The 72,089-nt window shown below is 43.4% G+C and overlaps 1 long non-coding RNA gene across 1 annotated transcript; it reads left to right on the top strand.

Annotated features, from left to right (window-relative positions):
• Positions 1 to 22,790: 22,790 nt before the first annotated feature.
• On the top strand, positions 22,791 to 67,317 carry LOC107180455. The gene is made up of 5 exons (XR_001511214.2): positions 22,791 to 22,875; positions 24,720 to 24,851; positions 53,131 to 53,305; positions 65,561 to 65,979; positions 66,487 to 67,317. It is a non-coding gene; the product is annotated as an uncharacterized LOC107180455 (long non-coding RNA).
• The last annotated feature ends 4,772 nt before the right edge of the window (positions 67,318 to 72,089 follow it).

The raw sequence follows: 72,089 nt of genomic DNA, 5'->3' as shown, positions 1-72,089 counted from the left end.
CCCTCCCTTCCTTCCTTTCTCCCTTCCTTCTTTCCTTCCTACCCTCCTTCCAAGAAGCTAAACACATCTGTCTCGTTGATAGCATGAGGATAATATACACTATTCCCCCACTCATGGGATTGTCTAGATGTCAAAATAGGAAGATGCCCCATTTCTTTCAAACTTGCTTTCCAGGTGGGTGGCATATATACATGGCTCTCCACAAAGCTTCCCAAAGAGAAAATACTCTAACAAAGAGCGTTATCATTCAGTCAGCCTAATAGACATGAAAGCCTGCATGAGGAGGGCTGGACGCCAGCAAATCAAAAGCCCTGCATTGACACAGATGCATGGTGCATGAACGTGCAGATTTAATGCTTACCAAACACGAATGGATTCAATGCATGCCCCGTCCTTCATACTGGTTTGCAAACCCCTTCCTCCACCTTACCGCTTCCTTCAGAATTGTGGGTTTCCTGGTGAAACTGGCACCCACATCTCCCTCTCTCTCCATTGATAGAATGTTCTGCTGGGCAATACTGTTAACCTGTGTGTCGTCCCCTATCCCACTTTACATCTGTCTTCTCCATTTAGCTGATCCAAGATCTCATTCCCGGAACATCATGGCCCCTGACAGTGTAGAATCTGGAGGACTCATTTATCATTTCTTATACGTCTCTCTGCCATCATCACCACATTGAGAGTAACCCTAAATCATATCTTTATTTCTTATGCAGAACTGGTGGTAGGTCAATGCTAAAACCAGTCTGTGCACATCGACTGTGGCTTGAAGAAAATGTGCAAGTCGAATGCCAATGATGGATTCTTGCTCTGTGTTAGGGAGGGGACCCGGCAGGAAGGTGATGAACAGTAATTAATCTGACTCTTCTCCAACGGGAAAAGAAAAGTCACCGTAGGGGAGCCCTTTGACAAGGCACACTTGTAAAATTCAAAAGGATACAATTACAGGCTTATGCTCTCAGAGTAACTAACCCTTCCCAGGAAGAGGTTGATATATACTTAGGTGTCTCCAGGGGATGTTGGAGTATTATCTTATGGGAAAGTCGATGATTAATTATCATGGTCCTCCACGAACCACTGAAGCTCAGCTTGTGCCCAACTTGATGGAAAGCCCGTGTCCAATGCAATTACCAGCTTGTCGATCAGATTTCTCAAAATAGAACGTGGAACGTCGCATGGGGCGGGTTAAAATATTTATGTTGCATTAATTGTGATGCCCAACATCAAAAACACAACGTCCAAAGAGAAATTTCACTATTTCCTTCAAAATTCCATGATGGCATTAAGATTAAAAAAACAAAACAAAACTGTTGCAAGTAGTTGAAGGATCATAAAGTACAAATAAGTAACCATCTGCTTAACTTTTAAATTGCATATGGTTGAGGCACCTGGATGGTTCCGCCAGTGGAGCATGTGACTCTTGATCTTGTGGTTGTGAGTTCCACCCCCACATTGTGTGTAGAGATTACTTTAAAATAAAATCTTTAGGGGCACCTGGGTGGCTCAGTGGGTTGAGCGTCTGAATCTTGGTTTCAGCTCAGGTCATGATCTCGTGGTACATGAGTTGGAGTCCTGAGTCAGGCTCTCTGCTGTCAGCACAGCTGCCACCCCCCCCCCCCGGCCCCTCCCCTGCTCACTCTGTGTCTCTCAAAAATAAATGATGATTAAAAATTTAAAAAAAACCAAAATCATTAAAAGATAAAATAAATTACATAGGGTCAAAACGTGTAATAGATGCGTCTGATGACAAAAGTTTGAAGATGTCCTACATCTCCTTGGAAAACCTTACACACACATAAATTAAGACATGAATTAACACATTTCTATAAGAACCAAGTGTAATATGAGAACACATTAGCAATTTGTTGACATGGAAAGATCTTACAAATAATTTTGTGCAAATCAGACAGAATAACTTGGCACGTCAGACACACATAGTAGGCATACATACCAACCTTAAATTCTACATGTGTGTGGGTGAAATGTCATATGGAGAAGAAGGAAGAGAAGGACATGGGAGATGAACACACGGACACCCACACCAACTAGAAGTCAAAACTCTCGTGCTCAAAACACTTCTTGTTTCACATTATGTCCTCTTTTTTCCTTGCACTACACCACTTCCCATCCCTGGAATGACAGCCCAGAGCCATGCTTCTCAAATTTCAGCCGACCACAGCCTTGCACAACCTGAAGACCTTCTTCCTATTAGAATTCCCATCATTTCATGCTTTCAGTGGTGCCTCTGCCCCCATTTAGAATGTGAACTCATTGCATGGAAGTGAAATAGTAATTCTTGATTTATGACGTATTCTCATTACTGGTCCACACATTGCTGCTTTTATTCTCCTTCCCTTCCTCCTTCCCTTTTTCTTTCATCCCCTTTATCTCCCTTTATCCCCCACCATCCACCACGCACACACACACACAGACACACACACACACACACACACACACACACACACTGACCTTAACAACAAGCTGTAAATACTTACTACACGTACTTCATTCCTTTTTCCTGCCACAGTGCCTTCAAGAAATCCACCTTGGGGTGCCTGGGTGGGTCAGTCAGTTAAGTGTCCAACTTCGGCTCAGGTCATGATCTCAGGGTTCGTGGGTTAGGTCCCCCCCCCATCAGGCCCTGTGCTGACAGCTCGGAGCCTGGAGCCTGCTTGGGATTCTGTGTCTCCCTCTCTCTCTATCCTTCCTCCACTTGTGCTCTCTCTCTCTCTCTCAAAAATCAATATTGAAAATGAAATAAAATAAAAGTGTGATCTACAGCTTGTGCTATTTTAGCAATTTTATTTCTTTCCTTTAATGCATTGCAAAGTTTCCTGAACATTATTAGGCTTGGTCCTGCCTGATTTCTTTTGATTGCCATATAATATTTCCTGGCATTAAAATACAACACGGTTCCATTTACAAGTTGTGGCAAGTGCTCGTTTATTGGTTTTGACCACCCTGTGTGTCACTGTAGTGATAAATGAGTCTACTCACAGGAGAGGTGTAGCAGGAAGGTGCTACATCGAGCATGTAAATATCCCACACGTTGAAAAGCAGACGACGATGTCCTTGTCTATGTGCAGAGTCCTGCACTTAGGGGCTTAAGTTAAACGTCATTTTCTCAGAAGATCACATGGCTTACATTGCACATAACTGAGGCAGGAGTGAGCCAAGCAACAAAACAGATAAAAAACAAGGTCACCAGATTCAACACAGATTTCGAAGAAAATAAAACTGTTGGTATAGAGAGAACACAGCAGACCACTTCTCCCTCCCTGAGTATAAAGGAAAACAATGTAAAAGTGAGAAAAACCAGGGCGAAAATAAGAACGAGATCACATCACACATAGCGATCTCTGCCTCAGAAACAGTAACCGCTCTCAGAAGTTGCTTGCATTGCAAGCAGTACTCGTCAGCGATTCCCACATGCTTCCCAGGAGCCTAGAAATATACTGGATGCTTCACAATTCCAGCTTTCCTTTAAAACTAACCAATATATTGGTTGTCTCTGTTCCTGACACCTAAAACAGCTCCAGGCACTTGGGAGTGCTGAATACAAATTTTTAAACATAGAGGATGCCTTACTATTTATAAGTAATTTTTACATAGAACAATCCATATAATCATGGCCTCCATCACTCAATAAATTTACCATCATTAATTCCCACTCCATGCCATGCTCCGTACCTCTTTAGGCAGAATATGAGACCAACAGTGTAAAACATGAATAAAATAACGGGGATCGACAAATGCACCAGGCTTTTTTTTTAAGTTTATTTATTTTTGAGAGAGAAAGAGAGCAAGTGGGGTAGGGGCAGACAGAGAGAGAAAGAGAGAGAATCCCAAACAGGCTCCACACTGTCAGCACAGAGACTGACACGGGGCTCGAACTCACAAACCATGAGATCATGACCTGAGTGGAGAAATCAAGAGTCAGATGCTTTATTGACTGAGCCCCCCCAGGTACCCTAACAAATGCACCAGTTTTATTAGAGAAAGGATTACTGAAAAATGGATTTTCTTTCCACTGATGATCATTTTACAGATTTTCCATGAGAATGCGTATTGCTTTGCTAATGGAAAGAGATATGCATTCTTTAGAAAAATCACACCCTTCACACCTAGGACGTATGAAAAAATGGTGCCCCTATGGTAGGCATGGTCCATATGGTTAAAGGGAAGCTGGTTGCAGTCTTGCACAAGAAGAACTCTGAATCTCCCTATTTCAAATGCAATTCCAACAAGCAAGCCCTTTGGGTGCTCAGCTGTTGGGGACACTCAGTAGGTAGAATGACAGTTGACTTGTTTTCCTTCACTCTGAAATCCATTACAAGCCCACTGGATATGACTCGATAATGAATATTTGCTAATTAAATCTACTCCCATTTTTTAGATCAGGATTTTAGCTGTTGAAATCAGTGACCCAGACTTGATACTATTTCTGTGCCGGAGACTTACCAGCTACGAGGCACCTGAGCGCTGTTTGCTAACAATGAATAGCAAACGCGAAAACAGTGGAGATTCAATGGATTCAGTTGGTGGCCTTTAAAATCCCCCCCAAAAATGTTATTGTCCACCATTGAGTGCCTGCAGTATTGCAGACATCATGTTAAGGATTTTTCTTTCAATAGTTCATGAAGTCATTATACTAACACGCTGAGGCAGCTCATGCTTGTTTTACTTATGAGAGAAAGTCCACAGAGAGGAAGACACATTGCACAGGATAGTTACTAGTGGAGCCATGGTTAGAATGGTGGCCCCCACATCTAACAAGAGCCAGATTACTGGGACGTATGTATAAATGGTGTTCTGGATGGGCAAATGTTTTCTTTCATCTTCCTACCCCTGTTCCTCTTTCATTTGTGACTAAGGGGTGGCCAGAAACAGAGCATGTGGTGATTCTTCCAGAGGACCACACAGCAACGTTTCCTGGGCCATACAGTAGGGTTCTGCATGACTCAGGAACAACACGCGTCCTCATTTGCTTGGAAGGAGAGTGGCCTCTAGAGGAAACTGCCAGTGTCTTAACAGCTGCCTCGTGGTTACATCCGAGAAACGGAGGAGAACTAAGCCTCCAGAATTATCACCCGGAGATGTCCACAACCTGAGCTTTGATTCCTGTGAATAGTTCACCCTCCTTGGCAAAGGGGGCTTTGAGTATGTTATCACATCAAGGATCTTGAGGTGATGGGATGGTCCTGGATTATCCAGGTAGGCCCATTGTTGTCACAGGGGCCCTTATCAGAGGAGGACTTAAAGATCAATGTAGAGAGAAGATGTCCTCACGGAAGCAGAGGTGGACTGAATCTGCCCTTCAAGACTCACTTTGGACTTCTGGCCTCCAGAACCATAAAAGAACAAATGTGTGTTGTTTTAAGCCACCAAGTATGTGCTCATTTGTTACAGAGGCAAAAAAACACTCATAGGCCCTCCCACCACGGCCAGCCTGGCCGTCCCTTCACTGTGGAGGAATTTGCAAATTATTTCCCTTTTACATTACTCAGTCGTCCAGAAATTCATCTTCAGTAGAGGAGCCAGTGACCATGGCACCTCCTCGGAGGACCAGGTGACCGAGATGGCCTATTTTTTTCATCAGTGTATTCACCAGTCAAAGACCACTAAAATGCAAGTCGGGATTCTTAACATCTCACAATTGTGATGTAAGACAGCTCTTATTGACGAAGAAAACAAAGGCACTGAGGTATAAATTGGAGATTTCCTCCTGGACAACTTTTCATCCAAATACCCATTACCTATTAGGTAACTGAAATAGCGTCTGATGTTGTATGAAAACTGGTAGGAATTTCTTCCTTTCTTTCTTCTTTTCTCCCTCTCCCGCTATAACACGTGAATGTTGCAAACCTATAAAATAAAGGGAATTTAATCCAGTGCTTCTCAAACTCAGGGAGAGCATCAGAACCACCTGGATCGTTGTTAAAAACACAGATTGATGCCTCCCCCCCCGCCCCAGGGATTCTGAGTTTCTGGTCTTTGGAGGACATTTTGGAAAGCACTATTTTAATCTTTAGTCTCCGTAAATAATCCAGTGTAGTGATTCTCAACTTGGGATATTTTAGCCCCCAGGGGACACTTGGCAATGTCAGGAGACATCCCAGCTCTCATCTTTGGGGGTGTGGGATGCCTCCAGCACCTAGTGAGTAGAGACCAGGGATACTGCAAAATTTCCTACTTGGAGTGCACCATGAAAGAATGGTCTGGTCCAAAATGTCAATGGCTTTCTGGTGGAGAGCCCCAATGACATACAGCGAGATCCACACATGCTATGGCTTTTTGTCTTTGAGCAGTTTACTGAGTGTCCCGTAAGCTTTAATTTGTCAATATATAAAATAGAAATAAAATGTTAATAGAGTTATAAAAAAGATGAGATGAGATAATGCAACAAATTATGCAGCAGATAGTAAACTCGCCGTAAAAATGTATTGATATAAAATGTATCCCTCCACTTTAATAATATATAATTTCCTAGTCAAGAAAGGCATATATTCAGAATCACGGGGGGCTTTGAGGTTCTATTATAAATAAGCAACCTATTGTCACATCAAGCTAATCACCCAGCAAAAAAATGCATATTGGCCTTTCCTGGCAAGATGCGTCTTTTATTTTTTAATGTTTATTTATTGACTTTGAGAGAGAGAGACCAGGGGAGGGGCGGAGAAAGAGGGAGAGAGAGTCCCAAGCAGGTTCCACACTGTCAGCACACAGCCCACCACGGGGCTCGAACCCACAAACCGTGAGATCATGACCTGAGCCGAAAGCAAGAGTTGGGCGTTCAACCGACTGAATCACCTGGGCACCCCTGGAACGATGAGTCCGGAGAATTGAAAGAACAATGTGTCTTCTTCTGTTTCCACCAATGGAAACTTCCGTTTCTTGATAGCACCCTGAGTCACCAGACTTAACATCAGGCCAACAGAAATCCATTCCAGCCCGTGTAGCTGATCCACGTGGCTACCTTATTTGAAACCCTCCACTGTGCTGTTTAACTTGCAAATGAACTTGCCATGATGATGAGAAACGATGGACACGCCTTTTACAAAAGTGTGTCCATGGTTTCGCCAGGAAAATATCAGCCCTCGTTCAAGCATCGGCAAAGCGTTATTAAAGACTGTGTATGCATGACTTAAAAGTGTTTATTTACTGCCCCCCCTAAATGCTCTTGATATTACAAAATTTATGGTTTTTCAAATGGTATTCTCCAAAGTCTTTCTCTCCAGGGCCTGCTGTTTTGATATTTAATACATGAGATGTGTCAGATAGAAGGTTGAGGAGGAGGAATGTCTATCAAAATTGCTAATAATTTAGAGCCATTATGCCGGGGAGCTTTTCAGAGGAAGAAGCAGAAAGGATGAGACATTTCAACGTGGCTCTGACATCCCTCTCTGCTGTTCTTTCCACCCTCAGCTCTTAATTGCCCGCGGACGCTTCTCCAGTGAGTGCCTGACAGTTCTGCCTTTCCAGAACTCACACACGGGGGAGTAAACAGCCTTTATTTTTGCGTAAGACTCTTCAAATGCAACATTTATAAATACAAGAAGCAAGCCGGAGGGCCAAGGACATGGTTACGCATGCTAATGGGTGATGAATATTCTCAGCACTGGTGTCTACATAGTGCTGAAGGAGAGAGAGCCCACTGGACTCCTGTAGACACCTGCCTGGCTGACGATGCCTTTTTGTCTGATCTGAGTTAGGTTCTCTCCAAGGCAAGTGTCAGCTCTGAAAGGGCTCTTGGGGTTTCCTTGCTGTGATGGACTATGGCAGGGACAGGGGCCCTCAGAAGTGATTATTTTGACACTTTGGCAGTTGTAGATATATATAGATCTCTCTCTCTCTCTCTCTCTCTCTCTATATATATATATATATATATTTTTTTTTTTTTTTTTAATGGGCTAGGCTGTTAAGTGGATGCCACCGAGGAGGAGAAATGATTGCTTGGATCTCTGGAAAATGTACGAAAACGTCAGTGGGAGATTTTTGTCCTTCCCCGAGACGTGTTTACTATCATAACTGTGAGAGCAATATTACAATTACGTGCAATGCCTTCTGAAACTAACTTTTTCCTCTTGCTTTTACTCAAAAAACATATCTTTGGTATCTTTTAATGTGGGCGTACCCCACAAACACAGCACTCATTTCCTTTCTGAACTTTTGAGAACAAAAGACTTTCGCCCTAATACGAACTTTGTCCTGATGATAAGAGTCAAAAATGGAAGAAGGCGTCCAGTGTTGATCTTGCATTTTGGTCTGCCTCTCCAGACCCCCCCAACTCTTAGGTAAGACAAGCAGAAAAGCATTGGGTCCATGATCTTACTTTCCAACCACGTGTGGGCTCCAGTTAGCGGACATTTGACTGATGATCTCATCACACTACTGAAGCTGTTCTAGCCAGGATTTTGTTTTTAATTTTTTTATTAATGTTTTTATTTATTTTTGAAGGAGAGAGAGAGAGACAGAGCATGAGCAGGGGAGGAACAGAGAGAGCGGGAGACACAGAATCTGAAGCAGGCTTCAGGCTCTGAGCTGTCAGCACAGAGCCCGATGCGGGGCTCAAACCCATGAACTGTGAGAGGATGACCTGAGCCGGAGTCAGACGCTGAACCGACTGAGCCACCCAGGCGCCCTGATGATGGATAATATTTTAATTGAAGCAACACCAAAAGGGATTTGAGGGCAGCCATGGCCGGAGAACTGGAACATTCTAGTCTAGGTTCTTTTTTTTTTTTTTCAACGTTTTTTTGTTTTGTTTTTTTTTTATTTTTGGGACAGAGAGAGACAGAGCATGAACGGGGGAGGGGCAGAGAGAGAGGGAGACACAGAATCGGAAACAGGCTCCAGGCTCCGAGCCATCAGCCCAGAGCCTGACGCGGGGCTCGAACTCACGGACTGCGAGATCGTGACCTGGCTGAAGTCGGACGCTTAACCGACTGCGCCACCCAGGCGCCCCTCTAGTCTAGGTTCTAAAGAAAGCTCGGTGCGAGGCAAGCTGGTTTCCCTCGCTTGCTCGTGCATTCATGAACAAGGGACGTGTTTATCCTGTGCCTCGTGTGCTGTTTGCCCCATCGGGGTCTGCACTGATGCCGTGGCCTACAGTTAAGAGATGGAGGAAACAGAAACAGTCGGGTGGAAAACCCTGGCCACGTTTTCCCCGAACCCGAAGCTGCGTTCCAGAGACCTGCAGTGTCACTCACCAAGGAGGGGCCATGCTCTGTAGCAGGCAGGAAACGAGCCTGTGGGGCCAGGCTGCTGGGGAGGCACTCTCTCCGTGCCGCCTCCCCACTCTTCCCTTTGGATGCGAGCACGATACTCTTGGGCACTCCGCTCGGAGATGCCCCGCAGATCAACCGTCAGGAAGCTGATTGCAAATAATTTGATCATCACTCAGCACCTGAGAAATACTCTGTTTCTCTCATGATTACACAACCTCACGGCGAACGTGGATTTATTTCACTGAAAAATGTGTAAGGCGAAAATAGCACGTGCATCAAATCAGGGAGTAAGGAGGAAAGCTCCCCGTCCAAATGAAAGACAAAGGGAGATGCGGTCATGCGCTTGGTAGCCTCAAGGATCCCTGTTCACCGTCAGCGTTCAGTTCTTCGGGGACGTTGAGGCAGGGTCCTCACAGCTGTGCTCCTGACAAGCCAGCCTGATGTCCCCACTCCCTCCCTCCGTGCTCCCCCAGCGTCCTCTGAACTCCTCCCACTCCCGGTTCTGATGCATTCTTCTGCTGTGTTCACCTCTGCCCCCTGGCCTCCTCACTGCTTCCAAGAGTGTTTCTTGCAGGATTTGTTAACAAACACAGGTGAACCACCTGTCACTCAAAAGAGCAATTCTCAAAAGATGAGTTTTCATTGGAAAGGAACTTCAGCTTCACCCAGGAGGCCAGCAACCTGGGGAGAAGGCAGACTCCTGTCCAAAAGCCAACTCTGATTTCTGCCTGGCCCAAGGGTCTTTAAAGGGTTTCATCAGTTAAGGGAGTGCAGTGGTCTGTGATGTTCCTGGTAACAGGCAGGCTTGACGACCTCAGCTACAGAGTTATCTTGGTGCTTCGAGGTTGTGCGAGAAGTTCTGGTTGTTGGTGCCCAGGGAGTGGTTTTGCAAGGTCTGGTTCTTTGGAACCCCCAAAGGCAGGGCAGGTGGGGGGAATGTTGTGCAAAGGTACTCTGTTCTTTCTGCACAGGAGGGCAGGCTCAACAAATGCACACAGCTTGGTCAGTAAAGTCATTTGTGTGATCTTAAGAAAACAAACACATGTGCTCGAAGATTGCCAAGGTTATCAGAAAACCAAGGGCCTTCAAACAGACCTGTGGGCCTCTGTGACCTCGGAACGTTCAGGTCCTTCGCTCCACAAAAGCCACCGGACTGCAGATCTCAAAGGAAGTAAATTAGTTCCGTTACAGATCAAGAGCCTTAGGTCAGCAAAGAAGGAGTGTATTAACTTGAAGCCAGTTAACCCTTAAACACTGGCTGCAGTCTCTAGGTAGCCGGGAGCAAAGGAACAGTGCTTGGAGAAGCCACCTTAATGAACCAAGGTGTCCAGCCATGTTGATGAAGGACGCTCCTCCCCGCAAATCAGTGAACACTCCATTTTCCATACATCCTTTGGGATCTGCCGTCCAGTGGCTGCAGTCCAGTTCCAGTGGGACCACGTGGTGACATTCATTTTTATCACTCATTGCCGTGGCGATGGCTAAGTGTACCCTTCATGGTATGTCTGTCTCCATGATGCGTCGTGCAAATTAATCATGGGATTTGTACCTTCACAAATGTTACGTCATTACTAATTCCTGATATTTTTATTAAAATTACAGATATGCAACTGGGAAATTGAGAGAAAGCTGCACACAGGATGTGTGTGGCCATAGTTCTTAATCCTCTTGTCTTTGGAATAAAAAGTGGGACTCTGTTCTCACTGTTGTACCCCTCATAGTTTTTTAGCTTCATGCCTGTCTATGTCCTTCTGCTCCAGGAAAGGAAAAACTAATAGAAAAGCCCAGTTCTCTGTTCTTTTATGCCAGCAGGAAGTTTACCCCAGCACCAAGCCCTAACCCAGTGAAGACCCCAAATCTGGGACGCCTGGATGGCTCAGTCAGTTGAGCATCTGCCTTTAGCTCAGGTCATGATCTCACAGCTTGTGGGTTCGAGCCCACATCGGGCTCTGTGCTGACAGCTCAGAGCTTGGAGCCTGCTTCTGATTCTGTGTCTCCCTCTCTCTCTGCCCCTCCCCTGCTTCCATTTTGTCTCTCTCTCTCAAATATAATAAAGCATTTTTAAAAATTAAAAAACAAACAAATCTCTCATCTTTCCTTGTTCTTTCTACCCATTTTCAGATGTTGGGGAGGAAGAATTTCCTCTGCCATTCAAGGTCCTCCTGGTTGGACTAAGAATCAAGTTGACACGAGGCAGATGAGCATGAGAAAATCACGTTTACTTTACTACATACGGGGAACCCACACAGACACGGAAATTCCAACGACAGGCAAAATGAGGTACATATGTCATTCTGAATTAGGGGAAAGGGGCTAAGGGTCCGGGTCTTCAAAGGGAAGGAACGTAGTTCTCAGGAATACGAAGAAGGAAATGTTTGTCTCTGATCAGAAACCGGTCTCGTGGCTGTTCCTAAATTATTCGCAACCAAAGAGAAAGTGAGAGTCTCTTGTCTGGCCCACATCGAATGATCCTTATACTCTGGGCTGGGGAGAGGCTGAGCTTTCCAGGGCGTGTCGTTTAAACAATATCAGCCTCCTAAAAACTGAGAAGAAAGGAAGGTCTGTTCACCAGACAGCCGTCCCCATCTGCTACCAGCAGTCACCTATGCGTGGAGTTCCTTACCCTTTCTCCAGTCCCAAGCCGTGGCAAGCGGGGAACAGCCTCTTTAATTTAACACTGTGAATATGAAAATAAACAAGCTCCCAGGGTACACACTCTGTAAAAATATACGGCCAGGAATAATAGCTATCTTCGACCTTTGCCTGCAACATTCATGTGTTTCAATTAATTTTTAAGACGGTCTGATAGTATAGAAATGTACAGGGAAAGACATCCAAATAATTGTGGAAGGGAGAAGCTTGAGTTATTTGTAATCATGTGGAAAATTAATTAGAATTAGATAATCACAGCTTTTTAAAACGGTGGGATATTTCATTTAAAAATTCATTAATTTATGTATGAATAACAATCTTTAATTTAGTCACTGTATTTTAGCATCTAATTATTTGTGGGAGAGCCATAATTCGCTAATTTTGAGTATACCCAAATGGGTTCATTTGACTTCTTAACAACCAGAGGACTAAACTGTGAAACATGGCAAAACCTTTTAAAAACGTGGCGCCTCAGGTTGTCATCAAAATCTGTCATAACGTAATATTTTAAGGCTGCTAAAAGCATCCTACGGTAGGGCATTCATCAATACTGAGAAGAAAATTAGTGTTGGTGGTTATGAAATACACGTTAAAACATTTTCGTTAATAGTTTGGAGTTTCAAATAATGCACAGGTTCGGGGAGAAATCTTATGTGAGGCAGGGGGATTCTGAGACACGTGTGCAGCTGTGAGTGTCATGTCAGCACTAAAACAGCTCCCCGTCCTTGGCTGGTGCATCAGTCACCAGCCTCGTAGGGTTCAAAGCTTATGAATGTTTACAGGCAACGCCTGCAAGGTTCAACTCTGAGTCATTTGTTTGGAAGAAAATAAAGTATTTGTTTCTGCAAAGCCGTGTTATTAATAATGGCAAGGTTCCCAAACAACCCTCAAAAAAATCTTCTCTCGCCTGCCACAAAAAACACAAGATACTCAAGACTTTCGGTGCACAACCATAGGACATAACACCATGGTAGTCATAAATAAATGAATATAGACTCGAATGTTTTAAAATCACAGTTTCAGAAAGCTCTTAAATGTTGAAACAGAAAATGAAGGAGTTTCCTTTCGAGGACGATGAAGTATCAGGTGTAGCACATTATGGGAATTCTGCAGACTCATTCTGGAACCTTTGAAGGAGTTGGTACGTTTGATTTCTTAGCACTGGCTGCAAGGACGGAGGTTGGACCAGAAGAGGACGTGTGGGCAAACATCCCTTGAGAGGCAGGGACTGTCGCTAGGAAAAAACCCAGAAAGGAACAGAACAGGGCTTGGGGAGTGATCCTCGTCACCCTAACAAAAATGATGCAGACCTAAACCTTGGCGACAGAATTCTTAGGCCAACACTGGGCGGGGCCGTTGAGAATCTGGTCAAAGCAAACTGGAGGGCGGAGTCCATTCAAAGGTACATACTAACGGAGCGAGCGCCCAGTGCAAAATCCCTACATAGCATTTGAGAATCCAAGGTCAATTTTCAAAATGCAAAGCTTAATTGCGGGGTCAGTCTTTGCTGGTTGGCTCATTTGTATACGGGACTTAAATGTTTCCAGAATTTCAAAACGCATACCTTAATCATAAGGTCAGTGTTTGCTGGCTGGCCCAGCTGCGTATCGGAGTTAAATATTTCTGAAAAGATACTTCCTGGGGCGCCTGGGTGGCTCAGTCGGTTAAGCGTCCGACTTCGGCTCAGGTCATGATCTCGCGGTTCGTGAGTTCAAGCCCCGTGTCGGGCTCTGTGCTGATGGCTCAGAGCCTGGAGCCTGTTTCGGATTCTGTGTCTCCCTCTCTCTCTGACCCTCCCCCATTCATGCTCTGTCTCTCTCGGTCTCAAAAATAAATAAAGGTTAAAAAAAAAATTAAAAAGATATTTCCTTGCTTTTGATGGTGACCAGACTAGTTGCCCAGACATGCAAGCTATTTTCTGACGTGTCAGAGTGACTTCAGGCCATCTCCATTGAATGAGTAGCGACCTCATTACCCTAAAGATGTAGAAGTTGTACTTAAAAAGACTCTGTTTGCTTTGTTTCCATTTATTTCTTGCATATTGGAAATTTCTGAGACTCCAATTCTCACGTGATCTCAGTGATCACGTCTAAGGACAAGAGACTTAAAGACCTGTCAAAAATATAGACGGTATGGGCCAGGGCAGACAGCACGTTTTGCCTAAAATTGGGTATTTGTTTCAAAAGAATGGAGCATAAGTTCTTGGGCAGAAATGGTGCAAAAAAAAAAAAAAAAATTCGACCATGAGGATTTGACAGGATTCTTGGGCTGGCATAATTTGTGAATTGTGATAATTTTGGGGTTCCTTTGGTTGGAATAATGTGAAATCGTATCATCCTAAGAAAGATGCATGCAGGTATTGGCATGACGTAGTTGGCATCCATTCACAAAATGTTTATTTTCCCCTGTGTGAAGACTGCAAAGACATCAGTAAGTGTAAGGTGGGTCGAGACATTCAGATCTCAGCAGTGGCACGTAACTTAGCATCTCTTGAAACACCGTCGACAGATAATGCATACTGCTGTCCACAGTAGGTGGTGACCCACTTATGGGTAAAATAGGGCCTTATTTATGTTTCCATACTAATGAAGAATATCTTACCACAGTAGGAACATAATAGCATAAAGAAAAATAAAGAAGGAAAAACACCTAAGGAAAGCAGTAGGACTTTATCAAAAATCCCAATGTGACACCAATTATAAACTTTGAATTGCCATTTGAGAATGGGCATGTCAATATCTTGAGGCAGAGATAGAAGGTTCCATTTTGTTTTATTTTATTTATTTTACATTTATTTCGAGAGAGAGAGAGAGTGAACAAGAACAGGGGAGGGGGAGAGAGAGGGAGAGAGAGAACCCCAAGCAGGGTCCCTCATATCAGCACAGAGCCCACTGCAGGACTTGAGCCCACAAACCATGAGATCGTGACCTGAGCCAAAGTCAGGAGTCACAAGCTTAACCAACTGAGCCACCCAGGTGCCCCTAGGAGGTTCTGTGTTAGAGGGAACATTCACAGGAGGGCAGAAGTTTTGGTTCTCTATTCTTGAAATATGTGGTTTCAATTCCAACCAAAGAATCTTTTTCAGGCATATCTCATGACACCCGTCTGGGTGTCCTTAGAGAAATCATTGAACCTCAGGGTTCCTAAAGGCCAGTGATGAAAGTCTGTAGCAAGACCCTTAAAACCAAATGAGAATGTTCAACGTTTGAAGCATGCATGCATTATTCTAGAGAGACACTCATAATGTGAATCTGATGCTCCAAGGCTCTGTGATCCCAGAAATATTAACAACCACTAACAATTCCCTTGAGTCTATTTTTTTCTGATTTTTCAAATGATGGAATGGAGCACACTGACCTTAAAGTCAGTACTAGCTCTATAATTGTAGGCATCTGTGAATTATATAGTAACTTCTTAGAGACAGACTTCCTCTCCCCCTTCCCTTGGTATCCTATCTCAGCATGGCCTCCTAACATCTCCACAAGGAAATAAATCACGTTGAACCAAAGTAAGTGATCACAAAGACAGAACTGCATCTGTCAGTGCCCACAGATTCAAGATTCCCTTTGAAGAACGTGTCAGATACCATGGTTTATTGCATCACAGGGAAATATTGTTTAGAAATAATAGTAACTGCTACCTAAACCATAGGAAAGTGTCTTCAATCAATCAATAAGTCCAATAATAGCATGTTGCTACAGTGCCGTTTCATTCAAAGGATCAATCATTTGCAACCCGCATAACCATTTTCCAAAACTAACAATCTTGCACATTTATGGGGAACTTTTTCTTTTGCAGTGGGTGTTCACCTACTTTGAAATCATTTAGTCTTCATTTAATCTCATTGCCTTCACATATAGTCACATAAATGTGAAGGTAGGCAGCCATATTTTTCAGCATTTAGGGAAAAAAAATACCATCCCAAACCATGAGATATTAAGAATGTCTCCCCAGTATGGCACAGACAGGAATGGATGGGAAAAGTACCAATCAGGTCACGGTTCATGACAGTGGCAGGAAAAAATAAAACCTTAGCAGAAACACACCTGTAACACAAACAAGGAATGAAAACAGACCCGTATATGCTTGTTGTAGCAAAGGAGCCATGTCTGAATAAACCATGGTGTAATCATTTGGCATTATGACTTGTCTTCAGAAGTTATATCAATTGACTTAGGGTCACCGCCCAGAGTTGCCGGCTTGAGTATGTATCCCTCATGCATATATTGTCAAAAGTGGCAGCATCCAGTTGTACCTGCCCTCGTGGTGGAAATCAGCTTTTAATTTACGCCGCACAAGGTCTCTGCATGTATCCCATGCCACGTCGCACAGGGGCTGGGTAGTATTCCTTCTCATGTTGGGAGACCACAGTCCATGAAAAAAGGAATCTCCCCATATGTCCATTTCAAGAAGTAAATTTGAGATGTTGTATTTACAGGTCCTGTCTCTGGTAAGTGGAGATTTTTTGTTATTCTTGGTTTGTTTTTTTGTGTCACAGAAATTGGGAGCGTTGGCAAGATATGATGCAGTGAGCCAGAGAGCATTACCATTGCGTGGGGAGCCCACCTAGCCATTCAACAGAGGAACAGAGAGAACCCCACATACGTAAGGGACAGAATTCCCAAACATTGCTCTAGGATATCTCAAAGGGAGAGTGCAGGGTGGCAAGGAGAATGGACTGGAGGCAGCGGATGAGAAATGGCATTCATATGCCATTTCACCCCGACTACCTTGGTGGCACCACATGGCCGCCATCTTGGACCTTTGACACAGTTCGTAAAAACACGAGGCAACTCTTCACTGAAAGGAAGGGCCAGTGCCCCACCCTTGGCATCCTAGGAACATGCAGTTGAAACACAGAGGACGTAGTTTAGGTAGAGCTTTGACCTCGAGCCAGAGAAGGAGACACATGGGCTATCTGAATTCACAAGTGTATTTCACTTGGCCCGCAAAATGGTTTTTTAAAACGTTTAACCTATAAGTACTTCAAGCCCCAGACACATTCATCAGTGCCCTACATACTCCACCATTTCCCTTATTATTACCCCTGGCCTTAAAGGAATTTGAATTTCCAAACAGTGCAGAGGATTGAGTGCTCTCACACTCAATAATTTTGTAAATCTAAATTTACCTAGGAGAGACGGCAAGACAGCAAAGAAATGTCCACTTAAACAGCATTACGATTTCCATCTTTAATAGAGTGAATACATGTCTGGTCTAGCTCCAACTGTAATCATTGCCTGGTTATTTTTTTATTTAATAAGACAACTGAGTGATTTAAAATCCAATTTTTCTTCTTTAGGGCTTTATCTATTTATCATTCATTTCTAAGTGGAAAATAAGTTAGGCAAGCATAAAGTATTGGTTATAAACTTAGCATATCAAAAAAGCTCATGTGCAGAAATCCTCAACAATATAACAAAGACCAGAATTTGTTATTAGCCCGAAATAAATTTTCATTAGGAAGGATGAGGGTATCCAGCAGTGGAATTAGGATATGAGGTGGTTTACCTTGAATATCCTTCACACGTGCCACTCTGAGGACTAAAAATTTAATAAGAAGTTATTGGATTAAACTTTCTTCTTTGAAAACAGTGACAGAATTACATGGGCTCTGATCATAATCATCCGTTAAAAAGACATGTCAAGGGAACCAAGTGCCTTAAGACAATGTAAGACTTTGAGGCAGGGAAGTTTTATTATATGGACAAGTTTGACTATGGCTCCAGCACAGAAGTGAGCAATCTTGGGTGAACACAGATGTCACCTTGTGCCCTAAGAAGAATTAGGGGCATCGCCTCTAGCAACTTAGCTAAAGGTGTTCTCTTAAGCTGGGAACTTCTATAAAAGACAAACTAAGGAGGAATTTGGCTTTCAAATCCATAGGCTTAAGGACAAGACAGAGTTCTCCTAACAAAATGTTTTGCATGTATGTGTTGTCTTCATGGCCACCATGGTTTAACACGTACCACACCTCTTTAAAAACCTCAGGTGTTTCTCTGTTCTCTACCCGGGAGGTGTTAAAGGTGCCACATCATGCATGAGTCAGCTATAGCTCAGAGAAGCAAAATATTTTGACTGGGGTAAAAATGGTTGAGTTGGTTTTCAAGAAGTCTGGCACACTTTACCATTCATGCTCAATCTTTGGAATCCTGTCCAAAGGAGTAGGGATATGAAGAGGAAGCCCAGAGAAATCTTACCTCTTTCTTTCTTTTTCTTTCTTTCTTTCTTTCTTTCTTTCTTTCTTTCTTTCTTTCTTTCTTTCTTTCTTTCTTCTTTCTTTTTCCTCCTTCCCCCCCTCTCTCCCTTTCTTCTTCCTCTTTCTTTCTTTCTTTCTTTCTTTCTTTCTTTCTTTCTTTCTTCCCTCCTTCCCCCTCTCTCTCTCCCTTTCTTTCTTCCTCTTTCTTTCTTTCTTTCTTTCTTTCTTTCTTTCTTTCTTTCTTTCTTTCTTTCTTTCTTTCTTTCCTGTTTCTTTCTTTCTTCATTTATGGATATAGTTACGATGTTTCAAGATGTACACCTAATCTCATGACTCACCCCTTACGAAATAGGAGATAATAGGGCGCTTGGGTGGCTCAGTTGGCTAAGCATCCGACTCTTGATTTCGGCACAGGTCATGATCTCATGGTTCATGAGTTTGGGCCGTGTGTCTGGCTCTGTGCCGACAGCTCAGAGTCTGGAGCCTGCTTCGGATTCTGTGTCTCCCTCTCTCTCTGCCCTTCCCCTGCTTGTTCTCTCTGTCTCTCTCAAACAAAAATTAAAAAAAAAAAAACAGTTGAAATGAGATGATCTCCCTTTTGTGTTCCAACCACGTACCCCCAATTCTCTCAACCATGTCTACATATCTTCACAAAGTCACCAGCAGTTTGACTTTTATGTGTTCGTGCACTATTCAAGAGCAGCCTGCTTCAGCCTGATTCCTGCCAGTATCTGAGTTACTGAAGTTGCCTTTTCATCTCCAAAGATAACTGTGGACCAAGCCCATGGGACCTGTCTCTTAGGAGCATTCCACTCAGCTGTCCATCCGCCCCTTGAGTCCATCCTTCCTTCCATGACTGGGAGCTCATTTTCCTACCTCATTGAATGGTTCATCTTTATGATCTCTTTCCATGGCTTTCTTCCCAGTTTTTAACACTGGGGAGCTCAACTAGCTTGGTTTGGGACTTCTGGGCCCTTCCCTCCATCTACTCTGTCTGTAGGTAACTATATTCGTCCTCACACTTTACATCCCATCTCTGTATGGGTTGATTTCCAAATTACTATGCCCAAGGGGCCCTTCTCTAAACTCTCATCTTATATAAGCACTTGACTTCATGGTTTCCCCAGTGTGTCATCCCACGAGATCTCCAACTTACCAACCCAGAGACAAAGCTTTGATTTTTCTCTCCAGACCTGGAGGAGGAGGACGAGGAGATAGAAGATAAAATAAAGGAGAAAAGCAAAGATGTGAGAACAGAGAATAGAAAATACACGCCAGGTTCAGTCCCTGAGTCCTATCCTTGGCTGGCTGGCCCAGGTGACAACTGGCCTCTTTTGTGGAAGTCTGCTTCTGTTCTGTTTTGGTTGCTGTGAAACAACACAACCTCAGCACCCTTAATCATCACCTCCATGCACGTGGTTCCCTAATCAGATATCTGTATCATGGCCTCTCCTCTTTGCCCCAGATTCATATTTACAAAGGTCTCTCAGATATTTCCGGCCAGCCGCCCTGCCGGCACCTAAATTTCAACAAATCTCGAACCTAATTAATCATCCCATCCCCAATTTCAACCCTTCTCACTGGGCTCCCTCTTGTCTTAATGGCTTCATCATTTTTATAGTCAAGGTGGAATCCTTTGGGCTGATCTGTCATCCGTGCTGTGGTCATCCTACTATTTGCCAGCCAGCGGCGTTTTGCTGGCGGACGTGCAATGTCCAAGCACTCCCCCACACTTTGACCTTCGCCTGGCATTGACTGTGTCCTCAATAGCATCCTCAAAACACAAGTGGAACCCCTTCTTTGTTTCCTCACACAGGGCCCCTCATAAGAATCCTGTATTCCCATCCCTGCTGATGTCTTCACCTTTCCCTCCTCAGCTCACGGTAAATGAAAATTTCCACATCACCCATCAAATGCCATTCTTGGGGGTTTCTTCTCTCTGCTTGTCCTCATCGCTTGTTGGTTCCTTACTTCCCCATCCTTCTCTGTGGCCTTCTGGTCCTCCCTCTCCTCTGACACCAGCTCTCCCTCTCCCTTCCACTCTCCTTCCTCCGCTCCCCTGGACTGTATCCTTCTCTTCCTTCTTCCCCCCACCTTTCCTTTTTTTGTACCCCCTCTGCCACCATCACTGCTGTTCTCTCCAAGATGTATCTGTGTTGGGTGCTTCCTCTGTTTCCCTCATCTCCTCAAAGGCCCTGCAAGATGGATGTTGCCCTTGTCGCTCGGTAAACAAGACGTCTGTGGAATGTGGGGTAGGACCCCTCACTGACCCTCAGCCGGTTGCCCCGCAGCTCAACCAGTATCCATTGCTGAGTTGGGCGCCCTGATCATGGGTCTCCATGCTTTGTTGTTCCACCAACAATCACACAAATGGTACCATCTTGCATTTCATTATTATTTTTTTTTGTATTTTGTTAACTTTATTTATCCTGAGAAAGACAGAGTACGACCACTGAAAGGGCAGAGAGAGAGAGAAGGAGAGAGAGAGAGAATTCCAAGCAGGGTCTGCACTGTCAGCACAGAGCCCAACCCAGGGCTCAATCCCATGAACCATAAGACCATGACCTGAGCCGAAACCAAGAATCAGACACTTAATGGACTGAGCCACCCAGGCGCCCCTCAGATACACGATCTCGAATTTCAAAGTGAGTTTTAAATGTTACAGGAGGTCACGTTCCCCACCTTCCTCTGCTCAACTTCGCAGAAAAACTCCTCAATCACTGTTGAAATTCACTAACTTCCCTTTTCTCTCCTTTATGTTCTCTTGAGTGCATTCCTATTGACTATTATCCCCATGACTGGACTGAGCCACTTGTTGGACAATTTGTCCAACGATCTCTTCGAGGACAAACTCATCGGTCATCTCTTGGCATTCCTTGTTGTCCACATCAGTGCTGATTTACCAACTTTCTCCTCTAGTGTTTTTGGAAACTGCTGGCCCACCTCATTTGCTTCCATTCATTCATTCAATAAAGACAAACTTTATTAATAAAAGTCAACCCTTCTCTGCATCACCTCCACCCACCAGAACAAATGCACTTTCTCTTTCCAGCAAAGATATAGACGCGTCTCTAAGACAGATGCTTCACATTTGGCTTCCCACCTATTGGATGTGTTGTCTTTTCCCCTGCATTTTTATCCTCTAGGGGCCAAAGCTGATAAATTTTGCTGTTTCTCACAGTCTGCAGCATATGGAAAACTCTCACTAAATATTTGTTAAATGGATAATAAAAGAGAGAATGGATTTTATCATTTCTCACTGTGTAAGCCTAACATCTCTACTTCGCTTAATAAAATTCACAAGAGAGTGGATTGTCACTTTCACGGTTAGTTTTTATCTTCAAGATAATAACAGTAGCTGCATGATTCCAATTCCAGTCAACAGCCAGCTTTTTTTAAAATCATTTCTCATGTTATTTAAGTTTCTCTAATGAGTTTGAAAATTCTATTTCAGGTTGCAAATGAAAAATTTAATCACTGCTTTTTGGTTTGGAGTATCTCCATTGATGTCCCTAGTTTATTCTGTACAAATGTGGTCCTTTGATATTGTCATGCAGGGAGTGAGGACATTTTTTTTTACCGTGTCCTCTCTGCTTGGGGAGCTCAAAGTCCCTAAGTGACACGTGTCCTGACTGTGTCTACCACCTGCATGGAAACCTTTACTCCTTGCCTGTTGCCTGTGGAGTAAAACCCAAAACATTTTCACCTGCTGCTACGTGTCTGGGGAAAATTCTCATTTCGGTTATTTGTAACTGAGTCTGAACTTGGTTCGCACTTCGACTCACATTCACTTTCCTGATTCTATCATTTCCACTTGTGTATCACAGAGTCAAGAACCTAAGTGTTTCCGAGAACTGTGTTTATGGCCTTTTATTTATTGACCAGGAATGGCCCCTTCATATCCGATGTCGTCAAATCCAAGATGCTTTTCAAGGTCAACTCACTCTGTCACTCTTACTGGGTAAAGTACTATTCCCACTGAAATCACTCGTTTTCTCTCATTGATTGCTATGGGCTCATAGCTGAAGACACCACACCCACAGCCTGTAGGATCTTAATGGTTTTTATACCACATGACATTTGTGCAGAGAGGGGCACGGCTGATTTTGTTTCATTTTGACTGCCTCAAATGATTCATTTGTATTTTTTTAAGTTTATTTATTTTGAGAGCAAGACAGCATGTGAGTGAGGAGGGCCAGACACAGAGAGAGAGAGAGAGAATCCCAAGCCGGCTCTGAGCTGTCAGCACAGAGCCCAACACGGGGCTCAAATTCACAAACCATGAGATCATGACCTGAGCCAAAATCAAGAGTGGGCCACTCGACCGACTAAGCCACCCAGGTGCCTGGTAATTTTGGTTTTAATTTCATTAAAACACAGTGTGTTTGTCTTCAAAAGTCTTCATCATTAATGCCATTGGATGGCTGTATTTTGGGGAGAGGAAATGTGAAATACTGAGTTAGGATCCAAGCACACAGTCAGGGCTCTGTCAGTCTGTAACTCATGGAGAATATGTTACCCCCAACAGTTAACGGTTGACCTTACACTGATTTCCTGCTAGGTCCTCACAGATACAAGGATGCCCCAATAACACGTGTCACTGGCAAAGCTGTTGATCTCTAGGGCATTTTTTTTAGTGCATTATATTTTTAATTCCTCTGCCACTGCATGATACTGGTTTGCATTTTTATTTCTCAGGTGAAGACTTGCAAATCAATCAGAGCATTAAGTGGATCTCCAGAAGTTTCACAGCAATTTAGAAATGAAACCAAGATTTAATACCAGCCTGCTTAAAAAGTATGTATTCGACAGGAAGTGAAGGTTTCATGTGATTTATTTATTTTTTGGTATCACGTTATCTAAATGGTTGCGATACATAATGAAAACACTGCCTTTACAACAGGAGAAGTCAAACATTTCTATAAAATATATATTTTTTAATTTTAAAAAAATGCCCTTCAAAATATCCATCATCATATGGGCACTCAGTTAAGCATCTGACTCTTGATTTCAAGCCCCACGTGGGGATCTGCACTGACAGTGTGGTCCCTGCTTGGAATAAGTACATTTATTGTGACTTATAAACCTGAGAAACCCACCCACAATTATAACTTTGCATGTAACAAAAAGAAATGTATTTATGTACGTATGCATTATACTTACGTATATGTTTAAATATCACTTCTTTTTAATGTTGGTTTATTTATTTTGAGAGAGAGCAAACACAAACAGGGCAGGGACAGAGAGAGGGAGAGACAACGCCAAGCTCGAGCACAGCCTTGAACCCATGAACCGTGAGTTCGTGACCTGAGCTGAGATCAAGAGTTGGGCGCTTAACCAGTTGAGCCAGCCAGGGGCCCCTAAATATCACATTTTTAATTTAATTTTTTTTAACGTTTATTTATTTTTGAGACAGAGAGAGACAGAGCATGAACGGGGGAGGGTCAGAGAGAGGGAGACACAGAATCTGAAACAGGCTCCAGGCTCTGAGCTGTCAGCACAGAGCCCGACACGGGGCTTGAACTCACGGACCGTGAGATCACGACCTGAGCCGAAGTCAGCTGCTCAACCGACTGAGCCACCCAGGCGTCCCTAAATATAACATTTTTATAACCATATCACAGTTGCAAGTTGTGGAGGCTTTGATCATATTATAATTCAAGATGAATTATATCTATGTAATATATATATTTATGTGTACATATATTACAAATTATTAACATTACATATTACATTTTACATAATACAAATATATTATGTGTATATTTATATATATTATATAAATTACTTATATAGTATATATACACGCCATAAAACCTTGGTTTGCGAGAATAATTCGCTCCAAAAACATGCTTGTAATCCAAAGCACTTGTGTATCAAAGCGAATTTCAAGAACATTGGCTCAGTTGTAATCACGTGGCATTGGGCATCACGTACCACTCGTTAATGCGAGACATCTGTCGTTCATCAAGTAAAAATGTATTAGAAATGTTTGCTCGTCTTGTGGAACACTCGCAGAACAAGTCACTCACAATCCAAGGTTTTACTGTGTATATAAATGATAAATACATATGAATATTTAGGTGCCGCTTATAATTTACTTTGTATCTGCTGACATTTAATATTCTTTAGTATGATCATAAGCAACACAGAGCAAGACAAGTTCACCCACCTTAAAAATACTACCAAATGGGGACGCCTGGTGGCTCAGCCGGTTAAGCGTCCGACTTTGGCTCAGGTCACGGTCTCACACTTTGTGAGTTTGAACGCCGTGTTGGACTCTGTGCTGAAAGCTCAGAGCCTGCTTGGGATTCTCTCTCTCTCTCTCTCTCTCTCTCTCTCTCTCTCTCAAAAATAAACATTAAAAAAAAAAACTACCAAGTGTCTGTGTGAACTCTGACATCCATCCTCTCTGAGGACATCCCTGTTTCTGGCCATGTGCTGACAGCTCAGAGCCTGGAGCCCGTTTTGGATCCTGTGTCTCCCTCTCTCTCTGCCCTTCTCTCTTTCATGCTCTGTCTCTCTCTCTCTCTCAAAAATAATTAAATATTAAAATAAACAAATAAAATAAACACTTGTCACCTACCGAGAGCATTTGCTACAGGACCACACCGTATCACTATCCCCCCATTGTCATCCAGGGTGCCATGTCGATGATGCATGCCGTGCAACACAGATGGGAAAAATCCTCATGCAACTTAACAACATGGTCACATTTTCCTGTAGTTCTGCCGAAACACAACTTTGTGAGAGCTCCCTCTGTTGCCGCCAAGGTAAATGACACCTGCTACAAAAGCATAGCTCCCATGTCCGCAAAGTCTCTGGTAGCCTTGAACGTCTGATTCTCCTTCTGGAAACATCCCGTACAGACTAGAGTATAGGCGGGTGGCCTGCGTCTTTTCCTTGGGTTTTTGGGTTTTTGTTGTCATTGGGAGCATGCTACAATGAGCTGGTGTTCCCGGAGCTGTATCTGTAGAAATTCTTGGAGGGTTGCATTTGAAATATGTGCTGCTCAACAAAAATACTGTTTCTACCAAACTCCCGGAGGACCAACCAATTTAGAATTATTTCTTTTTATTTCTTTTTTATTTTTTTAAATGTTTATTTGTTTTTGAGAGAGAGAGAGAGAGAAAGACAATACAAGCTGGGGAGGAGCAGAGAGAGAGACACACACACAATCCGAAGCAGGCCCCAGACTTAGCTACAAACACAGAGCCCCACACGGGGCTCAAACTCACGAGCCGCGAGATGGTGACCTAAGGTGAAATCAAGAGTTAGACGCTCAACCTCCTGATCTGTAAAGACCATCATCCACTTTTTTTTTTTTACTAATGACAACCTTCGTCTCTCAGGAGTGGCTGGAAACGCTCCCTTCTGGGTTTCATATTTGGGGAACACTTCTTCGTGTCCTCTTCAAGGCACTCGGGGGTCATTTTTTCCTTCTCTGTCAAAGTTTACAATAATAACTTACAGTGTGGAACATGGCGTTTTGTGACCATTTTTCCTGCATCTCTTTAAAAACTTCCAGACTTTTGAGCGCAGGAGGTTGGGAACCCCGACCCAAGCCAGAGGAGGTACATGCCCATCACACTCAAGATGAACACACAATCCAAAGAGAAAGCTCATAGGCCAATGGTCCATGTTGCTGCAATTTATATTTTCGCTCTAATACATACCCAGTTTTAATATAGGATCCATCTTGATTAACAGACTCAATGTGTATTCTCAAATGTATAATAAAATAGAAAGAAAAGCCATAAACTGTGCCAAAAATTGATATGCCATCAAGCCCAGTGGCTCCGGGCATTAAAAAAAAAAAAAAACTAAATCATGAATATTTCTTTTTCAATTCTCTTGGGCTGAGCAATGCATAACCAGCTTCTCTACAGATTAGATAAAAAAAAAAAACCATTGGATGGATATACTGAATTCAGCTAAAACATTATATTCTAATGCATGTGCCATTTGAGATATATCTTACTCTTTTTATACAGAGTGAGTCCCTGCCTTTTATTATTTTTTTAATAACATCAGATTACCGTGGCCACAAATCAACTCGTGAGACCATAAGCAAGTTACTGAACTATTACTATTTTTTAAATTTATTTTGAGTGTGGAGGAGATTTAAGAATATTCACAGGCTGGTTCAGAACTACATTCAAATAAGCCATCAGTGAAGGCTGGGCGGATAAGACAAGCTCTCAGTGCTTCGTCTGTACGCCTTCAACTTGTCAGAATACTTGAATACCCTTTCCTTTCATAATAAACTGTCCCAAAGGTCATGGAGCAGGATAAAAAAAAACAAAAAAACACGTGATAAATGTTCTCATCTTTTGCATTGCAATGGAAAGTATTCACTGAGCTTCACGGAGACTGAAACTTTAGCCCATGGCTTTTATACTGAATTTCTGGTCTCCTGTTTTTGTTATTGACATTTGATAATAGCAAAGAGAATAGCATTGATACCATTTACCTTAAGATGTTCCATTAGCAGATACACCCACGGAATTAGCTTTGTAGAGCCCTGTCCCCACGCACTGTGAGGGCTCCCTGACTGTCACATCCTCTCCGGAGGGAATCAAGTGCTTTCCAAAGGACATGCGTTTTTCCAGTTAGGCGTTTAGGGGGTCGGTGTCCTTTTAGAAGCTCCCCCCAATCTCAGAATGTGGCGTGTTTATTTACAGTGACACTCTCACAGTTAAGTCGCACCCTCGTGTTTAGTGAGTGGCGAACATTTTCACAGAGTGACCCAGTGTCTTTGGAGAAACAACCCCAAAGAGTCGGGAAATTTAAGTCGGGTGGTACAATAGCAGACACTGAGCGTGTCAGGTTCATGGGGAATGTAGCAACAGCAAGGAAACAGCAGGTGCTGGGGATATGCTGGGTCAGAGTTTGCACAGACACGACCCTGTCGGTTCTGTTCTAACTTGATTAGAAAACCCTTAATCAAATACTGATAAGCAAGGTCCTTAAAGCAAAACGCTGACTTCAGTATACGGGGTAACCTCTCCTACAATAGCCAGTGAGAAGACCCTTTCTTGTTATGAAAAAAAGTATATTATTCTTTTTTACTTTGCCTAAAATTTGCATGGATGATAACGCTATTTCTTCTGCCCACATCTCCGGGTACCTGTTCCTTTGCCATTTGCAAGATTTTCCCCAGGCTGTCAGAATACCTGGAAGGATTCTCTAGCAAGGATAGCAAAAAGGCTATGCCCAGAATGAGCAAAGCGACTCTATAAAGAGAGCACAACAGACACATTTAGAATACGGAGGTGTAGAGGGTATATACTGTTTTCAGAAATCAGTTTCTATTTCTGATGAATGACCTCCCTGTTCCCCAGATGGATGCGTATGTAGTTTAGGTTACCCGTTAGGGCTCAAATAATTCTCCTGACCTCTCTGATCTTTTTTTAAAAATGTTTATTTGTTTACCTTGAGGGGGGTGGAAAGGCAGAGAGAGGGAGAGAGAGAATCCCAAGCAGACTCCCTGCTGTCAGCGCAAAGCCTGACGCGGGGCTCAGTCCCACGACCGTGAGCCCAAGTCAAGAGTCAATGGGTCAACCCACTGAGCCACCCCGGTGCCCGCTCAGTCTGCCCTCTCTGATCTTGATTCTTAACGTAATCCATTCTGAAAGAGAATGGGAACTGGCATCAGTTTTCCTTTTGTGTTTCATTCCCGAGTTCTCCTGGTAAAGGTAGACACAATTATGAGAGGCAGGCATATGAGGACATAGTTTTTTAATCCTAAGAATTGGCTAAGATAAAGTGGGCCCCTCAGGCCATTCAAAAGACTAAGGCAAATCAAACGGAAGTAGATCGTTTGTGGGGAAATACAACGATGCCTTTGGGTCAGGCTCTACGCAGTGTTCTCTCTTGAATGGAAGCCTCCGAACGTGGAAAGAAGCCTTCCCGATGTTTCCATTTTCCATGAGCCACCACTTAACCTTATTAATATTCCCTTATAATCTCTGTGGAGCTGGTCTTTTGAAGTAATTTATATTATTAATTATTCCCTTCGGATACTTTCTGAGATCAAGAAAGGTGTCAGGATATTGTCGACAACGACCACCTACTTTCTATACGTGTTACTCTGCTGTGGCTACTATAAGAGAAACCGTGGACCCGGGGGCTTATGAACAAGGGAACTTACTTCTCACAGTTCTGAAGGCTGGATGTCCACGATCAAGGCACCTGCAGATGGAGTTTCTGCTGAGGGCCTTGCTTCTGGGTTCATGGACGACATCATCTCACTGCACCGGCATATGATGGAAAGGGCCGGGGGCTTTCTGGAGTCTCTTCTAAAAGGACACCTAATCCCACCATGGGGACTCCACCCTAAAGTGGAAGGAATCCCGCCCCACTGCCTAACACCATCACCTTGGGGGTTAGGATGCCAACATGAATTTTGGGGAGGGGGACACAGGCATTCAAATACAGATATTTACCAACATATATTTACCATGTACCCACTACTTGGGTAGGTAGAGACTGTTACACAAGGTCTCTGTGCTCACTGACTTTATATTTGAGGTTGATTCTCGGTAAACAATAAGGAAGACACACAGATGTTGGAAATCACCATACACAGCATGACTTTAATAAGCAGGATGAGGGGTCCGTAAGTGGAAGGAGAAGGTATATGCAGGGGTCACTGGTGATCATGGGTCTGTCCATGTGAGCCCACACTCACCTCACTAGCCATACAACAGGTGTAGACACCAAGCAGGTTCAAGGCTAAATTTGCATCCATTGTACCATGGGAGCATTTGAGCTGAGAATGCAGATCCCTCCAGGCCCCTTAAGAGAAACACCGTCAATCATCTGAACTAGTCAGTTCTCTTTTCACAGGTGCCTCCAAGTAAATGACTATTTATTCCCTCAGCTGATGGATATCAATGAATCCAGAGACACCACCCCCATATGGCCCCAGTGTCAAACATATTCCATCGTGACTTGCAGAGAAAAATCATATGCAGGGACAAAGTCGCAAGGGAGATCCAAAGAAGCCCATCTTTCTAGAGCCTTCAAGAGGCCAAGGTGCTCCCACGTTTCCATGGCTGCAGGGACACAGGAGTAGTTGTGAGTTCAGCTAATCATGCACTCCTTCTGGCATATGGACCTACCTCCTGCCCACCGAGAATTTCCTTCAGACCAGACAACTTTCTCATCAGCCAACAAATCCACCATACTCTCTGGGAAGGGTGAAGAAATGATACTCCCAAGATTTATTATAGAGCATTACTTATATAATTTGTTGGACAAAAAAAAAAAAGAAAAGAAAAAGAAAAAGGAACAATGATAGAGACAGTCTCCCTGGATTTTCTTTCTTTCTTTCTTTCTTTCTTTCTTTTTTTTTCTTTTTTTACTTTTATGATTTTTACTTTAAAAGTCATTTCGAAGACATCCCCTTAGGTAAAATAGGATATTCTTTATTTTATTACAAGCAAAAGAATCAACTTTAATTCACTTCCCTAGAGATTTTCCAACTTCTATAAAGATGATAATGTGCACAATAAAATTTAACTGACTTCTAGAAAATCTACTATTAGGAATTTCATTTGAAATCATCTTGAACTTTTTAAAGGCTCTTTTTTTTGATGTAGTCGGATGCTCCTCCTTCTTCAGAAGGAAGAAGGCTTCAGACTATGACAGATTTTCCAGAAAGGCCTTTAATTTGGTGCCTCAGGCTTCTATCATGAAAATAAACATGTGATGTGAAACAGAGGAGCTTATTTTGATTTTGTTGACACTAAGTTACAAAATAACAAGGACTCGATTGTGGATTTTAACAAGGCCATTAACATGATAAGAAAGCTTGCTGTTAAACCACAAGGACAATTCGGGTCAAAACTTACAGTTTTCCAAATATTTATTAAAGTTCTTCAGCAACTTCTTTCTGCAACTATGGCAACAAGAAAACAAAAGTCTATGAATGCCATTTTCCAGGATGTGCCCTGAAAATGTTTATAGTAAATGTGCTTCCACATAAATTACTCAATGAACTAGACATAAAATGTAATTTTGTTATGTTATTAAAAAGTATGTCAGAAGGACCAACATTGGGCACATAATTCAATCCAATGCCTAAAACCTATGCCCTTCATGTTTTTAAAATAAATATTTGATGCTTTTGTATTTTTCTTTTTAAAGACTTTTTTTTTTAATGTTTATTTTTGAGAGACAGTGAACAGGAACATGGTGGGGGGGGGCGGGGGCGGGGACAAGGATCCAAAGTGAGCTCTGCTCTGACAGCAGAGAGCCCCGTGCGAGATTCGAACTCATGTACCTGCGATGATGACCTGAACCGAAGTTGGATACTCAACCAACTGAGCCACCCAGGTGCCCCTAAAAGACTTTATTTTTTAGAACAGGTTTAGTTTCATGGCACAGTTGAGAAGAAGAGACAAAGAAGTCCCATACACCCACTGTCCCCCACAAATGCACAGCCTCCCCCGTTATCCACGTCAATCAAAGTAGGACATTTATTACAACTAATGAGCTCACAGTGCCATGTTCTCATCCTGTAAAGTCCATAGTACACATTTGGGTGCATTCTTGGTGTTGGACCTCCTGACTTTGACCAGGTGTCCACCGTAGCTTATCATACAGAATAGTTTCACTGCCCTAAAAAATCCCCCGTGCTCCGAATATTCATCCCTCCGTCTGCCCCAACCCCACAGTGCATATACTGGTTCTGTTTCTCCAGGGAACCCTAACACAATGGTTCATTCTTTTCTCCTAATTATGGAGGAAACACTGTTAGATAAATCTGTAAATTCAGTTTGACCAAGATCAGACAGGTAAAAGAAGAAAGGAAAAAGGAAGAGAAAGGTTTTCTGCCCCCTGGGATCAAAAACAGGAACAAATGTGGCTCATCAGCCGCACAAATGTCCAGCACCCATCACCCCACAGGCAAAATTATCTCACTGGTATGGTGGACCCTTGAGGAGCTGACAGCTGAAGAAGTTCTTGCTGAGAAGTGAGCTGCATGGCACCACATGGCGTCATCTACCTGTGGGTCGACCAGTTGTACAAAAGAGTTCCACAGAGTATATTGGTCTCCCCCAAAAAGCCAAGAAGAGACCAGGTGTAAGGTGTTAAGGGGGGTCATCTGTGTCTCCCTGAGTCAGTGGTTAGGTTGAGCTCACATCATGTAATCGAGTCACCAAACCCATCACCTTGAGATGCATTCTGGACTCTGGAGCCTGGGAAGCTGCAGCCTCTCCTGAAGAGAAATACCCCTGCAGCAAGGCAAGCCAAATCCACCCTTTTGTAAAGAAAAATCAGTGACCCCTTCTAGGGGCCACAAAAGAAGACATCAGTCAGATAAGATCGGACCCCTCTTTTCAGGGGACAAACTCAGTGGGCAGAATAATGGCAGACGGGTTTCATCAAGCTCAGTTGTATGACTTAGGAAGAGTGAAAAACGGAAGTCCCGTCTAACGGGTTGTAACTCGTTGGATGCTGCTGCATAAACACCATCTGAGTCCCTTCTCTCCTCCCTTGTCTCCTTCATTTCTTCCTTTTTCTCTACATGTATGCGACGTGCAGTAGACACATTCTTCTTGTAAAGCTTTCAGTTGAAAATGGAACTCAAAGGACGAGCAAAAAAGATATCTGCCCTTGAGGACTTCATACTCTGTTGCAGAACCCTGACTGGCAAAGTAGAATCACGATGGGGCTCCACGATGGCTGGTCTTCCCAGGAATGGACACGAGAAAGGAAGAACTTCTTCAACAAGATACTCAGTGCTCTTAAGGACAAGCTACTACCATGACGTGGCTGGTAGTGGTAGTACCTCACATGAAGTGACCCAAATCGGAGTATGAATATTAAATACGTTTCAAAATTAGAGCAGGCATTGAAAGATATTCCTTTCGTGGCCCAGTTGGATTTGCTTAACTCATTTGATATACGGCACCATGTGGCAACCCGCAACAGCAAGGTCTCAAATAGAATTTCTAAATGTTAGATCAAAGGAGAGTGAATGGAGAAACAAAAAAGGATCCCACAACTTGATTTGTAAGACATCTGCCGAATGTTGGGAGGCTCAAGTCTGGCCGCAGGTGGCTATGCACCAAGAATGAGATGGGAGATCTCAGGGATCCTGTTTCCACAAGACGTCCAGCGCCTCAGTCTCCCCACTGCCCGTTGGATGGTGCACACCGCATATCCACGGCAAGGTGCACAATGCATTGCAGGATGGATCAAGCAGTAGAGCGCGAGTTATTCTTTTTATGGGATACATAATCTTAACCAGCAAGACCAGATAACAGGCAGGCACTCATGAGTGATACCAGAATGCATTTGTAAAGAAGCACAACTCACATCAAATTATTATCGCGCTGGGTGTAGCCATATACAAAGGAGCTGATGTTGGTTTTGAACCCCCTTTGGAGATTCATGCGTGACATTTACAAAATTGCATGAAAAATGCCAACCTTTATTCTAGAATTGGAATGACTATATTTCAGTGGGCATGTGTCCCTAAAATGTAAGCACTCTTCAAATGTGCAGACAAAACTCCCTTACTACGTTGGTGGATGGTTTATATGGCAGGATGCTTTACCGATGTCCTCATCTTTGTGGTTTTCTCAATCCTCCCCTCTTCCTACCCAAGGTTTGAATGGTGGCGCTTTCCAGGAACCAGATCCTAGTTGTCCTCAGGCTCATTTAGGGGACTTTTTGTTTTTGTTTTGTTTTTTGGTAACAAAGCTCCCTCAGAAATTTTAAAGAGAGATTTGCCTTTCTTACCTAGAAGTTTCTTGAACCCATAAATTCCAAACAGAGCAGTTCCTCAGAAAGTTAAACATGGACTTTCCATATGACTTAGCTTGACTCCGTATGACATCCCCCGCCTTCATACATACCCAAACCAGTTGAAAGCCAGGACTCAACACACGTTTGTACACCAATGTCCACTGCAGCATTAGTCACAGTGCCCCACAGGTAGAAGCAGTGTAAAAGTCCAGCAGATGAAGGGAGAAGTATATGCAGTAGAATGGGGCACAAACATACAATTGGGTTTTAAAAAGGCAGGAAGTGCCGCCATGCTACAACATGGATAACTTTGAGGTCATTATGCTGGGTGAAATAGGTTTGTCACAAAAAGACAAGTTCTGTATGACTGCACTTATATGGAACGTACAGGGTCCCATTCATAGGGACGGAAAGTGGAGGATGGCTCTCAGCATCTGGGAGAGGGGGCTGAGGACTTAGCATTTAATAAGGTGAGAGCTTCAGTTTGGGGAGATGGAAAAGTTCTGCAGACAGACGGTGGGCATGGTTGCCCAACAATGGAGTGTATTTAATGCCGGGAGACTGTACACTTAAAAATGGTTAAAAGGACACATTTTAGGGGCACCTGGTTGGCTCAGTTGGTTAAGCATCCAACTTCGGCTCAGGTCATGATCTCGCGATTCATGAGTTCCAGCCCTGCATTGGGCTCTGTGCTGACAGCTCAGAGCCTGGAGCCTACTTCGGATTCTGTGTCTCCCTCTTTCTCTGCCCCTCCCCTGCTCACACTCTGTCTCTGTCTTTCAAAAATAAATAAATGTTAAAATGGTACATTTTATATACATACCCCTGAAACACATATAATGGAGGCCAACAGAGAGAGAGAGAGAGCGTCCCAAGAACAGTTGTATTGAAGGCAGGATCCCCATGGAATGGGAATGTAAGAAGGGGTGCTGTGTCTCTGGAACCCAGTGGTTCCCAATGCTAGTGTCCCTGAGGCAAGAGTGAGTCCACAGATGGACGTGGCTGGAGGCCTGGCCCAAACGTGCTGAATCCTGACACAATCTGACTGACCTTCCTGACTTCCACGTGAACCATTGGTGCAGATCTGGGAAGCAGCCTGGGTTCCAGCATCAATCACAAGAAAGTTGCAAGGGTGCAGAGTGATGCAGGGGGACTCTACCACTGTGTTGGGGCCCACGTGGCCTCCTAGCTGCTCACAGATGCCCGCTGTCCCTGGTGCCTCAATGCCCACCCTCCAGTGACTAATCAGTTTATTACTGCTTCACATGGAGGAAGTCAGGATGATATATGCTTCATTTCCAAGGTTAAATTACATTAAAGTCATGTAGGGATTCAGACTGGACACACGGCATTTAGTGGGCAATCTCTGTGCCCTCCTCCCCAGGTCCTGGCAACTTCTTGTCTCCATGCATTGGTCTCTGACTTCATAACCTACACCACCACGAACAGAGAGCTATTTTCCTCTCTCCATAGTTCCCAGAAGCTAAAATGGAAATATGTGAACATCCATGAAGCCAGGAATTTCAATTACTGCATGTGGAGGGGCAGAGAGAGAGAGGGAGAGAATCCCAACCAAGCTCCGTGCTGTCAGCACAGAGCCCAATGCGAAGCTGGAACTCAACAAACCGAGATCATGACCTGAGGCGAAACCAAGAGTTGGATGCTTAACCGACTGAGCCACCGGGGTGGCCCTTGAATGTATTTTTCCACCAAGGCCCCCAGGTGTACTTTTTCATGTTTAAAATGGAAAAGGCGACATCCTTCAAATTTGCATGTTTATTCTCAGAATAGCACAGACAGTGTAGTTCGGTCTATGCTCTCAAGAACTATTCCTGGCTGCATAAATGAAAGAAATGTCAACCCTATACGTACTAGTTCCTATCATACAAAACCATCTATACCCCTCTGAGAATTTGTGCTGCCTTAATATTCGGATGCACCGTGAATATAGGCTGATGGTCCTCAGGACTATGTAAGCTAGCATTTGTTTAAAAAGGAGAAGCTATGAAGATAATCTCTCCAAGACATCTTTAAGAAAGCCATTCGTACAAACAGATCATAAGAATGCAGTGGACTAAATGATGGCCCAGGAAGAACTTGGGATGAAGGCTTTGGTACAAGATGGAAAAGCTAATTGTGAAGTGTTCCTGCTTTTAAAAAAGGTGGTTATGGGGTAATGATTTTGCATTCAACATGAAGATTTTCTTCATTTCATTCCAATTATTTTTCTCTTTCGCCAAAGCCAGTCCGTGGGCTAGCGAAGAAAAGCGAAATGCCACGTAGCATGTACACACAATGAAAAATGAGGCAATAAACCTTAGAGAAAATACATTTCAAAGAGGTAATTCATAATCCCAATTAACAAACATACGGGAACAAGACTGCGTCTGCGTCTAATTTTAGTAGGAGAGGCAGGAAAATTTTCAAAGTGAACACAGTATCATTGTCTGAAGCATTCTCCACAAAGAAACTATAAATTCAGCGCGAAGCAGTCTTGTTGATAAAATAGGAGTCATTTTCACGTCATCATATAATTTATGGAACATTTTCGCACACGTAAGTTTCTTGGATCAAAAGTCTTTCTGAAGGAAGGAGGCCATGGGCATTATCTCTATTCTGCAGAAAACTAACAGAGGCTCATAAATACTGAAACTTGTCAAATTCACACACACACACACACACACACACACACACACACACCGTCATTTTAGGCTATCTACATACACGGTTGCTCTTCCGAGGCCTTTAAATGCGATAATCTGCATCTAGGCATGGATTTGAGTTCATCGAAGGTAGTTTTTCTCTTCATATTTTTCCTACTATTGTCTTTTTTAAGATGCCATTTCTTCGTTGTATTGAAGTATAATTAACATACAATTTTATATTAATTCCAGATGTACAACATATCGATTCAACAATTCCATACATTACCCAGGGCTCCTCTCACTAAGTATAGAGTATTCCTCAGTCACCCAACAACGTATTACAGTATTATTGACTCTATTGCCCATGCTGTGCTTTTCATGTCCATGGTTATTTATTTTCTAGCTCTTGATCTCTTTTCCGTATTTCACCCATCCAACTACCCACCTCTGTCTGGCAACCAGCAATTTCTTCTCTGTATTTGGGAGTCTGTTTTGTGTGTGCATCTGTTTTGTTTCTGAGATTCCACGTGTGAGTGAAATCACATGGTATTTGTCTTTCTCTGACTGTCTTATTTCAGTTAACAGAATAGTCTACAGCTCCATCCATGTTGTTGCAAATGGCAAGAGTTCATTCTTGTGTATGGCTGAGTAATATTCCATTGTGTATATGTACCACGTGTTCCGTATGCATTCATCTTAGTGATGACACTTGGGCTGCTTCCCTAATTTGACCGTGGTAAATAATGCTGCAATAAACACAGGGGTGCCTATATCTTTTTGAATTCGTATTTTTGTTTTCTCTGGGGAAATAAACCCTAGAATTAATAGGATCATATGGTATTTCTAGTTCTAAATTTTTGAGGAACCTCCATACCGTTTTCCACGGTGGCTGTACCAATGTACGCAGAAGACACGTGACATGGCACTTTTATAGCAACGTGGCACTGATGTCATCGTAAGACTTGATTACACATGAGGGTTATTTTATTTCCCACTTACTCACCTCCAAAGTGAGTTGAGCTAACAGTACAGTTAGCACTAAAGAGTGGCTTGCGGTCTGAAGGCAAAAAGACAGGGTCTCCGCTTCTGTTTCTACAAAGGCAGTCCATCTAGTTCAAACATTAACCCAAAACACATGAGGTGCAATTGGAAAAAAATCATTCAGCAGAATGACCCCTGCATGGCACGCTGTATCGCTCAGGACGTCGTAAACATAAGTGTGAATGTGCCCACCATCCCCTTGACATCTTCCTAAATGCAGATCCTGCTTCAATGCCTGAGAGTCTGGCATGAAGTTCACCCCCAGGAAATTGTCGTGTTGCTCATCCAAGAACCATTCTCTGAGGCACAAAAACCTAGATTTTGGGGTTTTTACGGGTTTTATGGTCACAGCCAGGCACGCCTGTGGGTTTCCACCTGTCAAGATGCAGCCATTTGAACACGTTGGCATCTTACCCAGTGTACGCACTTGACAAGAATCCTATCAGGTTTTTATCAGCTTTTTTGAGATGTAATTCGTATACCATAGAATGTGCTGTTGAAAATGTACAAGCCAGGGGCACCTGGGTGGCTTAGTCGGTTAATGATCATGATCAGGTCATGATCTCATGGTTTGTGGGTTCGTGCCCCACATCAGGCATTGTGCTGACAACTCGGAACCTGGAGCCCGCTTCAGATTCTGTGTCTCCCCCTCTCTCTGCCCCTCCCCTGCTCATGCTCACTCTCTCTCTCTCTCAAAAAATAAACATTAAAAAAATAAAAAGAAAATGTACAAGCCAGTGTGTGTGTGTGTGTGTGTGTGTGTGTGTGTGTGTGTGTTTTAGTATATTGAGTTGTCCAAGCATCTCCACTGCCTATCCCAGATCATTTTCATCACCACAAAGGGCACTTTTTCACACATGGCTAGTCCTTCCTGATTTCCACGTCTCCAGTTGGGAACCACCCATCTACATTCTGTCTCTATGGATGTGCATATTCAAGGCAGTTCATATAAATGGACTCCTACATTGCGTCTTTGATGACTGGCTCCTTTCACTTGGCAGAATGTTTCCTTTGCCATGTTTTAAATATGCAGTATCATGGATACTTCCAATCAGGATGCTAGAAAAATACCCTTGCTGTAATCGACGATGTGTGTAATTCCCAGAGAATGTGTGCATCCTGGAAACAGATATTTCTTATGTTGACCTTCTGGACTAAAATCACACTCCCTCGAACCTAAGTGTTGATAGATGCTCATGTACATCACAGTAGGCTTCTGTGGTTTCAAACGCAGATTCCAAGAATATCATGTTTTAGCATCTACCCAGCAACGAACCAACAGAGACCAAGACCAAAGTACATTTCAGGTTTTCTAACCAAATTCCAGATGTCTTTTTTTCTCTCCTTCTCATATGTTCTGACTTGTCTCTGTTTTCCGATTAAACACAGCAAAAGCATTTCTGTGTTTGTTTTCCCCCGAATTGCTTAATAATCCAGGAACAGCTAGGAATGTTATGAATCACTTTGGTGCATCAATTACTCTGTCCTGTCCTCCCAATGCTGCTTTAGACAGACATACTGACAAAATCTAGAAGAAGGTATCGGTTGAGTCGTGGATTCTCTCAGAGTAATACTGTCTGCTTTTTAATAACGTGCAGTTTTCTTTCAGCACTATGTCAATCCTCAAACTACGATTTTGCATGAAAATTACTTGATTTAAAAAAAAAAAGAAGTGTTGAGTTCATTAACACTAAGTGCTGGGAATTCAGCTAAATAATTCTTTCTCTAACTAAGCTCGACAGCCCAGCACAAAACGCAAAACCAACAATTTTCCTTTAAAGATCAATACTTTATCAAGGTTTATTACAGTGAGGAAATATTCCTTCTTCGATGGCTTTTCATCCTCTTTCTATCAATAACACCATTCTCCACTTCTGGTAATAGCTTGCCATGGATCATTAGATAAATGCCTTTTTAATAAAGAGAATCCAGGTGTACTGGTAAAATGCTATGATTGAGTATCTTTAATCTCTCGGCTTCATTAGGCAGGGACAGGCTATCACGCTCTTTTCTTATTCATTCGGCTCGAGCTGCCAACCTTTCCCTGTGGCTATTAATGATGACAGCTCATTCATTACTTTATGAGAATAGAGAAACATTTCCATCTTCATTCTACGTATTTCTCCATCCTCCAAGACTGGCAATTTAGAAACCCGCTTCCGTACCCCCAGAACCCACTGCCTCCACTGCCTTCCCTAGCAGCCACTGCCAATATCACCATCCAAATGCAGAGTTGAGAGTCACTGGTTCAATTGGTTCTGAATATTTTTCCCCCCCAGTTGATGTAGGTGTCACACACACGCACACACACACACACACACGGAAATCAAGACGTTGATTATGATTCGAAGGACATCAAATGACAATAGCACCACGCTTCTTTCCTTCTGACAAGGCATCTGGTAGGGATAATGCTCACTCTGCAAAGGAGAACCCATTACCCAGACCAGTGGGCTCTTGACAGGACCTGAGAAATCACTCAGGTCCGGAATCACAGCTACAGGACAAGTAGAGGGAAGACTCTTCTATTTCCATTCATTTATTTTTTTAATGTTTTATTTTATTTTCTGAGAGAGAGAGCACAAGTGGGGTGGGGACAGAGAGAGAGGGAGACAGAGGATCCAAAGCAGGCTCCGGGCTGACAGCAGTGAGCCCAACGCGGGGCTTGAACTCACCAAGCACAAGATCATGACCTGAGCCAAAGTCGGACGCTCAACTGAGTCACTCAGGACCCCTTCATTCATTTTGAACAAGGAGTAAGACCCCTCCTCTCTTTTAACCACATGGAGGAAGATGGGCGGTTTGGGGAAGATTATTTTTACTATGCTGGGAAGACTGTCATTACTCTACTTGTGGTCTACCACTCAGATTTATAGATTTAGAACAGGAAAGGCCGAGGATAATTCTAAGCTTGGGATTTTTCCAGGCAGCCAGGTAACGAAGGAGTCAGAAAGTGGACAGAAGCTGCCGGCAAGTTGTACCTGCCTGAGAATGGAATTGGCAACCATGAAGCCTTTCAACAGGTGAATGCAACAGGATATCATTCAGGGATACAAGGAAATAAGCTGTCAACCCAGGGAAAGACATGGAGAAAACTTAAATGCATGCTCATAAGTGAAAGAAGTCCATCTGAAAAGGCACCCTATGCTATGATTTCAGCTCTATGACGTTTTAGGAGAAGGCAAAACCATGGAGTCAGTAAAAAAAAAAATCAGTGGTTGCCGGAGACTTGGGGGCGGGGAATGAGCAGACAAAACGCAGGAAATTTTTAGGGCAGTGAAACTATTTTGTATGAGTCTGTAATGGCAGACACACGTCATTATGCATTTGTCCAAACCCAGAGTGCCCAAAACAAAGATAGAGCCAGTAATGCAAACTATAACCCTTTATTAATAATATTCGTATTTTTCATTGATTATCATAAATGTAGCACACTAGTGCCAGATGTTATTAATAGGGCAGATTGTGTAAGCAGGGAGAGGGGTTCGTGGGAACTCTGTGCTTCCAATTTCTAAAAAAATAAACCCGTTACTTTTTAAAGGGTTTGGTTGTCCCAAGAACGGTGACGTTTGCAACCATTTTGCAATGGGTTGTGGCCTCGGGAAGGAGCTTAAAGAAAATCACTTTGCCCGAATTCCACGTGAAAATGGCATGATGATAGGTGATGCATTGGTTTTGTTCTCCTGAGATCTGGGCGACCGTCCAAAGAGCATCTACGATATAAGTTAAGCATAGATTTTATTAAGGGTGGAGAGAAAAGTGCATGGTCTTTGAAGTGAAGGAAATAAGAAACTGAGTTATGACATAGCGATGCATTGTAGACAAAGACAGAACGGTGTTGTTAACGTTGGGTATGCTCAAGATGCACGTACATGTCTACGTATGAGAGAGAAGGCACACGTCACGGTGAGTCCAGACCCGTGTTGGCATTTGTGATTGTTTAAAATAGACTGTAGGAGTTGCCTGGGTTTCTGAATATCTTTTGAATCACAGTGGGGTTCAGAAGTTAGTTCATTTCCCTCTGCAATCTCTACCTTCTAGAAAGTGATAGAATCACAGTGTCTTCTCTATCAATTAAGAGGCACGTATATAGTATTCTATTTGCTGATCTGAGCTTTGTTGTGATTATGGAGAATTAGTATTCCTAAGAGTTGTTTGACACCGGGGGACTGACAGGATTTTGTCTGCATGGGCCAATGGGAGCCTCAGTGGGTGATATACTACCAAGGAAAACACAAAGGAACAGAATACATGTCGCTGTCGTGTGCAGAGAATATATATTTCTTTCCAGCAGTTTTCCTTGCCAAATACAAACACACATCATTTTAGAACATGGCTGTTAATATATACAAATCACACGTATCTTTAGATGTGGGCCAATCCAACCAGAGTAGAATCATGCAGAGCTCAGTGATGTCCTAGCTTCACCGACTGCTTTCTCGGCCATCTCGTTGGGATGGTCTGATTCTGGTACCCGGGGGCAGTGTGCATGGGAGACGGGTTTGTGCGATGCCGTATATGAAAGAACTTTAAAGCACTAAAACCTGTAACTTATTGTAAATGTGTACTTATGTAAATTAGTATATACTATCATAATTATAGACACACATCACATAGATACTGTTATAACATATATTCAATACATATAACATGATGTTATAATGATTATTTATTTCTTTATTTTTAAGTTTATTTATTTATTTTGAGGGAGACAGAAAGCAAGTGGGGGAGGGGCAGAGAGAGAAAAAGAGACAGAGAATACCAAGCAGGCTCCACACTAGCAACACAGAACCCAATGCGGGGGGTTCAAGCTCAGGAAGTGAGAGATCATGACCTGAGCTGAAATCAAGAGATAGACACTTAAGTGACTGACCCACCCAGGTGTGCCTATAACCATTATTTAATATAATCATATTACACATAATATATGTTTATCATTTATTATACATTACATTATCTAAACATAGCAAATAAATTAACATACTTCTATCCTATGTATTAGTTGTATGTATGTAAGAGATATATTACATATATAATATATATTATACACATGTCTATGTACATTATATATAATACATACATACATACATACTATATATAAATATGTAATACATATATATTACATACATGTTATATATTATAGACACATTGTATATAAGTAAATCAATTTAAATATAAGGGTCTTCATAAAAACTCTTCAACTGCAGTTTCCTTGAAACCTTATTCTTTTTTTTTTAAGTTTTTTATTTATTTTGAGAGGCTGAGACAAGGTGAGGGAGGGGCAGAGAGAGAGAAAGAGAGATGGAGAGAGAGAGAATCCCAAGCAGGCTCCACACTGTCAGCCCAGAGTCCTACATGGGGCATTTTCCTGCTACATTGGAGAACCCATCTTTACGAAAAACGTATCTTTTCCTCTTTTGGCCTCTTCCTCCTCTTTCAGTGATCATAAACATTGGTTTCTGAGGGCAAATAGGGCTTCACAGATACCCATTTGTATCTCACAGAAATACCAACCTTTGGGCTGCCACGAGGCTGGGTTCCAGTTAGGAGGAGACAAATCCAGCAGAGATATTTAATAGGATTGTGGGAGCAGGGGTGAGCTGTGGTGGTCACGACCAATGAGTCCTGCACTCACCGTTGAGGTGGAAAGCAATAGGTAGAAGGGACTCCCTTTCCCATCTCACTGTGATAGGCAGATAAAAGCAAAATACGCCCAATGTTGCGTTACATGCAGCCAGTCGCTGCGCATAATTGTGGCGGAGATTGGCTGCTTGGCCCTACAGTATCGCCTGGTCTCCTGTTCCTTGTCACTGTCTAGAATTCCCATCACATCTCCACCTTTACGAGAATTAACCATGGGGTTAATTCTCGTCAGTGGGCTTTGGGCAAGACCAGTGGGTGCCATTGGCAAGCTACGTTCATCCTGTCTGATGGCAAAACCCCAATGGCCAGGGTCACCTCTACCTGCCTTGCACAGGTAAAGCCCCCTTTTAGTCTTTGAAAGAGCACCTGTTTCTCCCCAGTGTGGGCAATAACCCCTGGTGTAGACTATGAGGTTAGCAAGAAATGGATTCTTGTTGGGGGAAGCCATTGTGACTGTGGTCGTCTCTACCGCAGGCACCCTCTCGTGACAACTAACAACAGGCAGACTGAGATCCATGACTCAACACTATGGGCGAACCACTTTCACAGGGAAAGTCAGCGTATTCATTGTTTTAAAAACACTGAAAGACCTCTAGCGTCTCAGCTGTTGAGTGCAACGCAGTGGAGACCCTCTGTCCAAAGCATAGGAGGACCATTATTTTAAGAGTCTTTACACTGCCAAGCCATCATTCGTTTCAGGGTGGAGAAAGCCATGCTTTCCACCATAACATGACTGGGCTCTTGGCCCGTCCACAGGAACATCAAACCCCTCTGCCAGTTGCTTTATGTTGAAGTTTAAAACCTCTTCCTTTTTCTCTGCATTCGGCATTTCCTCTTGCACGCCTCCCAGGCAAGAAAACCATCAGAAAGGTTAAATGAATATGAAGGTGACGGTTTCATACGATAGAATAATTTCGTTTAATGAAAAGAAACTCCATGTAGCTTGTTGCCTTGGGCTGCAGAGATGGGTACTCAGTAAAAGGTCAACTTGATATTTTTTATTGTTTAGATTACTTTTTCTTCCCATCCCTCCAAACACTTGGTGCTTGGCTAAATGAAAATAAAAGACAGATAAGCTCACGGCTCGACATTATTGTCCTCTGCATACAAAGTTCCACATTCCAGATGGGTTTTTTTTCTTTTTTTTTTAATGTTTATTTGTTTATTTTGAGAGAGAGTGTGTAAACAGAGGAGGGGCAGAGAGAGAGAGAATCCCAAGCAGGCTCAGAGCTGTCTGCACAGAGCACCATACGGGGCCCAAACTCACGAACTGTGAGATCATGACCTGAGCCGAAGTCAAGAGTCGGTGGCTTAACTGACTGAGCCACCCAGGCGCCCCAAGGGGATTTTTTTCCCCGTAAAGAAAGCCTTACCCTTGTGAAATAATGCATCGTTGCTGTGCTCGCATTAAGGAAACTTCTTGAAGAAACTTCTCTGTGTTGTATGGTAAACCTGCCTGTGGGTTGGTTCCCTCTTTTCAAACCTGGCGAAGTGCAAAGACGACCCAAGAGACACCTGCCTGATTGGGACTTTGCCAGTGTGAGAACATAGCTATACAACGTCCCTCCCAATGAAACACCTTCCTTGGAGGATACGTCTTTGTTCAGTACTTGGGGTTTAAAGGAAGCCAAAGGAAAGGCAGAAATCAGAAACAGACGCGAGCATCTGACCCAAGACGCGAGCTGACCCAAGAACATACAAGAGGAAGAATTCGTTGCTCGTTTTCCCACCTTCAGGCAACAATATCTGATGATTTTTGAACACGAGAAGCCAACATGGTATATGTATTGCTCAGGCTGGCGGGAATATCGATGGCGGGCCGGGTCATGTCCGACAATCAGTTAATGGTGCGGATCTCAAGTTTTCCTGCATCGCGGGTGGCTTCTCTGTTTCTGAGGTCTCAGAACGCCTCCGTGCCTGCATTTCACTCTGCGGTACAGTTATCGGCACAGTGGCCTGATCCTTCGTGGAATTATTGTGCTAAAACGAACCCGCCGTACATCCATTGATAAGAACTGTCCGGAACGGGCAGACCCGGACACAGAAAGCAGAGTCATGGTCTCCAGGGGCTGCGGGAGGTGGGGAAATACAGAGCATCTGGTTAGCACGCACCGTGTTTCCTCTGGAGCCGGATAAAAACGTCCTGGGACCAGACCGTGGTGACATGGCACACTCTGGTGAGCACACTCAGTGTGCTGCTGAGTTGCACACTTTCACCCGTTAATTTTACGTGAATTGTGCTTCAATGAAACAAGCATGCACTTGCGTGTCATTAGCTCTGAGCAGCCAGTGGGTACAGGCCAGACTCAACGCTCCTCAATGTACCATGAAGGGGCCCAACACCTCGTACCTGTGCAAGCTCTCCACGAGCCAAGTTGGTCCCAGGGCACACCCGAAACATAGGGAGATTCATGATGGCGGCCAGGAAAAGGGGAGCTTCTCCCATGCACAGGAAGGGGGTCGGGGGGGGAGGCTGGGGCTGTTCCTACCTGCATTGCAGGGAGATCGCTGTCTCAGGGCAGGAGTTACAGGCTGTGACATGCAAAAGACACAGCACGCTATGGGTCACAGTTTGGGAGAGCCACGTAACCACCTGTGGGACACCAAATTTCATAAAACGTTTCCCTGGGAAGCTCATACATTTGCTGAGCCTTGAAGGGTGGGTGCGAGTTCTCAGGGAAGACAAATGGGGGAAGGGGGACCTTTCCGTCTGGTGAACAGGAGACAGCAGCAAACTGCAGGTGCCAGATCCCCTGGTGCCACTGAGCTCCCTCTGCCGTTAAAACGGAGATGAGCCGGGCAGGGTGCTCATCACACACGGTGTGCATGTGCTTTGATAGACATGCTTGTTTGATAGACAGAGCTCTTTGCTTTAGGGGCCCTGGGTCTCCAGTCCCTCCTTCTTTTACATGCATCGTGCTTGGTCAAGGTGCCTGTGCCGTTTCCACTGACATGTTGACCCTTAATTTTCCGTACGTGCCTATGGGATCCAAGGGTGCGTTTTGCATAACGTTGACTGGGGAAAGCCCCCACTCTCACAGGCCTCTGCTGTTTTGGGGTTCAGTGCCAGGTTCCTCTGCTTCATCGGGTCTGTCTCGGGAGAGATCACGGACGTGGCTGGGAGCCAGGCTCCAAAGCGATCTTAAGGCAGGGACGGGAGACCTCTGTTGCCTGTCACTTCAGATCCGGTATCTTCCCACTTTGGGAAATGTGCCTGGGAACTTTGCAGGGAACGTATTTTTTCGAATGTAAACTCAGAGACATTCTCCCAGGCCATCTGTTTAAAAGGACTGATGCATTTTATATTACCAAGCGGAATGCTTACCTAAGTGTCAAATGTGCTCGACAGTCAGAAGCCCTTGCTACTTTATCCTAACTGTGGTGACGATCTGGAAAAGAGTCTTGGTCACTGACCCAACAGCCAACGGTAGGTACCGTGTGATCTCAAAAGAGACAGATGTTTGCGAACCCCACGATCACATGCCAATCGTGTACTCATCCTGGCAAACGGCCAAACGGGAAGGCATCCATTTCCAGCTTCTCATGAGTTAACTAAGCGCTATGTTCACACGTAGACCTTGGTGAAGGCGCTAATGAAAAATCATCGTGTCTGTGATGACAAGAGCAATGAATCTGGTGAATTAGAAAGCTGCGTTGGACAGCCACTGGCAAAACAGTACATATTGGAAGGACCTGTTCCTGAATGTCTCACGTTTCACATCATAAAGAACAGCCTTTCTATTCACAGCAGAGGTGGGACAGACTCTGTACGATATTGCATACGTCTTTACCAATGTGTGGAGTTTTGAAACATTCTCCAATTCCCACACCACTTTGCCATACAATATTTTTTATTAACTGTATGTGAAATGTCTAATAGATACCATACATTGTGCTAGTCACTGTGGATATGAAAACATTTTTTTTAACGTTTATTCATTTTTGAGACAGAGAGACAGAGCATGAATGGGGGAGGGTCAGAGAGAGACAGGGAGACACAGAATCTGAAACAGGCTCCAGGCTCTGAGCTCTCAGCACAGAGCCCGACACGGGACTTGAACTCACGAACCGTGAGATCATGACCTGAGCCAAAGTCGGACACTCAACCGACTGAGCCACCCAGGCGCCCCTGAAAACATTTTTAATGCGTATTTATTTTTGCAAGACAGAGAGACAGAGCTTCAGTGGGGGAAGAGCAGAGAGAGGGAAATGCAGAATCGGAAGCAGGCTCCAGGCCGTCAGCACAGAGCCCCATGTGGGGCTCGAACCCACGAACCGTGAGACCATGACCTGAGCCGAAGTCAGATGCTTAACTGACTGAGCCACCCAGGTGCCCCTGAAAACATTTTTTTATATAAAAGGACACCTGTGTTCAAGGCAATTCCTGGTCCTGTCTTTGCCTCCATGCTTTCAATCATTTCTCCTTCAAAATATTAGGATCCTCAGACTAACCCTACACTCTATGTCAACTAACTTGGATTTAAATAAAATCTTGGAAGGGAAAAAATTCAGAACACGAGGAGACAGGTTCCAAGTCCAACATCCTGGACAAGGCAGAACTATGGAGATGGTAAACAGATAGATCGGGGGTCTCCAGGGACGGGGGGACAGCAGATGGACAGACAGAACAGATGCGTATCATACATCCGTCAAACCCACAGAAGGCACAGCAAGCGTGAATCCTGATGTAAACTAGGACTTGGGGTATTCTAAGCTGTCGGTGTAGGTTCATCCCTGTTTAAAAAAAGCACCGCGTGGTGAGAAAAGTTGGTAACGGGGGACGCCGTGGGCATGTGGGGCAGAAGGAGGAACATAGCAGCTCTCCGTACCTCCCTTGCAATTTTTGCAGTGAACCCAATCCTGCTTTTTTTTCCTTAAGATTTTACTTTTTTATTTTATTTATTTTTTATTTTGAGAGAGAGCACCAGTGTGAGCAGGGGAGAGGGGCAGAGGGAGGAGAAAGAGAATAGTAAGCAGGATCCACACTCAGCACGGAGCCCCACGCTGAGCCCAAATCAAGAGTCAGATGCTCAATCAGCTGAGTCGCCCATGTACCCCCAAAACCCTGGTTTACAAAAAAAAACTTAAGTCTTAGGCACACGCACACATACACAAGAGGAAGGTTTTAGTTTTCAGAAATTTGGAATACTGTTATCTGCCAATTCTTATCTCCACTTGAGAAGGAGAGAGAGAGAGAGAGAGTTGTTCTGTCCTGTACCTGCTGTGAAGATGATTCAGCCTTGGAATCGGCTCTTGGTCGGAAAGTTCCGGATCCTCCCCGGCTAGTTAGCGTTAACTTGAACTTCAGTCCTGGTGGGCAGCACATTTACACATGTGCCTCAGAAGAGCCCTTGACTCATCCTGACCATCTCTCTCCTCAATGAATTCAGAAGAGCGGTCTCAAATAATAACATATCATGGTAGCCATTCAGCTGTCTAAGGCACATCCTGATACTATACCTGCTTTTGGTTTTGTTCTGTTTTGTTTTGTTTTACAACGAAGACCGTTAAATCTTAGAAAACCGTGAAACGGCTTGCCCTGGGGATCAAAGAGTCTGCAGGTTGACAGTAACGTCTTCCTACTTCCCCCTACGCGGGACCCTCCGTGCAAACCCACCTGCTGGTGACGTTCACTTTCCCCAGGTAGATGTTCGTGAGCTCAAAGACCATCCTGGTTAAAAGCCTGAGAGCCATGCCCTGGAGACACCAGAGTGCTTCTCAAAGCTTGACTAGGACCTATGTTCTCAACATATTTCAGACTGTTAATTAGTAAGGTGGGTACGAAAGAGGTTTCTACATGACGTTAGAGAAATCTTTGTGCCACAGCAAATTATGCACACGCACTGAGCCCAGCAGGGAAAGTAGTATTTATTCCATTTACACATAGGCGAATGGATACCTCCAGGAAGAGATCCACCAAATGGCACCGTGTCTCACACTGTAGTGACCAAAATCGCCAGCCTTACCGACCTTCAGTGGACTCACAGTTGTGTTCTGATAACAGCCCTCGAAGCTGGGATGCCTACAGGTCAACACTAACTCCTTTCACATTGAAATAAACTGATTACCATTTATATTTGAACAGTTTAGAGCAATTTGGGCCCATTTAAGAAAAATGTTTGCGCAAAACTGGAATTTAAATTTGTTGGAAGATTGGTGTTGATTCAGACACAAGCCACAGAGCTTCAGGTCACAAAGCCCAAAACACATCCCATGCAGATGAGGTCCGGGTGACAAAATATCATCCTGTTTCCCACCACGGCCGCCTCCCACCTCTAGAACTCCCTGTGAAAAACCCCCATTGACACGTTTATTTTCCAATCTCCCGGCTGAGATGAAAATGATTTCCCACCACAAATTGCCTGCCGCAGCAAAAATGGATGGCTTTTCAGGCAAACACGTTAACGTTCCCACCTGAAGATTTGCTTCTAAAAGGTTATATTTTTCCTCTTCGCTTTAAAGATTAAAATATCCAATTGAGCAGAGTGGGTTTGAATTATGCAGCGACGGGGAGTGTGGAAGTACGTTCCCCGTAAACAGTCTCTGAGGTCTCCTACCTTCTGCCACCTTCGGGGGGACGATGCCAGCCTTTTCCTCCACGCGACCCAGCCAGGAAGCATTCCTCTGTACCTTCCGAGTCAGGCTGGAGCCCACGTTAAAATTTAGTTCTAATGAATACTGACAGAAATGGAGAATTACTTCGGAATGTGATTCCAAGTCTTAATTGTCCATTCATTAGCGTGTTTTGTTTTTGTTTTGATTTCACTGGATTTTGGCACATTCGCAAAACTCTTACTAGTTGAGGAATATATAACACCCTCCACAAAGCCTAATGATAAGCCTAATGATATTTCTCTCCGAAATTTGTCTTTATGTCTAAAATTCCCTTTTTTATAAATCATATCGGATTAGAGTCGACCCTAATGAAGGCATCTTAACTTCATTATTAAATGAAGACCTTATTTCCAAATAAAATTGAATTCACGAGGACTGGGGGTAAGGATGTTAGGATTTCACATATCTTTTTTGGGGGAAACATAATTCAACCCACACCACGACCCCAAAATTAGCATATGTTGTAATATGCCCTCCATTAATTATCCTTCCATTATTATGGACAAGGTCCATATATATATATATATATGGAATATGTTTTAGGGGCTCTTGGGTGGCTCATTCAGTTGAACGTCTGGCTCTTGATTTTGGCTCAGGTCATGATCTCACGGTTCATGATTTGGAGCCCCGTATCGGGCTCTGCATTCACAGCATGGACCCTGCTTGGGATTCTCTCTCTCTCTGCCCTTCCAGCCCTCTCAAAACAAACATCTAAAAACTGTCAAGAACATAAACTTATTAATATTTGTTCATTGTGGGTGGGTTTTTTTTGTGGGTTTGCATTTGGGGTAATTTTGAGATTTAACCGAAGAAATCCATAAACAGTGTGAACAGCGGTGGTTTAGAAACAAGATCATAATATGAAATGCTAAGAGATTTACCTGGCGATTTATTCCATCTGTGGCTTGGATTCCTCACTAGACCATGGAGTGCTTCCTCATACAAATGTCGGTAGAACACGAGGGGCCTATATAATCTTCAATTCAAAGTCTATCAGAAGCCTACCCTGCGTGTTTCCACCTCTGCAATCTCCTGTCACCCCCTGCCTTCTGCTTCTGGTAACGGCCGGGTCTTGGAGAAGTCAAATTTCTGCCCTGTTTGTATGCCTTTCAAACTTCAGATGCATCTGTAATCCACACCTGTAAATGAGTGGGGGGATTGCCTATGTTCTTAGACATCTTGTACATCTTTAATATGCCTTCCTTTCCTGCTCTTTAAAGACTTCGTTGTTTTTTTTTTTTTTTTTTTAACGTTTTTATTTTTGAGACAGAGAGAGACAAAGCATGAACGGGGGAGGGTCAGAGAGAGGGAGACACAGAATCCGAAACAGGCTCCAGGCTCTGAGCGGTCAGCACAGAGCGTGACGCGGGGCTCGAACTCACGGACCACGAGATCATGACCTGAGCCGAAGTCGGCCGCTTAACTGACTGAGCCACCCAGGCGCCCCAAGACTTTGTTTTTTAAGCATACATTTAAATTAAAACCACGGTGAGAAATGGTAACTTTGGGCAAATAAAACTCGCATGTGCTTGTTCACTACACCCAATCCAAATGATATCACCGTCGGTTCTCGGCCTCACCATAACGAAGGCACGACATTCTTGAGTTCTTCTTTTGCAGGAGTGAGCGCCGCGCTCTCACGCAGCATCTACTCAGGAGGTTGTCAGACAGCCTCTTAAATTGCATTTACTATAATACACTTTCCAGAGGCATTGGAGATGCCAGCGCCTTTGACGGCTTGCATGGCTAAACCAAGTCTATGCAGTTATGGACCAGCTCCAAGAAAGCCTCAAAGATAAATGACTCCCGTAAAGCCCACTGTCACATCGGCCGTCCTGGCTGAAAACCAATGTGCTGTAAAATTGGACCTCTCTGTATCCTCACTTCCCAACAGGGTGTGCTAATGGTCTGTCTCTCTTGCATGTAAAGAGCAACGTGGATCATTAAATACCCAAGTCAGAAGAGAACCACTCACAGCTCAAAAGCTGTTACCCACACAAGCAATATTACTTCTCGGCATATTTTCTGGACCGTTCACATTATTGTTCTCTCTTCTGTTAACAGGGTTCACCCGTTGCAATGCTGGGTGTTGGTTCCAAGAGCTTATCTGTCTCCTTTCCTTCCAGGACAGACACCGTGCCATATGGCTAGACTCTGTGCATCACGGACTGAAGTCAGATGTGTCACGATAGGGAAACTGGCCTCCACACACCTTGCCCCCGAATGATTCTATCTCAGCCTCCACCTGTGAAACACCACACAGTGATGTGCAGAAATGCTCAGAGCAACCATTCCACGACGTGTCAACCCAAATGCAAGGCCAATACCCACATTCAAACCAGCTGTTTGTTTTAAAATAATACCATAAAACAGTGCTGAATTCCAGGGGGTCAAAGTGGTGTTCAGTACACCTCCAAAACTCTGCTTAGGCTTTTACCATCTTGTATTTTCATCCCAGGACTTTCTGCAAATACACAAGCCAGTCCGTACTGTACCTTGCACACACATCTTGTTTTTACGATGATGTTAATACATTCTGCACATCATCACGCACACTGCTTTGGTCACAAACACCTGTGTGCCTTGGAGACGTTCCCAGCAGCACGTAAGTCAGCCTCACGTTGTTATCCTACCTCTGTGCCGTGCAATAACGCACTTCCTGGAGGAGGTAAATCCGTTCTATTGACCGGATCACACCGCACACGTGAGTTCTCCTATGTCCAACTGCCTGTAGCCAAATCTTTCCTCAATAACTCCCAGGCATTATAAACCCAGTGGGTTCAAGCCATAAGGTTGTCCTGCTCTTTTCCTTTTCAGTTAAGATCAAGGCCATCTAGACCCCACTAAGAGGCTTCGGGACGACTTGTGACTCATTGAAATCGGTTCTTTTTTCATGCCGTGTTATTTACCAAAAGGTGTGGTTGGTTACCCTCTCTGTGTGCTTTCCCGCAAAAAATATATGCCGAGGTCCCAACCCCAGGGCTTCAGAATGTGACCTTATTTGGAAATTGGGTCATTGCAGGTAGAATCTAGGATAAGGTCATACCAGAATAGGGTGGCCCCTAACCCCATATGACCGGTGCTCTTATGAGAAGGGGGAAGCAGGACACCTTGATTGTGGTACTTTGTTATGGCCCGGCCCTGGGAAATCAGCTCACCCCTAAAACCCACTTATATCTGCCCCTCTTCCCCCTCTCTGGCAATGCCAAATCTCATAGCTTTTGGCTCCTCACCAAGACCACGGCACAACCTTCCAGACGCCAATTCATGCCACCAATAAATATCATGTCCTGGAGTATAGATCAATGTGCATTTCCCCCGCTTGAATCATTCATGCGATTGCACGTTTACCAGTGAGATTACATCTACGGTCTTATCTATCATGCATTGATTGATGGATATTTGATTGATGGATTGATTGGGAAAACATCCACTGAGGGCTTCCTAGATACCAGGAGTTGATATGGGAACCAGCCCCCAAGTTCATTGCTCTCTCCTCTCTGGAAATCTCCCTGAATCTCACTGTGGAATATCAACTCTTACTTTGCTGCTGCCTCCTTGACATTCTCAATCTCCAAAACTTATGTGAGATCATGACCCAAGCCAAAGCCGGACGCTTAACCGACTGAACCACCCAGGTGCCCCGTGGTGTCTCATTTTAGATATTGTTTTTTGTTTTTTGTTTAATGCGTGAAGCAGAAATTTAGACACAATTAAGAGCCAGGGAACAGTGACACAAGAATATTTGTAACTGTGGTTTATGCTCCTAAACCCCTTCATGCAGTACGGTCAACACACCTGGACAGTGCAGGTCCCTGACCTGGGGCCCCTACTGCCGAGGGTCTCCTGTATCACAGACACAAGTCAACCAATAAACACACAGAGTTAATAAGGGACACATTGGACACCCTGTCATGCAAGATCTAGGTCTCACCTCTGGCAGAGACTAAATGCAGCCTGAACTATCTGTTCCCACAACTAACACCTTTCATGTCCCCAGAAACTTCCCCAAGAATTGACCTATGTTCCTGAACTCGAAGGTGACTTATGCTAATGCCCCCAAGGTCTGTGGGTTACAGCCTTGCTCTTGCTAAGGCAGACGCTGCTTTGAGGCGTGGACAGATTTGAGCTGCAGAATTGCTTCTGTGAGTGAAAAAATGCATTAATTTCTCAAACACTTCCTCCCAGAGCGACTACAGAATGAGCGTGTGCAAGCCATGGCTAGGAACGGCTTTTCCACCAGTAGATGGCTGCACCACAAAAGGCTGTATAAACACCCACGTAATATCCTCGATTTTACCTCCTAGGCTGAAGCTGACAATATTTACTCTCTGGCTCTTTACAGAAAAAGCTTGCCAAGTCCTGATGCAGAAGATTGTTGAGTAAAAAACATCATTCCCCAGCACCGCCAAGCATGCGCTAATCTCTTCTCTGTGTCTTCCAAATTGTGGCTCCAGATGTTGTCCCTGATTCATGGGGTGTTCACGAAAGCTGGCAAGGCCACCGACAAATGTGTTACAGTAAGCATAGAACAATATTTCAAAAAGTCATACATGTGTAGTTCCATATGTATTACATGGAAAATATGTATATGCACGCAGTGCTAGACATATATAGCGATCTCAATATTTAAACATTTATATTTCATATCAAAGGTTTGATACATATGTGCATATACGTATTTGCATGTTATAGGTATTTATATATGCATAATGGTGCTGTATGTGTGTGCATGATGACATGTGTTTGCATATGTACATAATGGTGTGTATATCTATATGCATAGTGATATAGTGATATAACACGTATTTGTATATGCATAATGCTGTGCATATGTATTTGCATAACAATATATGCATAAGGATACATGCATATATGCATAATACATATATGTATCACACTATATAATGGTTTTTTAATATTGTTTACTAGTATATATACTATATAAAGTATATGTTGTATATACATAATATATAACCTATATGTTATAATATATACACATAATATATATTATTATTCCTTATTTTAGCCACCAGGGGAAGTTAAATGGTAGATGAAATTTCATTTTGAAAACATAGATTGAAACCCACAAATTTACTTAAATAATTCAAGTTATAAGATTTAATATGTAGGAACTAGAATTTGTGTTATATCTTTTCCTTTTAATAGATTTTAGTATACTTGAGGGAAAAAAGCAACTTCAGAAAATATAAAACATATCTTAATAATTTGATATTTTCTATGTATTTTAATGTTATAACGTTTTCACACAATTACATTTCATTGTTTAATCCTTTAGAACAGGGTCAAATGAGGAAAGTTTAATTGCCGGGAATCAGCACATAAAAGCTAAAAGTCAATAGCTATACAATTCCAGTGTCTTTTAATTCACTACATTCGAATTTTAAAGGCATTCATTACTTTTTAATGTATCCTGAAGCAAGATGAGACACATAAAACAGTGTCCAATATAAGACCAAGAAATAAATTTATACATCTCTTTGTAAACCCAAACACTGAAGCACTTTTCTGGGAAATACGCTCGTTTCTTAGTGGGGTGTGATTTTCAAAATAAACTTTTTCATGGCCCTTTTTCTGAATAAAACTTCCCAGGCAGGTCAAGGGACACTTGGGAAATCTCACCTCCTAATAAGGCCACCCGCTGTGGGCGATCCCGCTTTTATCTGTGAAGAAATGTCTTCATATGCACGCAGCATGTAGACCATTGTATTCCCCAGAGATAATTTCAACAACTTACAATGTGGGGGAGGCAAGGCATGGAATGTTCTCCTACATCCTGCCGTCTTTCTCTTGGGCCTAAGGAATTATGCAAACTTAGAACTTCTATCCTAGGATAAATCAAACCCCAGCTCCTGCCACCCCAAAGAGGAGAACTTTGAGCTGCCCTCCGTGTCCTTCACTTCAGGTACAAGTTGGGACTTAGGTCACCTTCCTCCTAATCAGACGTTGGTCATGGGCCTTGGACATTCATGACACGTGGTCACTGATGGCTCATAGGAATGGGCTTTGTGTGACACGAACGAGATCTCACCAACTAGAAAGCTAATGAGGGCGGCATTTGATTATCACCGAATGCAATTTTGACTTTGAAAAAACCTAAAATATTCGTTTTTTTTTTCAATGTTCCCTTCAATTAAAAATGTTTTCCTCTGTAGTGGTGATGCTTACATAGCTTTGTGAATGGAGGACCTAATACCGCTAAATTGTACATTTTAGAAAATGTTAGAAGATAAACAGACAAGTAAATATTTTAATCATTAATACCATCAATAATGCCATTACAAAGGATTTTCATAATTATAATTTCATATTTCACAATTTCCATATTACATAAGCATTTTCTAATATATAGGAGATTGTATAAAATAGATATTTTGATTAATTAATACTTGAATTAAATGATCAAATCGCTAAAATAATACAATTAAGGTACTATTAATGGTCAAGAAAGTATTAAAATTAATTTCAGATTAAATGATTGATATCATTCAATAAGTAATAAATGGGGCGCCCGGGTGGCTCAGTCAGTTAAGCATCTGACTCGACCCCAGCTCAGCTCATAATCTCGTGGCTTCATGGGTCTGAGTCCCGCATCAGGCTCTGTGCAGACAGTACAAAGCCCACTTGGGATTCTCTCTCTCTCTCCTTCTGTCTCTGCCCCTCACCCACTCACACTGCTTCTGTCTCTCTCTCTCTCAAAAAAAAAGAAAACTTAAATAAGTATAAATAAATGATATTACATAATTAAAATGAATTATACTGATTGAAATATTATTGAGTATTTAAATTAATTCAGACACGTATTCCTGCCTTTTCGGTCACTCGGTACAAAGAAAAACAGTGCAAAGAAAAGCAGTACAAAGAAAAGCAGTGAATGTAGTCGAGAGATCTCTAAATAACCAAATAGACATTTTCCCTACTGAGTGAAAAGCTCCCTCCAGTGACAGTTTTGTATGTTTTTTATGAAAAGTAAACAGGACGTCCCCGAGAGCCTCCGGACCTTGCTGCACTGGTCTAATTCTGTACCCCGTGTGTTCAGAGCACCCGACCTGTCTGGTGTCTCTTCGTAAGTGCCGGTTATGATCTGTCAGGAACAGATATTTGGGGGAGTTTCCTAATATGGGAGGAAACCACAAGGAGGCATCTAAGGGATATCCAATGTCTGTCCTGCAGACAGTGGCTTATGTTGTAGGAGGGACAGAAGAGAGATACAGAAATATAGTCTATTTTTTCTTTTTTTTTTCTTTTTTTATTCTTTTATTTTATTTAAAAAAATTTTTTAATGTTTATTTATTTTTGAGAGACAGAGACACAGCATAAGCAGGGGAGGGGCAGAGAGAGAGAGAGACAGACACAGAATCCAAAGCAGGCTCCAGGCTCCGAGCTGTCAGCCCAGAGTCCGACACGGGGCTCGAACCCACAAGCTGTGACATCATGAGCTGAACTGAAGTCGGACGCTTAACCGACTGAGCCATCCAGGCGCCCGTATTTTTTTCCTTTAAAAAAATTTTTTTAGTATCTATTCATTTTTTAATTTATATCCAAGATCGTTAGCACACAGTGGTACAATTTCAGGAGTAGATTCCAATGATCCATCCCCTACGTATAGCACCCGGGGCTCATCCCAGCAAGTAGAAATGTATTTCAAACCACAGTAACCAGTGGTGTTTGTGGGCATGCCCATTAGCGCCCCATATTATCTCATTTAAATTCTCTGCAGGCTCCGAGGGGAGGGGGAATGTGATCCCAAAATGCTCAGCCATGAAGAGACAGAGCTGAGATGGGGAATCCCGCCCTCCCCTGTCCCTTCCGTAGACCTTATTGTGGAAGTCACATCCAAGGTGAGGGAGCTGTGGAGAGCTGGTACAATTTACATAGAAGGCATATGGAAAACACACATCTGAGGATCCCAGGTGAACTCACCTGTCCAGCGGACACACAAGGGGGACACCCGTAGGAGGCTCTGTTCCCCTTACAACACACGTCCACTCTTTTTTTTATTTCTTTTTGTTTTAGTTTTTACTTAAATTCCAGTTAGTTAACACAACACATCAGTCGTTCCAGGTGTTCAATGTACTGATTCCCTTTTTTGTTTTTAGTGTATTCAATAGGACTGAAATATTACTTTGAGTAAAATTTTCAATATTTTTAAAAAGATGGGTTGTCTACTCTAAACTCAAGAAAGCCTGCATACAACTGCTACTCCCTGAGATGTTTTCAAAGCTCCTGGTAATTTAAAGAACACAGTAATTCTGTAATTTGGGACCTGGTAGAAACACTGGACAGCTCATGGCAAGATTTCTAGTAATTGTGCACAGGTAATAAACAAAACACTGTGTAAATTGCCCCCCGCCATGTCCCCAGTTCATCTTTATGGTGATAAAGAAAACATAGTTAAGAGCAGAGCCTTGAATTTTACCGTCCTGGCTCAAATTCTGCCTCTTCCCCTTACTAGCTGGGTTGGAGAATCCCAAGTAGGTTCCATGGTGTTAGAGCAGAGTTCGACGCAGGGCTCGAACTCACGAACCCTGAGACCATGACCTCAGCCAAAATCAAGAAGCAGATGCTTAACGGACTGAGCCACCCAGGCACACTGTGTATCCATTTTTCATGATGTCCTCTCCTTTAGCTTAAAGTGACTCTCAGCTAACTGACGGACCTCAGGCTCTAGAGCCATGTCCGTATAACGTCATCTCCCACCGCCCAAATCAACACCTACAACATTCCAAAGGGGTCACCACTCATCCTGTCTCCCAGGGTATCCTGGCAGGAACCCATTCATCAACTGACCGATGGCACTTGCACGCTGATCCCCCACCCCGTCCCATCTCATGGACAACTGGTCGCATTTACCTCCTTTGCAGAGCCCCATGCTGTTCATGCAAACCCTACATCCTTGAAGCTTCCCCATCATCATGGGCTTAAATCCCCTGTTCCCTCCCTGTGGGTCTCGGGGAGTTTCGATGTCGACACTGTACTTACACATTCATTTTTACCCCTGACATATCAGTTATAGCAATTTCTTTCTCTGGCCCAGAACCAAAGTGTTGCTTGCCCTGAATAAAGATCTCATAACTCCGTTACCTATGAAAGCCAGCATCGTAGACACAGGACTCACTCTGCAGCCCATCGATTCATGCTATTACTTACTCACTTTTTCTAGAAAAGCTCAGATTCAATGGGCAGCTGGAAAAGGGCTGTGTTTACAGGAAGAGGCTGAGTGCTGTGATGCCAACCCCATTCTCTGCATCCCTGTGCACCAGGCAGGGTCTGTTTTCCAGGGATATGTTCCCTATGCTGAGCAAGATTTGGGAATCAGGGTATGCTGCAGACTGCAGGCGAGAAAATGTGCCCCAGATTCCAGGGCTCCACGCAGATCTGAAAGTGGGGGTCAGATGTACCCATATAACACTGCGTGCTCCCCAAGATCCCTCTCAGGAAGGAAGCCGGGTGTCCCAAGGCTGCTGGAGATCCTGTCTGTGTCCTCCCTGCCTTGTCCCCAGCCCTGCCCATCAGTCTGCTTGAAAGACCATCTTTCCCAAAAGGTCCATTTAGTTTTCTTGCATTGGTTCCAAACTCATTGAATTTGTAATATATATTTTTTAATTTTTTAATGTTTATTTTTGAGAGAGAGACAGAGTATGAGTGGGGAGGGAGCAGAGAGAGAGAGGGAGACACAGAATCCCAAGCAGGTTCCAAGCTCTGAGCTGTCAGCACAGAGCCCGACGTGGGGCTTGAACTCATGAGCCGTGAGATCATGACCTGAGCCAAGGTTGGACAAACACTTAACTGACTGAGCCACCCAGGCACCCCTAGAATCTATTTTTTATTGCTTTTTTCTACTTTTCCCAATTTCTTTATGAAGGGAAGGAAAAATAAGATAAAAACAGAGAGGGAGGCAAACCATAAGAGACTCTTAAATATGGGAAACGAACTGAGGGTTCCTGAAGGGGAGGGGGGATGGGCTAGATGGGTGATGGGCATTAAGGAGGGCACTTCTTGGGGTCTTTCGAGGTGCCTGGGTCGGTCATTCGGTTAAGCGTCTGACTTCGGCTCAGGTCACGATCTCATGGTTCATGAGTTCAAATCTCATGTCGGACTCTGTGCTGACAGCTCAGAGCCTAGAGCCTGCTTCCAATTCTGTGCCTCCCTCTCTCTGCCCCTTCCCTGCTCTCTCTCTCTCCCTCAGAAGTAAATAAAGATTAAAAATGAAAAAGAAAATTCATAGCCCTTCCTATACATAATGATACAAATTGATAGATCCTACACTTCCATATTTGACCCACAGCATCTTATAATGAAAACAAGCAGTGGGTACATTTAGCTCATCAGAATGTAGGCATGGAATCTGTCAATCTCTCTCTCTCTCTCTCTCTCTCTCTCACACACATACACACCTCTTAGAAATGCAGTCTTTGCCCCATACACAGATCATGGTGTTAATACATAGCTCGGTTGTGTATGATGGAAAGTTAACCATACGTTTACGTTGATAAAGCTGGTCCCGTCTTCCAAGACTTCCATATCGTGTAAAACCTACCCTAATTGTGGATTCTCGCCAGGGAATATGATTTTGATCCATAAAATGTTGACTTGGCTATCTTGTTTCTATGCCCGCTTCCCAATGAGCTTGCCTATGCAATTAGTTCATGAAGAAAGTGCCTACGAAAACATCGCCAAGCAGGGCAATAACCTGATCCAATTTGTAGTCATTAACTGTCCGGGAATACAGAATACTCCAACCTCCTGGGCTCTCTGAGGCTCTTGCGAAGCCATTTCCAGATAGAATCCATCAATCGTAGCAATTCGATGATATCTAAAATCTCATTTTAAATGACAACCACATAATAAGAAAGATGATGGTCACAGGAAACGATAATGGATGCAACATACTGACAAAGTACGAAATCCGTGTGGATTCCCGGAATTTGATACAGATAGTTGTGCCTGATAGAGTGGAGGCCGGAAGAATTATTTTGTAACAATCTGACTGTGAATTTTACTTAAAAATTTTTCTTAATGTTTATTTACTTTTGAGATAGAGGCATGAGGTGGAGAGGGGCAGAGAGAGAGAGGGAGACACAGAATCCGAAGCAGGCTCCGGGCTCTTAACTGTCAGCACAGATCCCGACATGGGGCTCGACCTCATGAACCTGAGATCATGACCCAAGCCGAAGTCGGACGCTCAACCGACTGAGCCACCCAGGTGGCCCTGAGTTCTACTTGTTTTAATGGCAAGAATCTTTATTACAGAGCGAGTACATTGATTACATTTACCAGAAATTCTCTGCAAAACCTTCGGGATAGTCGTGTGGGACCAAAGTCTGGGATCTGGTTGTCCGTTCCACGTTCCATATCCCTGCAGAGATTTTTTGCAAACGTCTAACCTTATCATTTCTATTTATGCCCTTTTGTCTTCACCCGCTGACCTGGGCCTCTGGGAGGTTAATTGCAGATTCTGAAGTCTCTCCCTGGAGAGGATCAGGACGCAGAGCGAAACTGAACAGGCAACTTTCCGTATATGTTGCAATTCCGAAAATAGGATGACGCAAATGTCAAATTGTTCCCATTCTCAGGTGAAAAAATATGTTAGTGTAACACCTTTGGAAGAGCGAACTAGGTATCTTATGTTTCAACATAAAAGCACCTTGAACCCCAAGTGGTAGCTTTAATGGACACATATCGAGCTAATGTTGCACTATATTTCACCCGTGGTAGATGGAATCAACACTTTCACCCCCCACCATTCAGCCCCTGGCCACCATGAATCTGATATCTGTGTCCGTGGGTTTGCCTGTTGGGGACACAATCACACATGACACGTCCTCTGGGTACACAGCTCACACGAGCAGGGGAGGGGCAGAGAAACAAGGAGAGAATCCCAAGGAAGCTCTGAGCTGTCAGCACAGAACTGAGTCCGGGCTCGAACTCACAAACCGTGAGATCACGACCTGAGCCGAAATCAATAGCTAGATGCTTACCGCCACCCAGGTGCCCTGAATTTTATTTTTTTTAATGGCCAGAAACAAATAAGACACATCCATTTCTAAAAAAAAAAAAAAAAAAAAAAAAAAAAGCCATTCTTTTCCAGAAGAGAAAAACTGGAATCAGACACCCAGTTGCTGGGCACCTGGCTGGCTCCGTCCCTGGAGTGTGCGACTGTTGATCTTGGGGTTCTGAGTTCGAGTTCGACATTGAGGACTTAAAAAAAAACCAAGCAACCCAGGGACTTGCATCACCTCAGGGGCCATGATAAAAAGCCATAAGCAGATGATTGCCATGTATCTGTCTCTGCTGGAAAAGAATGGCTTTTTTTTTTTTTTTTTTTTTAGAAATGGATGTGTCTTATTTGTTTCTGGCCATTAAAAAAAATGAAATTCAGGGCACCTGGGTGGGGGAGACAGAATGAGTGGCGGGAGGGGGCACGGAGAGAGGGAGAGAGAGAGAATCCCAAGGAGGCTCCACACTGTCAGCCCAAAGCCCAATGTGGGGCTTGAACTCCCAAACCTCGAGATCGTGACCTGAGCTGAAGTCGGACACTCAACCGACTGAGCCCCCCCAGGCGCCCCCCAGCCCATTCCTAATTTTCAACTCCGGTTGACTGACTTTGCATCCCTCCTGGCCACAGGGACAAACTGTTAAAAATATCGACGATGGACTTTTGCCCACGTAGGAAACCCTGTGTTTCTCTTATGTTGAGAACATGTAATTTTCTTGCCTCATAATTGGTGGCATTTACTGATACATATTTTCTGAGATTGGTTAGGAATACGCTGAGATCCCGTTGCTTTAACAAGTATTTAACGAGTATTTCCCCTTTTCTGTCTTCATGGCTGTAACGGCAAGCTGATCACCCTTTATCTTTTTTGCTCTCTCTCTCTCTCTCTCTCTCTCTTTTTTTTTTTTTAGCCGTGTTCATATCAATTTATGCCGGAAGTCTGCCTTTGCGTCCCCCTTTCCAATTAAGAAATGTTTATCACAGGTTAAAGTTGAGGAGGATTTTCCATAGAGACACCCAGGTACTTTGATATCTCAATTCAGAAATTTGAAACTTAGCAGGGCGGCTGGGTGGCTCCCTTGGTTAAGCATCCGACTGTTGATTTCCGCTCGGCTGATGATCTCACGGTCTGTGAGTTCGAGCCCCACGTCGGGCTCTGGGCTGACAGCTCGGAGCCCGGAGCCTGCTTCGGATTCTGGGTCTCCCTCTCTCTCTGCCCCTCCCCTGCTCTCTCTCTCTCTCAAATAATAAAAAATGTAAAAAATAATAAATATTTTAAATAAATAAATAAACAAAACAAAACAAGTTATAATATGTGACCCTGGAGCCTGCGTGGGATTCTGTGTCTCCCTCTCTCTCTGCTCCTCCCCTGCTCTATTTCTCTCTCTCCCTCTTTCTAAAAAATAAACATGCTTTAAAAAAATTAAAATGCCTCCTGAGGGATACCAGGCTTGCCCAGTGGGTAGAGCATGTGACTCTTGATTTCAGGGTCATGAGTTTGAGCCCCACTTTGGGTATAGGGATTACTTAAAAACAAAATCTCAAGGAAAAAAATGAAATAAAAATAAAATGCAAAAGAAAGAGAGAAAGAAGGAAAGAAAGAAGAAAGGAGAGAGTGTGAGACAGAGAAAGAGAGAAGGAATAGGAAAGAAATGCCTCTGGCTGCAAAAGTCTTTAGTTACTACAGAGGAACAATGAAAATAGCATGGTAATTATCAATATTTTACTTAATTATTCCTTCCAAAATGTGTTCTACCCTGTCAGGTATTGGACAGGATGGGAAATATAAATATTTTCCAAGTAAAGTACATTTCTTATCAATATTCAACTAAAAGAGTAAATCCTACACCATCATGTATAATGCACAAGCAGCTTTGTTAAATATTTAATAGGCTTGGAGCGCCTGGGTGGCTCAGTCGGTTGAGCATCTGCCTCTTGGTTTCAGCTCAGGCCATGATCTCATGGTTCATGGGGTCGAGCCCCGCGTCAGGCTCTGTGCTGACTGTGCGAAGCCTGCTTGGGATTCTCTCTCTTCTTCTCTCTGCCCCTCCCTGCCCCTCTCCATGTCAAAATAAATAAATAAACATTGAAAAAAATATTTAATAGACTATCCAAGCAGGAATAATGACTACACTATATATACATATATATATTACATAGGTATAAAACATATACTCTGTATGTATATTATACAAATTATTCTGTATGTACTACACATATTATATATAGTAGTGTACTCATATATAATAGTATAATATAAAATAATTACATAATATATGATATATACTATAACATAATTATTATCTATCACACTATTATACATGTGTGTATATTATATATACATATATATGTATATATAATATATACATATGTATATACATATGTGTATACATATACATATATATATTATACATATATATGATATATACATATCAGATACATATACTAAGAATTTTTTAAGCACTTGCTAAATGTCAAAATAGTACATAAAGTACTTTACTTTATATATACTGTATATATATATATATATATATATATATACTGTATATACACTACATGTATATCACATATATATAGTAACAATTCTTTAAGCACTTGCTAAATGCCAAAATAGTACATAAAGTACTTTACTGTATATATACTGTATATATATATACTGTATATACACTACATGTATATCACATATATATAGTAACAATTCTTTAAGCACTTGCTAACTGTCAAAATAGTACATAAAGTACTTTATATATACTGTATATATATATACTGTATATACACTACATGTATATCACATATATATAGTAACAATTCTTTAAGTACTTGCTAAATGTAAAGTACTGTACTTTATATACATTGCATATACACTCTATGTATCAGATACACATACTAACAATTGTTTATGCACTTGCTAAGTGTAAAAATAGCACATAAAGTATTGTAACATATAACACTGTATATACTGTATGTATGCTCTGTATATTCACTATACATATATATATATCTCAGATGTATACATAAACTAACAATTCTTTCAATCATTTGCTACATCAGTGTCAGCCAGCCTCATTCTCCCAGTCTTCCTGTGGCAGTGATGTTTCTACGTCTGGTTTATAGAAAATATGCCATCTTTTAAAATATTCTTGACAGCTATCAGAGCTTTTTAGGAGAACACTTAAAAATCACAGAAATATTTCAGTGGTGTTCCGTCTTCTCTGTTCTCGTTAGTAACTGTGTAGAGAGAGGATCCATATATCCCATGGCAGACTTTAACCCCAAGGTCAGCCCAAGACCTCTGCAGATCTATGGAAAATGTCACGCTTTCAGGAGACCAACTGGGTTCAGAAAAGTTCAGCCATAGCTAAATAGAAACTATATGGCTCACTACAGTTTAAATTAGACACAGAAATGGGGCTGAAGTGTTTTCTGCACATCGGAGCTGTTTAAACCTCGCAAAGTATTTGCAGATCATGGATCTGATGAGGGATTTATGTCCAGAACATATAAAGAACTCTCACATCTCAGTAATAAAAACACATATAACCCCATTAAAAATGGGGGGGGGGGGAGGAAAGCCACACAAAAGCCCTAGTATATGCAGAGTACAATCTATGCAAAACCTCTTTTATGTTTCTCTTTGCATCCCTTTTTAAATTTAATGCAGAAACATGCAAGACCCTTTATTAGAGAAATATTGCATACCGGTGAATATGGTCAAGGTTTGCCTCTCTAGGTGAAATATCAGGGGTTCAAGAATTGTACTGAGAAATAGAATAGTGTCTATTAGTTTCCTGGGGTGCCATGACTCAATACGATGGAGTACAAGCTTAAACAACCCACATTGGTTTCCCATGGTTTGGGAGCCTGGGAGTGTGAGACCCAGGAGGGGCGGAGGCTGGCTCTTCGTGAGGCCTGTCTCGTTGGCGTGTAGAGGTCGTCTTGTCCCTGTGTCCTCACGTGGTCATCCCTGTGTGCGTGTCTGTGTCCTGATCTCCTCTTCTTATAAGGACCCCAATCTTACGGGATCAGGGGCCATCCTGATGACCTCATTTTACCTTAATCCCCTTTTAAAATGACCCCACCTCCAAATATAGACACATCCTGAGGTCTCAGAGGTTAGGACTGCCACACATGAATTTGGGGCAAGACTTGCCTCCATCCGCAATGTTCGAGTAGTCATATTCTGTCACTGGAGCTCCCGTCGCACAAATTTTTAGAAATAAGAGATTGAGAGGCAGACGTGAACACATACACTAAATATAACAAGTCTCCCGTTCAAGAAGACTACTCCATGTTTCTAAGAAAGGCTTCCTTGTAACTACAAACATCAGGCGTTCGTAATGTATCTCCATAAATCCTTCTTCCCCATCCTTCCGTGCCGACTCCTAGACTCTGGTTACATTCCCAACGACGTGGCGAATCAGGGTGTCTGAGACTTATGTCAGAGAACGCACAATCGACATCATGTCAGTGCTCCCCATCCGTGCCGTGTAAATGCCCTCCTTGCACCAGGTCCGTAGGAAGAGGACCCTACAGGCATCCACACGCACCTGCTCTCTACCTGTTCTCTACAGGGACGGTGTCCGGCTGGTGGTATTTGCTCCTGAGGCTCTGCAGGGAAACCCACCAACATGTCTCCTCTGTGCCCAGACCAACAATCCCGTCCTTGAGTGGCATCCCCGGGAAAGCTGGTCTGTCCCCTAAGGGCCCGCTGCTTGTCACGACAGGTGTGATGCTACAATTTCACGTTTCGTTACAGGCTTTTCTGCTGCAGATCTGAGCTCATCACCCACAGCCCCTACCTGTGGCTCACCCTGTGGACCCGCCTTCCCCTGTGTGCCATGTGGCTGCGATTTCAACTCTGACGGTCGGGGGAATCCGTGCCTTGCACGTGCCTCCACTTAGAGCCACCTGACAGACATTTAAGTGGCTCAGACGAAGGACACTGAAAAAACATAGCGAGACGATGCTGTCTCGGGCTTTCAAAGGCGTTCGGGATGTGTGTTTTCCAAAAAAGGTCACTGGACAGAGTAGGGGGAAAATGCAGTATTTAAGACAGAAAACTTGCCATTTCAGTGACTGCTGCACCTTGAAAAACAAACAGACCGACAAAGCTGGCCTCAAGTTTCCAACTTGTTACAGAAGAATGATAATAATAGCATAAAATGGAGAACTGAGGTATTTCAAATTAATTTAGATATTATTTAAGAATATATACATATGTACATTTAGGAATGTAGATGTATATACATATGTTATATATTCTATTATATAAATATTTATATAACCTATTATATAGATTTATAGATTATATAAGTTATAAATTATATATAAAAAGATTTATAGATTATATAAATATATTTTTATATCTGTATTTACATAAATATGTACTTATATGAGATATATATCATATCATGAGATATGAGATATATATATAATATACATAATATATTATTATACTATATAGCTATACATAGCACATATTTTTATATATATATATAGTTCTCATGGCTTCTGAAATATATATGTATTTTTGAATAAAATGAGAACTTAACTCTTTAAGGAAAAACAATGCAAAATATAGCGCATTAAACTAAATATCTGAGGTCGAAATTCCCCTTTTATGAAATCATGCACTTAATATAAAGAGTACTTTTTTAAAAATGCTTATTTATTTTTGATCAGCACACAGCCCTCTTCGGATCCTACGTTCGCCTCTCTCTCTGCGGCCGCGGGGCTCGAACTCAAGAACCGCGAGATCATGACCTGACTCACAGTCAGATGCTTAACGGAGCGAGCCACCCAGGCACCCCAAGGAGGGCTTTCAACTACACCATAGTAATAAGGTCAATATTGGGGAAAACAAAGAAAACCAGAGTGTATTCCCTATATTTTAGTTTGCTTTCACAAACCTTATTCTGGGGCCAAAAGGCCAAAGAACCTGACACTCATGATTGCATCTGGCACAATTTTCTGTAAAGTTCTGGAATGTTCCTCCTCTGCTCTCTCAAGGGCGAAAACACAGATTTTACAACGCTGCTGACTTTCGAAGGAACACGAAAGCCAAGACTTGGCTTCTCCTGCCATTCCGTGGAGGTGACGATAGGGAAGAATCCATAAACTTCTCCAACAGTAACGTAAACGAGCGAGGCCAAGTAAATGAACCCATCAGAAGGATGCTCCAGTGTTACACACTGCAGATTCTGGAAAACTCTGGGCCAGGAAAGTTACCATCATCCTCAGACACAGGTCTGAAAGATGCCAGGTCTATGCTATAGCCGTGTGGCTCGGAAATCAGTGCAGGTACCTTCCCAAAGCAATGTACTTACCTTCTAACTCTCCCTCTCTGGCCCATGGCATCACTTTCAACCAGGAAATAGGACAGCCCATTCCCACATCCCTTTACAACAGTGTTATGGACTAAATTATGGTCTCCTGGTGGGGGAAAGAAGATACTTTAAAGACCTATTTTTAGGGGCGCCTGGGGGGATCAGTCGGTTAAGCGTCCAACTTCAGCTCAAGTCACGATCTCGGGGTCCGTGGGTTCGGGGCCTGTGTCGGGCTCTGTGCTGATGGCTCAGAGCCTGGAGCCTGCTCTGGATTCTGTGTCTCCCCCTCTCTCTGCTCCTCCCTTGGTCGTACTCTGCCTCCCTCTGTCTCATAAATAAATAAACAAACAAATAAACGACCTATTTTTAAAGATGTATTTTTTGCCCTTTATTCTGTAAATGGATTGAGTCATATTCATATATTTTCTGATGATCAACCATTCTTGAATTCCTAGGATAGCCACAATTTGGTTATGATGGACAATTAAGAAAATAGCTACACCTCCAAAATGAACACCATGATTTTATCCAGCAACAGCACTCCTGCGAATGGACTCTGAGAAAACCAGTGGACCAGATTTAGAGTCCCCACGTACACATGCACTTGTTTTCGCCTTATTTTTAGCAAGATTTAAATAAAAGCAAAGAAGGGAAAGAAAGCCAGTTAAATGTGCCACAACAGGGAATAATTAACCAAATCATAGTGCAATCATCCAAGGAAATAAATAACATGAATTTAAATTTAAATGGATGCGTCATGCATTCTGTATGCCCTCCACTATAGAATTCACTCCAGATAGTAATTTGGGATGATATTTGCCTTTGCATATATAATGTTTACATTCGTGAATAATTAAAAGTGTTATTAAAAATAGTGGAAATGAATTTTAATGTATTTTAAAAACTCCCTTTCCCTTCTTCCCAGCCTTTAAAGATAATACGTACATAAATAATAAACGTGCTATTTGGAGCATTACTCCAATCGATGCAGACATAGAAGAAAGTGCTGTTGTCTGCTAGGTGAAGAAAAAGAAGGAACATCTAGTACCCATTAAAAAGATGCAAATACAGGGGCACCTGGGTGGCTCAGTCGGTTAAGCATCCGACTTCAGCTCAGGTCATGATGTAGCAGTTCATGGGTTCAAGCCCTGCACTGGGCTCTCTGCTGACAGCTCGGAGCCTGAACCCGGCTTTGGATTCGGTGTCTCCCTCTCTCTCTGCCCCTCGCCTGCTCATGATCTGTCGCTTGGTCGAAAATAAGTAAACATTAAAAAATATAAAAAAATTTTGAAAGATGCAAATATAACAAAATGTCAACAGCAGGCAAAGAACAGAAGGAAGGAAGGAAGAAAAATGAGAGGTTGTCATTCCCAGGTCGCCCCATATCTTTTGCCTTACAATTCTTGTGCATTGTATCTATTCAGCCACATCAATGTTCTGCCTGAGCGCAAACGTCCAAAGCCGATAATTTGTTTGACCTTTGTTTAAAAATAAATTGTTTGCCTATCACAAGATAACAGGGATATGCAGGAAAATAATGAGCCAGACCGTCATCTTGCCAAGGTAGAAAGAAATTGGATGACCAGTGAGCCTTGAGAGATCGGGATGCTTTTCCCGTGACATTCTTTTAGCTCATAACAAACTATTTAATGCTGTCTGCTCTCTGGGAAGAAAAAAAAAAAAAAGACTTCAGTGCTTGTAAGACTTCAGTATCGCCTGAAATCTGGTTCACTGACTTTCTTAACTCCCTCACGTCCAGTATATGCCAAATCCACCAGCAGCGTTGGGTTTCTTACGAAACTGAAATGCAGCCAGGATTGGGTTTTAAGGCAGCACCCCGTCTTAAATACAGCATTTGATGTCTTTGTCTCCTGAAAGCCTACAAAGAACTCTGCCCAAGCGTACTTCTGACTACTTTCTTCTTTTTTTTAAAATTTTTTTAATGTTCATTTATTCTTGAGAAAGAGAGAGAGACAGAGACTGAGCAGGGGAGGGGTAGAGAGAGGGAGACACAGAACCCGAAGCAGGATCCAGGCTCCGAGCTGTCAGCACACCTTTGTAACAGCCTACAAGGCCGGTTCACACTTGGGGAAGGCTGTGCGATGCAGGCCCATTCCTGAGACACCCGTAGTGATTTCCACCTCCACATCCGGCCCCTCACCTCTTCAGCACCCACACGGGCACATCTCCGCCTGCACAGTCACCTTCCACCTAACCCTCACTGTCCATCCACCCCTTAACACATGTCCACACTCCAGCCCTGCCCTCCATGGATGTCCATACTCCATCAATCCCCTTAACACACATCTACGTTCCAGCCCTCCCCTACATGGATGTCCATACTCCATCCATCCCCTTAACACACGTCCACACTCCAGCCCTGCCCTCCATGAATGTCCATACTCCATCCATCCCCTTAACACACGTCCACACTCCAGTCCTGCCCTCCATGAATGTCCATACTCCATCAATCCCCTTAACACACGTCCACACTCCAGTCCTGTCCTCCATGGGTGCCCATCCTCCATCAATTCCCTACAGCAGCCACATGATCACCAGTGAGAACAGTAATGTGGTTGAGTGTGTGGTTCATTGAACAAGACACCGGCCATGGAAGTCGATGTAGACAATGTCTTTGAAGCAGAGATTTCCAGGGTCCCAGGTACCCAGAATGGGATCTAAAAAGAAGTGCAGGTCTTTGATCTTTTGGCGTCCTTGGAGGGAGAAATCGGGACGGCGGATGATCAGAACTGGGTCCTGCGAAGTAGGACCCAGGACAGAAGCCTCTAGCCTCCGTGCTCATGGGGTTATTTTCCAGGTTTACCAGATAGCCCATCTGGCACACAGCACCCCATCTCTGGTTTTCTATCCTGGCACTCAGCGGAGTGAGAAGTGCCCGAGACTGGGAACCACTCGCAAATACCCCAGAAGGAACGATCTACTTCTAATCTGCCTACTGCCCCATGACTGCAGGGTGGACATGTATTCGGCAGGGAGGGTAGGTGCAGACAGACTGCCTGAGCTGTAGGTATTCTACCCACCCCCAGGGAGGGCACCACCCTCATTTCTGAATGCCAGGTGCACCCTGGTGGTCAGCCTTGCCAGACTCCCTTGGGCTTGGAGAGCAGAGAATTGCAGCCAGCTCATCGCCTGGCCGGTGGACTGAGGAAATCCCCCCTCGAATGTCATCCTTGGGTGGGCCGCCCCCTCGCCCTGGGGTCCCCATGCTCTAGGTCACCTTCATGATCAGCACAAGCTGCCGTGCTTACTCCTGGAGAGATTAGCTTGGATTTCTGCGTGAGTCGCTGAGGCGGGCACTTAGAACGTGTTCAGGTTTCTCTAAATCTGTTCTAAACCACTGGCTGCTTTCGGAAAGGCTCTTTTCTGCTTTGAGTATTTCCCCTTATCTTCTCTGTGAACAGTAGGGTCCACCTGGGTGGTCACTCTGTTTTCATTTCTGCAGCCGTCCCTGTGTTCCTGTTTCCATTGTGTGCATTTTTAGAAAAGACAGTGTTTACTTGACTTCCCTCCTTGCCGCTCTCATAAACAAACTCTGGCATTTGGGGTCTGTTGAGAGTGAAGAAGGCCTTATCTCTGCTCCCTTACAAAAAGCTTTGGGACGCTTCGCTTCGTGTGCGGAAGGCTGGTTTTGTTTATCTCTTCCGAGGCACAACTGAGGTCTCCGTAAGCGTTACTTTCTGTTGCCCCTCACCCTTAATTCCTGCCCTGCTGGTGAGTGGTCAAGTTCCCGCGGGGAGGGATCATGTCAAACCATTTCTCTTTCAACACTGCCACGGCCCACAGAACTATGTGTGCAATTCTCCGCTGCTTTTCCCACTAACACACGCCTGTGCCCCAACCAGTGCGGCTCCCTGCGGAAGCCCGGATATTCAAGCCCTCTACTAGCCCTCTGTAGATTCACCCCTATCCCCCTTGTTTCCTGCGCATTCCCTCCCTCTTACCTCTTTTACTATTATTATTCTTTGACACATTTCTCCGACCACCTTTCCTGCACAATGTGCATGTAGACCCTCCTCGCATTATGACGTCTTTCGTGAAATCAGTAGAAATGTGTGTCCATTTACCTTAGATTCTCCCTTCCTTCTGGCACGACAGGAGGAGTGCTTGAAGCCAATTGCCTTCATTTATACATGTTTATGAATCCAATAACAACAGAGTTATGCTTTTTTTTTTTAATTTTTTAATGCTTTATTTATTTTTGAAGCAGAAAGTGACAGAGCATGAGCAGGGGAGGGGCAGAGAGAGAGGGAGACACAGAATGCGAAGCAGGCTCCAGGCTCTGAGCTGTCAGCACAGAGCCCGACGCGGGGCTTGAACTCACAGACTGTGAGATCATGACCCAAGCCGAAGTCGGATGCCCAACCGACTGAGCCACCCAGGCGCCCCCACAGTCATACTTTAATAAGAACTATTGCACGGGGCCCCTGGGTGGCTCTGTCAGTTAACTGTCCCAGTTTTGATTTCAGCTCAGGTCATGGTCTCACGGTTTGTGAGAGCAAGCCTCAAGTCAGGCTCTGCACAGTGTGGGGCCTTCTTGGGATTCTCTCCCTCCCTCTCTCTCTCTCTCTCTCTCTGCCCCTTCCTCTACTCGCAGTTTCTCACTCTCAAAACAACATGTAAAAACATTTTTAAAAAAAAGAACTATTAGACAAGCCACTAGAGATTTATATGTCCTTGTTCTGCTTGGCCCCAAGATTAATTTTAAAAATTAATTTAATTTTAAATGGTGCTCACATGGTAGTATCTTTCTAAATATCCAAGAAGGTAGACAACCAAGTCATAAGATTGCACGGAAAGGATCAAGCCAGAGGAAATGGTTAACCACACCTTAAGGCAATTCCTACCAAATTATTTTGGAACCCAGAAAGAAGCCTTGCCTCAGCTCCCCAAGGTTAAACAAACACCCAAGACCCAACGGTCAACTCAACAGTCAACCCA

The sequence above is a fragment of the Panthera tigris genome, chromosome X (genome assembly GCF_018350195.1).
Source record: "Panthera tigris isolate Pti1 chromosome X, P.tigris_Pti1_mat1.1, whole genome shotgun sequence".
NCBI lineage: Eukaryota > Metazoa > Chordata > Mammalia > Carnivora > Felidae > Panthera > Panthera tigris.
Note: the sequence above shows the minus strand (reverse complement) of the source record. Positions and strands in the feature narration are given on the sequence as shown.